Genomic DNA, 61,361 nt, shown 5'->3' with positions numbered 1-61,361 from the left:
AGAGCTCCAACAGCTGATAGAAACACACCTTTCAGCTGCAGTGTTGCACCAGCTTACTTGCTTGGTAACATGTCTTTTCATTACGGTAAACGCGGTCACTGTGGTTTATCTTGACTCACTGCCAGACACACACCTCTTACTGCTGGCACATCAAACATGAATCAATCCGCAGAGTGAAATAGTTCCCAAAACAAATGCTTTTTATTTTTAATCTCCCATTTGATCGTTTTGAGTTTACTACAGTACTCCACTGTTTTAAGGATAGATACATAGAGATGGACAAACACATTGTTTTAGTCTTTTGATTGCATTTGTTGACTGTATTAAACAGGACTTAATACCACTAGGTTTAGATAGAGGCCTTCCAATAGATGCTGGTGCATTTATTAAAAAACGGTCCTTTTCCACAGCAGGCAGATATTTTTTTGACTTGTCATTGTGGCTGAACAGTCATGCAAAAAGCTCACTGTTCACTCCTGTTTGCATGAGTTTCTCTGTAACTACAGTGATCAGATCTTTTAGGAAGTTACTGAGCCTTAAAAAAAAAAAAAAAATGAAAGTACGTATTTACCAGCTTTTTTTTTTTTAAAGATTCATATCTTTAGTAGGAACCAGTGAGCTTGGGAGTGGTTTCTACAGAGAGAAATGTATTGAAATATGTTGGTTTTTGGTCTTTTCATAAAAAAATACTGTGAAGATCAATAACCTCATCAGTTTATCTGCATTGATAAACGGTGTTACCAATAGTTAATTAAAATAATTACTTTTATAATACAATATAGTTGTAATGTGGTTCCCGTTTTGATGATAAAATTGATTAAAATCAATGTATGAAGCAATTATTATTGTTATGTGCAATGTAATCGTGCAAAGGTCATAATAACAACATTATTCTAATCATGAAATAGTGAGAAATAACCTCAAAATATAGATATTCCTTTTATCACGTGTGACGAAGAAAAGCATCAAGTCTTTACATTCAAAAAGCTTGGAACGACACATTTATTTGACATTTTTACACACAAAATGATGTGATAATTATCAAATTATAAACATTTTTGTAGATTAATTTTCTGCCTGTCCATTAATTGATTAATTGTCCAATGATTGCAGCTCTGCACCAAACAAAATGGACATGCGTCATACGCGTTCCTCTCAAAATCTTTCAACCTTTGTTCAGGGTGAATTTGTTTCGACACTTCTGCATGTTGTGATATTTGTGATGAAAAACAGCAACAAATGTCTTGGGTCAGACAAAGTAAGAAAAAAAAACTACATGGTCCTGTGCCAAGTGTTAAATAAAGCTCGGCTCGTCGTCTTTGGCATCTGACTTTTGTGCCCTTTTAATAATTTAGGAAACAGAAATGAGATGCGTTAATGAAAAAGGTTTTGAGGAACAAACGATTGCTAATTGGCGTCAAACAACATGGACATGACTCAGAGCTACAAAAAAAAAAGAAATTCTTCCATTTCACAACATCTGGAACAGCGTGCACATCAGCAGCATGACAGGTGTGTGTGTGTGCATGCGTGTGTGTTTGTATTGGTTTATCAGAGGAGTTTTTAGGAGGCCAGCTGGCCTTTGGAGGGGGCTGTGATGCAACGAGGAGTTTACGGACAGACACTGCCCATTGACGGTAAAATGTTGAAAGGGGGCCGGACTAAACTTAGAAGAAAAGAGGTCATCCTGTGTGGGAATTTCCCTCTCTCCTGTCAGCATGTGAGCCAGGAGCAGGGAAAAGACGGCGTGGGGCTCAAATAGGAAACACGGGGTCATCAAACACAAAAATGCCTAGAATGTGTGATTGAATATGAGCCAACACTTAAGAGGAGCAGGAACAGGATCGGTGCTGGAAACGGACCCACGGCTGACTGTGTGGCTGACTGAGCTGGATCTTGGAAAGCTCCCATGTTACATAAAGCATGAGCCAGTTTCTGTGATTGTGCTTTTAAAATCTTTGCATACATTCCTTGTTATCTAATCTAAAAATGTACACACATATACATATATATTTCAATTGTGCTCCTTTTGTACACAGTGAGAACTAAAGCCAGAGCACATCCACTCACAGCTATTGTCATATGGAGGATAACAATGTCTTATTTAAAAGTGGGTGTAACATTCTTCAAGTGGTGATGTGTTGGAAAGGGAGGATATTGCACAACAGCTAAACACTAAACTGTTCATCACTGAGTGTGTTGAAACATCCACTGCATTCAAAATATCATCTCTGGCTGCACAAAAACAACATCGTTCACTCTGTTTTTATGTTATTTTGAGGTTGTTTCTTTTTCCACACTGCTGTAGAACCAGCAGAGTTGGGTTTTTCTTTTTTTTTTAGCTCCTCTCTGCTGTTTAATGAAGGGAGAGTTGAATTGTCATGGATCACCTATACGAATCCCACCGTGCTCCCTTTTTTTTCTGTTTGTCTCTTTATCACCTCTGTCTGGGGTTTTGCTTGCTCGTGACAGATAGGTTTCACATTGTGCACACAGTTTGAAATGCAGTCCGAGGGCTTGGTAAATTCCACCGCAAACCAATTGTCCGACTTATCTATCATGTCTGGTGTGTAACCCACTTTGTGTCACTCCCAAGTCTTAACTTCTACATTTTTTTTAACTTGGAGGGCTGGAGGAGGTTTGCTTTAGGATTATTCATATCTCTGCAGCTCTGTGGCTGTTCAAGTGTGACCTGAAGTGGTGTGAGGAGGTTAGTTGTTGATTAATTTCCATTGCAACCTTGAACCTCTCTCTGGGCCAGTGGACCCAGCAAACTATTGACAGAGCCATGTGCTAAAGATAAAACTAACATTTCGGTGCTGCGTGCATGCAGTCTGACCAACTGTCTCTTGCTTTTTTTTTTTTTTTGTGCTGCTGTCAGCAGATTCGTTTCAGTATAAAATCGGTTTGGATGTATTTCAGGATCTGAGGGCTCTTGTTGCAAATCACTGAGTAAACACGAAAAAACCAAAATGGTGGCACCATTGAAAAGTCACGCAGTGATGGTGTGGAGGGTCTTTCTCTCTCCAATTTCTAATGCGTTTCAACGTCAACGGAGGGAGACACACGAATGCAACACTCTCTCTTCAGTTACTGAGATTTCTGCCCCTGTGCAGCTGCACTGGATGCCAGTTTCTGCTTTACGGATACAGTAAATGTTAATAAATTTAGATTATAGTAGTCAGCTTTGTTAGAAATATATATAGCTTTGATAGTAAATACTGGATTTATACATTTCACTCCATCTCCACGGTGAAATGTCAAATTTCTACAGTGCTATTTTAATTTTTGCATTCATTAAAAGGCTGCAAACGTGCCTTAATGCCAATATATCTGCAATATGTTGTAACTGACATACATGGCAAAGCACAGTCTGACTATGAAGGGTGTGAATATTTAAGGCGAGCATTAGGCCCTGTACGCCCCTGTCTGCCTCAGTCTGCACCTGCTTCAACAACAACAAAAAAAGGACAGAAAAGAAGAAATTACCAAAGAAATTGTTAAGACAAAGTATAAATCTTTTTAATTCAATAAAATATCAAGTACAATTAAAGCATTTCACCTTTTAATATTAAATAATTAGACTTATTTCATTCATTGCCAATAGTATTACAAAGAGTTGCATCATTTCACTGCAGCACAACTCTTCCCTTGACAACCATTGCTCTGAATACACAAAACGTTAGAAATTCACTCGCATGTATGTAAAACCTGCACAGAAATACTGCATACACCAACATTAACATCTGAGAATAAAGCTAAGGTGACATGTGAAGAATCGTGAATGATTGCGCAATCCATGCACCCACTTCTATATCAAGTCCCATTCAAAGTGTCCTTGTAAACTGGTGGTCGCCGTCTTCACCCGTGAAGCTGTACCAAACACTGGATCACCACACCGCCGGCTCCAGTATAGTAGCCTTACACACACATCACACACATGATGATGATGATACGGTCCAGCAGCGACCAGAAGAGTCTGTTTAACACTGTCCGGTGGCGGAGAGCAGGTTGCGCAGCGTGGCCAGCTCTCTGGACAGCTGCTCCACGCGCTTTTGTAAACGATCGTTCTCCGCAGCCAGTTCCAGCACTTTGTGTTGAGTCTCCAAGTTGCGCAGTTTGGCTTTGTCCCTGCTCTTCCTCACGGCCAGGTTGTTCCTCTCCCTCCTCTGCCGGTACTCGTCGCTGTCCTTGTCCAGCTTCTTCTTTGACTTGCTGGACATCTTGCCGCCGCCGCCGTGGTGATGGTGCGACGACGGCGACCTGCTGCCGCTTTTACCTGGCGGCGCAGGTGTGCCGGGCGGGCTGGAGCAGGTCGAGGACGCGGTGGAGAGGTTCCCGAGGCTGCCGCTGGTGGACTGGTAGTGGAGGTACCTCATGTCGTAGCCGGACGAGCCGTTCTCCATCTTTGCGTCTTCCCGGCTGTCTTCTCTCTCCGCGGCGGCAGCAGCAGCAGCGGCAGCAGCAGCGGCTCGGTACCGACTCCCGACCAGATCAGAGCTCAGCACACTATCCACCCGGGTCTCCTGCAGCTCCGCGTAACCCAGCGAGTACGGCTCCCTGGGGTCCCGCAAGGAGTTGTTGTCGCACTGACTCGACTCCAGCTCGTTCAGCATAGAGTAGTTCTTGTAGTTCTGAAAAGCTGCAACTCTCTTGATCTTGTTCTCCGCCAGGAAATCAGAGTAAACGTCTCCTTGTTGCTGCTGCTGTTGCTGCTGTTGCTGCTGCTGCGTCTGCGCCGCCGCCAGCTGCGGACAGTGCAGAGCTGCTGCTGAGTCCAGGTAAACACTGAAGTCTATCGCTCTCTCCCGCTCTTCAATGCCCAGCTCCGACATCGAGTCTCCGAGCCTCCAGTAGTTAGAGCCGCCGCCGCCGCCGCCGCCGCCGCTGATGGGACTGATGATGCTGTCTCTACCGTGGATAGCAAAGCTCCCCTCGTCGTAGAAGCCGGCCACTTCCATGGATCTTAACACCCGCCGGATTGCAGGAGCATGGAGGGCTGAGATCAGACGCCCACGGTGGTTCAGGAGGTTCAGCCGGCGGTTCAGTTGTGAAACACCTTCAAAGTGCGTGTGCGTAAATGTGTAAGACGTTTAAATCCCCCTCTTCTGTGACAACATGCAAAAGCTCGACTAACACACTCAACTTTGAAAAGCTACCGCTGTGCTGCATGGATTGGGAGGAATTGACAGATCTTCCTGTCTCGTGGGGGGGTTTTATTACGAGCGGGGGGCGGGGCTTAGCTGGGCAGGTGTGTAAAGCATAGACGCGCAAAACGGAGCCAACCCCGGACAACCTGTACTGTGTTGCATGCATGGCTCTTAGAGAGGGCATTTCCCGACATTGAACAACGTATATGTGGACATCATCATCAGAAAAAAAAAGAAAAAAGAAAAGAAAAAGTAACTTGATCTACTCTCAAACTTCTCTAACGCTTAGTTGTGGCAGAGACTTTGGTTTGAGGATGAAGAGGAAACATAGCTTTGTGGTTTTCACTGACACAACTGACATGAGACATAAAAAAAAAACTACAGAAATTACAAACCAACAACCAGACACTGAAGCCAGACTGTGGCCAGTGAGAAGACATGCGAGGATCGTCAACTCCTCATCAGAGTTTGGTTGGTTGTAGGGCTTCACAAACGTTCACAACATTGACGCCCTCTACAGTCCAAACCTCATCAAACACATAAAGAGAACAATAAATGGAAAAATCCCACCACAGAGAGAAACAACCTGTTTACCATTTTCTCAGTTCATGCGTAATAACCTCATATACGGACGCATCTCCACACAAACAGCTGTTTCCCCACAGACTTCGAGCTGAAACCAGCAGCAGCCTGTGTCTGCCACAGGGTTATTATAGTTAACTACAACTAACAGTGAAAAAAATAATGTAATAAACTGAAATAAAAAACAAATATGACAATTTTTCCAAATACTATATTGCAGAAAACTATAGCTTTTAGTTTTCTTATGGCTCAAGTTGCAGAAGGAAAACGCCACAGCTCAATAAGCTGAATGAGGACTGATAGGAACATTTATGGGATGCAACTAAAAGGGAAAAATCACACATGTGGGTTCATCTTAAGAGGTTTCATAGAGGCGTTCTCCTAATACTGCACATGAAAAACTAAAACTAAGACTAAGACTAAATAAAAACCAAAAATCAAATTTCTTCAAATTTCTCCAAATTTGAATATGTTATCTGGGGGCCGAGGGGAGTCCAAGCAGAAGTTTGGTTGAAATCAGGCCAGTGGTTTTGGAGAAAATGGCTGAGGAGATTTTTGAAAATGTTTAACCCCCGTGGGTGTCCAAAAAGGTTGTTTTTTTTAACCAAAAATCACATTTCTCCAAATTTGAATATGTTATCTGGGGGCCGAGGGGAGTCCAACACAGAAGGTTTGGTTGAAATCAGGCCATAAAACTAAACTAAAACTACTTGGTCACTTGTTGGACTAAAAAAGCAAACTGAAAAGCTAAATAAAAACAAAAACTACATAAAAATGTAAAACTATAATAACCTGTGTCTGCGTGACCTGTGTGGTTTAACCTTCATGGACAAAGATGACGCGCTGCAACAACCGGGGTCAGATTCAGTCAGGATGGGTTTTTGTGTCTGAAATGAAAGTAACCCAGACTTTCTGAACAATAACAATCCCACATACAAGTAACCACACTTCTCTCGGGTGTCGCACACAGGGGCTCTGATGAGTTAACCTTCGTCTTTTGTTAGCTTTCTGCTACCATTAGGGACGGTTTTGACCTGTGTTTTAAAGAGGAACTATGCAGGATTTGTATCTTAACTATGCTACATTTTTACCCTGATTAAACAGCTTTGGAGTAATTGTGACGGTTTAATAAATGGCTTAACTTGTTACAGGGAGAATGGAGGCTCTCTGCCTTCCACCTAGCGTCTCTTGGCTGAAAACCAACCTTAAGATCGGGGCCGTCGCCCCGGTGTCCCAGCTCTCGTCTCTGCGGCACCGCGACACAAACGCATCTCGTAACCAATAATCTCTGGTCTATGACAGATTAAACTACACAAAGACGGATAGACATCGTAACATATGATAAATAACGTTATGTACCGCTCTATTGATTGATTTCTCGCCGGCTTCGTTGGAAACAAATGCACATGGCCACGATGAAGGTTAGCAAAAGAGCGGAAAAGCGACCGGACTTACATAGTTCTCCTTTAATTCAATCAATTTTTTTTCATCCAATTTGTTTTTATCTCTTCATTACATTGTTAGGCTTCCTTATCCATGAATCATCACCGGGTCGAAACCGACCCTAACAACACAAATGTCATAATTTTAACTTGAGCATTTTAAAATTTTGTGAAAAAAACTAGAGGTTCCTGACAAAGTCTAAAGGCCTTAATGCAATAAACATATTTATGTGGTACTTGTATGCATTAAAATCCTAAAAATGGGTCGGTGCCGACTGCCGACCCTAACACAAGAGGAAAGTTATTGTCTAAAATGAAAGTAACAACCCAGACTCTCTGAACAATAACAATGAAAGTACACAATCCCACATACAAGTAACCGCACTTCTCTCAGGTGTCGCACACAGGTGCTCTGATGAGTTAAAACACAACTTGACTCTCAGCTCCTTTCATAGACTGTCGACCTGTAGATTCATAATGTGATCAGACTCAGAGCTGATTCAGATTCAGTGTGAAGTCTTACCGCCACCGTGTGGTGAAGCTAAAAATAATGTAGGCGACATGTTGTAAATGTTTAGGAAGCGTCTCATTGGTGTGGGGCCAAAAAGCCTTTCTCAGTTTACAAGTGTTTTCACAATGATTTCCTTCCCATAATCCTACACTCTCCCTTCTTTTCCCATCTACACACATCCCACAGCAGACGCACTGGGGTTACGTTCAATTTTGTGACTCATTTGAATTTGTGGCTTTCCAGGGAATTTCAGCTGTATTCTTACCCCCCCCCTTTTCTTATTTTCTTTGGTTAAATTGCAAACTGCTGTTGGGCCACGGTGCAACGGTGACTACGGAGATCGGATACACACACTCACACACACACAAAGCCTGGATTAACAAGTTAGCAGGGCCCCGGGGGGAAATAAGGAAACCAGGTTTTCTCAGTATTACAGTAAAGGTCTTTACTGAGAAAAGATTTGCACACAAAGTCGCTCTGTAAAAACCATGCATACGGTGCATACTCAGACTATCAAGTTAAAGTAATACAAGTAAAAATTTCATAATCCTTTTACTTGAGCACTAGGTTACTTAGATTTATTCTTACTTACATTTTATCCTTATTTCTCAATGGTGGTCTATTCTTGTTGGTACACTTCTTGTGATGTTCTTACATATTTTTTGGAAAGGATTTAGGATTGTGCAATAGTTTTGTTTATTTATTCATGGTGCTGTATATTGTCTCATGCTTCAGGATGCCACAACATAATATGGTTATTGTTATTCATTGTTTTTCATGTGTTTACTCTACTGCGATGTGGTTTTGTTTTGTACTGTGGTTTATGTACGGTGATGCATCTCACTCATCTCTTTGCACTATTTTCCCACAACAAATTTCCCCCAGGGAACAATACAGTGCATCTTAATCTTAATCTTAACTACCATGAAGCTAAAATACCTAAAATACAACAAGTAAAGGCTTTGTGAGGCAGGATTGTCTTATTGGATTATAACATAAGTTTTTACAACAAATATAGTGGAGTAAGAAAAATGATATTTCTCTCTAAAATGTAATATGACTGGATTGTCAAGTATCATATTAAAGTACAAGTATGCAACACTTGAGTAAATGCACTTACAAGTTAGTTACTGTACATTTTGCTGCTGATACTGGTGTAAAATTATGAATAAAGGGCATTCGCCCAGAGTGGGATAAGTTCACTTTTGCTAAATAGCAGCAGCTGCGGCAAAAAAATGTGGAAATTATGAGATAAGCAGAAAATTAAAATGTTGTTTGGCACTAACAGAAATTACAGGAAAGTGAACAAAGTGACTCAGTGAAATCAATGACGCAGCAGAGTTTCTCTGTAAACAGAGTTTCTCTGTAAACTCTGCTGACCGCCCCAAAGAAGTCATCATGCCAGACTGAGTGACGCTGTGAAACTCATGAACAGAAAAAGACATGGGTGGATCACTGAATGGGCTGTAGTGGACACGGGCCTCTCTGACCTCTAGGGGCCTGTTCCTGGACACACACAAGTGTGCACAAAGAAATAAGAAAATATTCCAACAACCATAAAGAGACACAAAACGATTACAAAAAGATCATAAAGACGAGTCACAAATTGAGCATGAAACATAAAGCCGCTGTAAAGTAAAACCCAAACAACTCCAATGAGACGCAAAAGAACAAGGGGAGACTGGGGGATTGGTTGTAAACTTTTGGACATTTCTGTCTGTATCTTGGAGCTCTTTTAAGTCAGCATGTTAAAAAAAACACAAACTACTTACATGTGTCTGCTGGTAAATGGTGTAGGTGTTCACTCTGCAACACAAACAGAAAATGTTTAGTTTAGACTCAAACACAAATTCACCACACAATCTAGATTAGCTGCAGCATGCATTGGAGTGAAATGTGACATTATGACTAATGACAAAAACTTGCTACTGAATGTTTGTGTGTTTGTGTTCCTATGTGTGTGTGTGTGTGTGTGTGAGAGAGAGAGAGAGAGAGAGAGAGAGAGAGAGAGAGAGAGAGAGAGAGAGAGAGAGCCAAGCATATGTTACTGTCAGTCATAGTATAGATAAGACATTTTAACATAATAAAAACAACTGAGGGAAATGTGCAAATTTGTGTATATCTGTGTGTGTCTGGCTGTGTTTGTGTATTGTTGCTCACCCTGAGGTTTCTCCGATTTTTCCCTGGAAGGGTTTTCCATGGAGTTTTTCCTCAGTCGATGTGAGGGTCTAAGGACAGAGGATGTTGTTACGATGCCATGTAAAGCCCATTGAGACAAACTGTTTGTAAAAACGGGCTATACAAATAACAAATAATATACCTTGCCTTGCCTTACAACTACCTTAACCAACAGACACACTGAGTTAACAGACAGTGAGTACTTAATCAGGGTTCCCACTCTTTTCTTGAAATAATTTACCCAGATTGTTTCCATGTTTATTCCTCTCCCATCTGGCCTCAGGACTCAGGAGTCTGATTTAAAGATGTGCAGCAAAAACACATTTTCCAGGGCAACTCAAACTTTTCCAAGACATTTGACTTTTCCCCCCTAATTTTTCACATGTTTTCCACGGAAACTTGGTCAAATTGGCCAACCATTTTCCAGGTTTCCAATACATGTGGGGACCCTGTTAATTGCATGTGCAGGTTATTTTTTCATAGCTACTACTGCACTTAAATCTACTTTTTAAAGTTGTTGTTCTATCTATCTATCTATCTATCTATCTATCTTACAGCTGACGGCTAGCCTAAAACCTCTATGCCTAAAACATTAGCACTGGCAGCTAACATGATGAAAACTATCTACGTTGTCGTCCTAGCTGTCACTAAACATGACATTTAACATAAAGTTAAATTCTTACTATGTAGCTTTTAGAAAAAAAAAAAAAAAAGTAAAACAAAATCTTATGTGAATGTATTTTATAATGTTTGTGTAAATTTAGTGTGAACTGATGAGAGAAGTTCGTGTTACAATCGTTATAACCGTTAACGTTACAACCGTAGTCTCCCTGACATCATACTGAAGTTTTAAAATATGAGGGGATTCATGTGTTAAAACTTAAAACTTTCAGAAATTAAATAAATTAAAATGTTAATTGACTCCTCACCTGATTTATCTGTCGTCGACTTCTGGGTTTTTTCTGTTTTTTTCCCTCCATTCTCAGTTGTAGCACCAGGAGCTGACAGGTGTCGCTGTGAAACCAGCTTCGGTTGTTTTTTTTAATGTCGTCTCCATGGCGACAGCGCCTCCTGCTGGACAACAGATGGCCGAGCACAGACAGGACGGGTGGGGTCGGTGAATGCGGTCTTTCCCCTCGCGCCCTCCCATTGGCCACACGTCTCTCTGTGTAACGCTTTTCCCCGCCGCTGATTGGCCGAAGAGCTCATCGACTTTCTCGCGATTGGTCCAAATCGTTAACGGTGTCTGTGGGCTGAGAAAGTTGATGATTCTTGTTGGTTCCTGGCTGAGGAAGAGTAAAGCGAGACGAGAGGAGACTGAACTGAAGGGGCTGGGCCCACAAGGGAAATGGAAATGGCGAGAATGGTGAACCAGAACGGTTGTGGAGTGGAAACACAGAGCCCAGAACCGCAGGGACCGGGCCGGGGAGCGGCCAGATGGGGCCCACAACACGCCGGTGCCCGGGAACTGGCCACTTTGTACTCGCCAGGTGAGTCACGTCTGCCCGGGTTCAAGTGTCCACGAGTGGCGGCGGCGTGTGACTGACATAACGACTGGTTTTATAGTTATCAAGAGTCAGAGTGAGGTGAAATAAAACTATTTAAATCACTACAACAACAACAATCCGCCTCAGTAGAGATGACACCGAGCAGCTGGCCCGGCGACAGTGAAAGGGCTCGTTAACAACAGTCACAGTGTTGTTGCTGTTGCTGTTGCTGCTGTTGTTGTTGTTACACAATGGGAATCATGTGAAATCGGTTTGTGTTTGTGGTTTGTTGAGTCCGAGGTTTTGGTCCGGTGACATTTCAAAACACCGGACCAGGGGTTAGAGGAGGAGGAACCCACCACGGCTCCTGCTCCAGGTTCACCGAGAAGCTGCTGGTTCTGCTGCTGTGACCTTTTCCTCTGGTGCTGCTCAGTCAGTCAGCTCCTGGACCCGGACTCACACTAAAAAACTACTGACTGGTTCCATGTATACAGTGGCATGCAAAAGTTTGTGCACTCCTGGTTTACAATGTCTGTTAAAGCAAGTGGAAGATGTAATGATCTCCAAAAGGCATGAAGTTTGACAGGAAACACTCTTTTTGATGTTGTTGTTGCAATATCAGTGTATTATTTTTGTTTTCTGACATTTCAGAGTTAAAACAAATGGAAACAAAGTATCACTCAGGAGACTTGAGCTCTCAGATAACTTTTACCAAGGTATCAGACAAGATATTTACTATTTCCAATTAAGGTGGGCTACTAGGCAAGGCAAGGCAAGGCAATTTTATTTGTATAGCCCGTTTTTACAAACAGTTTTACATCAACTGAGGAAAAACTCCATAGAAAACCCTTTTAACAGGGAATACTAGGCGTCCAAAGTCCAAACCTTTGCTTAGGGCTCTTTTTTCCTTTTCTGTCATTTTGGAAATGTAAAAAAAAATGACAATGAAAATAAATCTGTATTTAAAATGTAAAGGGAATGTGTCATCTGTAACTTTCTGCCTTTTGGAGATCATTTCATCTTCCACTTGTGCCCAAACTTTTGCATGATGACATGTAGTTTGGCGGTCGGTCTGTGCCCAGTTCACTGAACCAGTCCTCTCAGTGTCACCCACTGCTGCTGCTGGTGGTGCTGCTGGTGTGGACGTGACCTCCTCACTGCCCTTTTACACCCACTAGACAAATATTTGATGCCTTTTGAGCAGCTTGTGCACATGAGGTCCTAACTGGTGTGGACCGATTGTGGGACTATAGATAGGCACCTCCTAACCTGGTGTATATGTGTGTCATTGTGCACCCTCTTGTACCTGTCTTTTTCATGCATTTATGTTCAGTTTTTTCTACCTTTCACGTCTCAATATGAAGCTCTTTAGACAAACTGTTGTCTATTTCTCTATACGGGCTATACAACGGGCTATACAAATAAAATTGCCTTGCCTTGCCTTGCCAACACAAAACTAATACATACAATAGATGCATAGATAGAGAAGTGAACTAAACATTGTTATCATAGACTTTCATAATACTCTTTACTATACTCTGTAATATATTAACATTGAAAAGTATGTTAATGTCAACAAAACTTCCTCTTTGTGGAATTTTTGTTGCCATTTTGGATCTCCACGTGATTATTTTGACTTTCTTTGCATTTGTCTTGCCCCTCTTGGTCATTTTTGTGTCCATTCACTCAGTTCTTTGACTTTCAGAAAACAAATATAAACTGTCCCTCCAACCATAAGTATATATAATGTGTCCACTAATCTGTTTATTCTTTGACTTAATGATGCTCAGAGTCTCAAGAATAGACAGTCGTCGTCTCTGAGCTGTTACATGTCGACAGGTATTTCAGGCCCAGCTGCTCCACAGTGTCACGTAACCCGTAAAGCGCAGAGGAATGTGTCCTCACTGTCGTAACTCGGGCGTCTCATAATTAATTCTGCTGACACGTTCAGGAACCTTTGGACGATTTGGTTCTGATTTATGTCATGTCGGAGTTAAAAAGACATAATGGGAGAGATAATCTTATCAGGAGGAGACTCATGTTTCCATGTCCAGCCCCTGTGATACCGAGCAGCAGCAGCAGCCGGGTCATGTGCTCCAGTTGGACTAATATCTCTGCTCATGGTTTTTCTTTTTTTTTTTCCTTTAAGGCAAAAGATGTCAAGAATGGATCAGTGTCCTCCTCTGCTTCTCTCTCATGGCCTTCAATTTCATTCACCTCCTCGCCAATTTCCACCTGGGGCACGTGTGGTACATTGTGTTGGGCATTGGTAAGTTTTATGTTATCAATTAGTTCTATTGTTTTTCCCCAGAGCTGAAATCCAAACAAGTTGTCCTGTTCACTTTTTAATTTAAAAGCCTTTCACTTCCTTTTTCCTCTTCTGTCCTCCTCTCTCTCTCTCACGTCCAGTGGCAGGAATCCTCACCGCAGACTTTGCGTCTGGCCTCGTCCACTGGGGGGCAGATACGTGGGGGTCGGTGGATCTACCCATCGTTGGAAGGGTACAATCCATCGTTTGTTCACTCTGTTTTTTTTGTTTTTTTTCTCTCTCTCTTTGCATTTCCAGTTTGTATTTCTTGTTTTTTCACCCCACTGTGCTGTCTGATCCGTCCTGCAGGCGTTTATACGACCATTCAGAGAGCACCACATCGACCCCACAGCCATCACCCGTCACGACTTCATTGAGACCAATGGTGACAACTGCATGCTGACCATCGTCCCTCTAGCAAACATGGCCTTCAACTTCCTCACCCTCTCCCCTGGTGAGTTTTATCGTCAACAAACGGAGCCGCACACGTTCTCCTACATGAATATACTGTAATCTGATCTAAACTGTTTAAAAACAAACATCCTGATGTAGGTCGAACCAGTTTCTGTCTCACCTCTGTCTCTGTTGTCGTCTTCTTCTCCTTCTTCTTTCCCTCAGCTGAGATTTACCATACCTACTCCTGGTACTGCTACTTGTTTGCACTAGCCATCTTCGTGACGCTCACCAACCAGATTCACAAGTGGTCGCACACGTACTTCGGCCTTCCTCGCTGGGTCGTGCTACTGCAGGACTGTCACATCATCCTCCCCCGCAAGCACCACCGCATCCATCACGTCTCCCCCCACGAGACGTACTTCTGCATCACTACAGGTTCGTACGAGTTGAGATAAGATTCAATATTCAAAGATTTTAATTATCAATTCTCTTATATGCAAGACACACAGAAGAATCGAAAAGCTGTCTCTCTCTCACCTTAAAATAAATATTATTAGATATAAATTAAACACTATATATATATATATATATGGGGTCTCCAACACGTAGCTCGCAGCCCCTTTCCCAGTAGGATTAATTACGGTAGCCCAGACCCGCTATTGCTGCAAATAAATAGAAACGCAGTGATCCAAATAAGTGACAGTTTCTTTATATTTGCAGCGGCGTTTCTTTTTATTTATTATTTTCTTAATGAATCACACATAAATTTGAAAACTTAACTGGTCACTCTGAAAACCTGCACCTATTATCCAGGATTTTCCCGGCCTATTGCGGGCCGCCTAGGTTGAAGCGTGTGTGTGCATCGTGCACAGATGTAGTGTATAGATGGCGCGTAGACGGTGCGTCCCAACAGTTTGTTTGTGCACGTTCGCAGCACACAGAGGAAATATCGCAACTTTTTGGGTAGCAGCAAGCGCATTGCATGTCATGTGATAAAATCAACCAATCACCTCCACAGACCTGCTTGTCCTGCAGCGACATGCTACCCGGCTCTCAGAGTAGTAGTTTTATTTCGTCCATTCAACAGAACATATATACATATACAATTTGGATTACTATGTCAGGAGCAGCAGCTTATTTTGCATACCCTATTTAAAAGAAAGAAAGTTGCATAACAGAGCAAGATAACAAGATAGCACAATTTAAACATAGATTTTTAAACTAAACTGAGAAGAATAAATAAGAATATCTAAGCAAGAGTCTTTCAGCTTGTCGGTGTTGTGTCAAATCCCGGTTTCCTGTCCAGCTGTTTCTCCCCTACTGTTTCCCACGTAGCTCCGCACCAACATGTAGAAAGTCTATTATAGAGACAAACACACACTTCACGACCGCTGACTTGTATCATCAGAACAGACATGTCCTGTGATTTTCAGCCTCCTTTCATATTTAATAGAGAAGGACAATACCTGACAGTAATAATTTCAGCTGTCAGGATGATAGAGGCTAAAAACATAGTATTTTCACAAAGAGTGGGAAACAGTTTTGTTTTACGGATGTAAAGAATGAAAAAAATGAATGTTACAAAACATGAGCAGCTCTCGGCCATTTTCATTTCGTAAAAGCAGTGTCACCAGTGATGGCTTTTTGGGTGTGGAAAGAATCAGATGATGATGATGATGTGAGCTCTGTCTCCTCCAGGTTGGCTGAACTACCCGCTGGAGAAGCTGGGTTTCTGGAGGAACCTGGAGGATCTGATCCAGAGCGTGACGGGAGAGAAACCCCGGGCCGACGACCTGAAGTGGGCTCAGAAAGTCAAGTAACGCTGCAGGCTAACTGCACCCTACCTCAGAAGACGCTGGCTCCGTCCAGGCTTCTCATCCCCTTCTTTGCCTCACTTAAACTGTAATCCATAGGAAGGAAAACTAACAAACAGTTTCTGATGCCATAGCTTTAAGTCTTGCACATTTTGTCTGTCTTTCGAGAGGAGGGCTTTGGTGATGGAGTTTTTTTCTTTTTTCATCACTCGCTCGATCACTCGCTCATTCACGGAGATCTTCACTTCAAAATCGCAATATATCCTTAAGTGTCTCCGTACACCTAACACAACTCATCGTTGTTTTTTTGAGGTTATTTACATTGTTTACTTGTTTCTTGCTAAGACGGCTTTGGTCAGATGCCTTCTTTTCAAATCCGCCGAACAAGGAGATTAAAAGATTCCCCATCGTGTCAGAAAATTCAAACGATCCCTAGAAAGAATACTTGAAAGTGCAAACACACTTATTTTTTTTCTGAGATGAGATTTGATAAATCAGATGATATATTTAGCACTGCTTTACTTTCTTCGGATCTCGATCTTTTCATCTCCACCTTATCACGGGTCTATTTGATGTGCAAGTAATAAAATTGGATGTAGGCCAATGGTAAGTAGTACAGTTGAGGTGATGCAGGATTATAGGAAGCTTTACCAATGTTGATAGCTACAGAACAAATCGGTTAATTGCTGTTACATTTGTCGACTGTTTTTTTTTTGTTCTTTTTTCAAAGCAAGGCAATGATAAGAAGTGTTTTGTTTTTCAGTGCTAACCAGCGTCCGTTAATGATTCTAGTAATTTGCTATAAAATCAAAACGCAGCCATATTTCACAGTCGAGTGACAGGGTCGTCGACCTGAGACGGCGACTACAGCTGCAGTGCTACTAGCTCATCCCAGCAGGATGATACATGACAGATCAGACAGCTCAGAAGTCATGTTTTAAAGGAAACAAACCAAAAAAATATGTATATATAATGATAAAAAAACAAAAAAACTAATTATTGCTGTCGGATCCTGAGCTGCTGAGTTTCTATTTGAATTTGTGATTCTCTGGTTATTGAAACTGTAAACACACACAGGTGAAATGGAGATTATATTTGGTAACTGTTGTCAGTGTTGATGCTAAATCAATACAGAATATTTATCATCACTTTGTTCTGCTGAGTCGATCTGGTCCCAAGAAACGGTCTCTTCAGACGATCGCTGTCCACTGTGAGAAGCATTTTTAGGTTTTTAGTCTCCTGGTAAACAGACTGTTCTGCAGGAAAGCTGCCTTACACACACACATTTACACACACAGTAAATGCAGTTCTTGTGTCTTTCTTTTGCTTTATTTTTTTACTTTTACTTGCAGCGCTTTCTTGTATCGTTGCAAAGGAAATATTCCGTCTTTCTGAGCTCTGCGTCTCATTTAATCAGACACAGACCCTCACAGAAACTATGTGCCAACTGTATGTAAACGATGTTTTCACTCCTCACACCTTTTTGCTCTTTTTTTTTTCTTGTTGTTGTTAACGTGGGAAGGAACTGGCAGTTTTTATTGTTTTTGTTTCCAGAGCGTAACATTCCCCATGAGTAACGTTGTCGCAGCTTCAACCGTCTTGGTGACTGTGACAAAGCGACTTGGTGATGTTACAAGGGCTTCAGTGAAGGCTGACGATCCAGGAAATTCTTCACTCTTACTATAGATGAGATTATGTAATTAAACGGTTGAAAGTTTTTTTTATTAACGCTTTAGTCAGTACTTTGTAAATGTATTGTACAGCGAATAACTATGCAGTGTAATAAGAGGCCCTTAACTATACGTCTTAACTCAAACGATTAGATTAAAATGCCTTTCTTTTTTTCTTTCTTTCTCTTTTTTAAATTGTTTACACATATTTGCTTAGTTGGAAAACTGGAGCTAAAAAGAAAATTAGCTACTTAAAGAACTGCATGACAGAAATTTTACTTTTACTAATGAAGATGTCACTTACACAGACGTAAGAATGCATGCATGCATAGGGCATGTCGGCTTGTGCAAGCAGCAATATAACTGGGTCACCAGCTTTCCTTCGAGTTTGTGTAGAAGCAGACACTGACCAGGGAGGATGAAAATGAATCATACCTCTTTAAAAAGAGTTTGGACTTTTACCAAAACGTTACCTTCATTCCAAGGAAATCCTGGCAAAAAGGTTTTCCAGGTTTAACTGGGAGAAGCTAATGATGCTAATCGGGGCCTAAAGGCTTCATCGTTCGGCCTCTGGTCTTAAACTCCTTAAAGTAGATAATTTAAATATAGGTCTAGTTGACTTAAAAAAAAAAAAAAGAAAAACCAAAATTATGTTTTATCGCCTATATTCTGTAATATTCCAGTTGTTTAATCCTTCATACTTGATTCTATTAGGAAACAATTCACCATAGGTCAAGAGGAGCAGACGTAGCCTTCACTACAGTTTGCGTATACTATAGTGCTTGTAGAGTTAAGTATTGTGAGGAGCAGGTGTGTGTGCGGTTTAGGTCGTAGCGTGATGTTCGCTGGTAAAACGGACGGTGTTATGTGTCACTGCATCAAAGTTTAAAGCCTGTGTACAAGTTCTACGCCATGTAGTTCTCTTTGTGATCAGTATTAGGAGAATACACACATTTGAACTTATTTCCTGCATAAATAGGACTTTATAGGATTTTGGCCCATCAGTAAATAAATTGCTTTTTTTAATATAATAAAAGTAACTACAACTTTTTAAGGAATGCATAATGCTTAGAAATACTAGACATGCCATAACTAGTTTAGAGAGATAAAACTGACAACCTTAAATAAAAATGTATGTGGTGAACTCAGAGGGAACCCATACCATAATAATCTCTGCGTGGCGACAGGCTCGGCTACAGTCGCTTCTTATAGCCGTCGTACTGTAGTTGAGAGTCTGGGTTTTTGAGTATGGATCTAACATGTATTGACGATTATTTTTCATTCTTATTCTCCAGATGATCTCAGGATTGTGGTTAAGATGATTAAAGTAGTTTAATATGAAAAAAAAAACTAAAAAAACATAAAATCACAAAACAAACCGCTCCATTAGTGAAGTTAAGGCCGTTATTTAATAAAGTTGTTAAGCTAAATCACTTGTTTCTATCAGATTTCACTGGCCAACATAGCCGAATGATTTCAATATATAAAAAAAGGAAAAACGCAATATAGGTTCTGTGGTTGGTAGCCATATATCAGTGCAGTTAACTCGGCCTCTTGTTATCGAGGTAGAATTTGTGATCAAGCTGTGTTTGATTTTTATTTTGTTTCATTTTCTTTTGCTTAAAGACAATGGGCTTTCATTAAGTGGATATGAAGGGTATATTTTGTGACGATGTGTGGTGAACTTAATATTTTCCCCACCGGAAACAATTTTGTGGAAACAAATGAACTTGTTAGTGAGTATGGGGGGTGGGTGGGCAGTTGTTGTTGGTATGTTTGACATGCTGTGTTTTAAAAAATTGCTTTTGTATTGATCCTTGGACTTTTTATTCAATTGCCTTATCCTCTCCCCTGATTGATTTACTGTAAACCTCGCCAGCGATATGGGAAAACTCTTCATTGACTGACGTTAAATTGCCCTTCACTTGCCTCTGAGGTGAGACCCATATGGATGTTGTAGTTGGTTATATTTGCTGGTGGTGATGGAGTTTTAGATATCAGAATAATGCCTTGATGCCTTTTTGTTGTCTTCCATGTGGGAGACTTACAATGTATATATTAAACTGTATTTATAAATAAACTAAATAAACAGTTGATAATTACTGCTTCAGTCTCTGGTGGTGTTTTTTTTTTTGTCTTTCTTGGTTTGAATTTTAAGATGTTGGAGCGATTTATTTAGGCTTCATAATCTTTAAACTGTTACTTTCTTCTCTCTGTACCTGTTTAATCTCACTGTGTTAGGAGTCTGCAGTCGGAGCAGAGATGGTGTTTTGACAGGCCACAGCATGAAGCACAGATGTAGATGATGTAACCGAATAAAAGAACCACAGTTGATGTTCTTTTCTTACAATTACAAGTGAAACTGTCCAGGCCTATTTTAATAAAGTGCTGGGACAGCCTGAATTAGGTCCAATTATATAAAGAATAAGTTTTTTTTTTATTAGAGTGAACAGAAATGAGGAACTTCTGTCCAAACATATTACTTCCTTCTTGAAAAATGAATATTTAAAACATCTATTCAAAAGCAAAGTAGATCCCTGAAAGAGCTGGGAACTGTAGTTAACTCAAAACACTCAAAAAAGAATTAAGTATTGTTGGGAACTATTTTCAGCTGTGGATTAATTTGCTTATTTTGGTGAGTATTTCCAACAGCAGGATGTTTTATGTGTCATGACAATCTCGGTGCCTGTGTTTAGTGTTTATACTAATACAGGAACATGTCACCAAGGTGTTTTAATAGTTTCTGACAACAGTGTTGCTCAGTGACTCAGTGGAAGATGTGCGTCAGGTCTTGGCTGCACGTGGAGTTAGGTTCAGTGTTCGTGTGAGTATAATTATTGAATTTGGTCGTCTTTCACAATATTATTAAATTAAAGCTGCTTCCTAGCAGTGGTCGGGGCCAGACAATTTTGGACAAATTTAAGCAAAAAGAGACAAAATAGGAAGACAACAAGAACATCAGCATTACAATGTCCTTTCTGCCTTAGCAGAGGCTTGAACTCACAACCTCTGACACCAAGAATCAGCTTGTAACTCATTGAGTTAATTGGCTGGAGGTGAAACTTGGTGTTTGGCTTCACAAATGGACTTGACAGCTGTCAAGGCAGATTTAAAAAAATGTCAAAACAAAAACAAAAATCTGATAATACATATATTGCAACTTGACAGCGTGGAAATGTTGATGATTTGTTTTCAACAACAAATGTTTTACTGCATTTGTTTCCAATGAGAGCAGAATTAAAAATGTTTTCAAAAAATCAGTTTTTGAGATAAAATTCTGATATTTGCCAAACTTCATCAACCTTGACTCCAAAATGTTGTCAATGTTTTTCCGGAGGATTGAAAATGTATTTAGCAAGAATTGGCTGGTATATGTTTACATTAGCTACTGTTTACAGTCAAACGTTTTCATGCACTGTGGGCTCAATTTTTCAAATATCAAAAACCAGGTGGTATTTTTGTGAAAGACGGTCTGAAGATGCAGTCACAGCAAATATGGTGTCAACTGAGCAAAAAGAGAAGACAGATTTAAAGGGACAACGAGGAGTTTCTATTTGGTTATAAAAAAGTCTCATATTAATGTGGATGAATCTACGTTACCCACACTTGTTAATGGGCCCATTTTCGATAAATATATCGTTTTGTCTCTATCGTTATTTTGTTATTATTAGTGGTGGTGGAAATGCTGGTCGAGCCGACCAGTGTTTCTTTACTTTCGGTTTCGCTGCGAGTCATGAGAATAACGGAGCCGAATCGCCGTTTATGGTCGGAACTACGACGGTATGTGATCGTCTTTGAACCTCTGACTTTAATTATTGATGAATGAAAACATGAGTCTGTCTTGCACCGGTTGTAAAAACGCTTCGCTTTTCCAAAACTCCTCGTTGTCCCTTTAATAAGTTTTATAGTTTTTGAAAAAAAAGTGATGGACTTTATAATTTGCACTGGATTTAATCGTACAGAAGTTTCTAAAGTATTGGGGCTACATTTTGGTGAAAGTTGCAAAACTGTAGCATACCGTTGGTTTATTAGGAAAGTTTTTACTCTAGACACTTATTGTGCCTAAGCCTAGGAATATTGACATGTCCTTGCATTTGAGCAAATCTGGCATGGGACTGGAGCTTTGTGCAACGTTTGGTAATTTTTCATATATGAAGTAGAATTTCCAAGGAAGAAGAGGAAGAAGAATATTGTCAGAAACAGTCGCCATAGTCAATACATAACATATCCTGTATGACAACATACTTTCTGTCAGGCCATTGGCCAGACAACAACAAAGGAAACGATGCTGTGCGTTCCTTCCTTCCACGCGCACGCACGCCACGCCACGCGCCGTCGGCCACAATGGCAAAAAATCAGCTGCGTGCGCGTTCCCGCTGTGTAGCGACAAGATGGCGGTCGCCGCCGGATCAGGTAAATGCTCGAGAGAAATAAATCATCCTAAAAAGCCGCCGTGAAACGATCGGCTCAGTGAATCTCCGCGGTGTAGATGTGAAGTTTGACTCCTGACGGTAACTTTGTACCGACTCGAGCTACAGAAACGAGCTAGCGCGAGAGGCTGAAGCCGCCGGAGAGAATGAATAGGAAGCGATGCTACATGCTAAGCTAGCGCAAGTTAAGGTGGATAAAGGCAGATGCGGCGTAACTTAACTGCTGCCGATAGAGGGATTTAATAGCGTTTAGCGGCCGTGTGGCGATTTAACTTCACTCAATCTGCGTTTTTAACACTGTTTAACCTACTGGCTTTGATTTAATACAGCGATTTAACACGGTAACTTTGTCCTGCGTGAGCCACAACCAGCAGCACCACCACCCTGACGTCCGGGTTGAGTTAGCTCATCTAACAGCATCAAAAACCATCACAAACCGGCTCATTGACGTCTGATGTCTGATCTGTAGATATGTGTGAATCAACATCCAGCAATGGTGCACGATTATATTTTTAAACGCAACACACAGACTTGGTGTTTTTACTGTGAACAGTCTGCGGCACCGACCTGACCTGCTGCTGCTCATCACGAAAACATGATTTAATGTGATGAGTTTCGGTGAGGACAGACACTCTGGGCTGGACTGCTGCATCAGCCGGCTCTCTCTCTCTGTGTGTGTATATGTGTGTGTGTGTGTGTTTGCACGGCTCAGTTCACAGTGCAGCACCATCATATCTCACTGCAGAGGCCAAACGATGCAGCAGCAGTAGCACCGTCGAGCCCAGATGCTGAATTAAAGGAAATGAAATGACGAACATCTGCCCGCTGTCTGAAGGCGGATCAAAGCTGCTGCACTGAGGCCTTTCTTTCTTATTATTATTTTAGCTCATGATCCAACCTGCTCATATCTTCTTTTTTTTCCCTTCTTCTTGTTTTTTTCATTAAGCATATCTGCAAGTCATCTCCCTGGCAGATGAAGTGGTGATACCTGAATCTACCTTGTCATGTTGGTGCATGTGTGTAGGTAGTAATGTGTTTTTGTGTTTTCCACCAACCAGCCGTTAAAGTTCCTCGCAATTTCCGGCTCCTGGAGGAGCTGGAGGAAGGCCAGAAAGGTGTGGGAGATGGGACGGTGAGCTGGGGTCTGGAGGATGACGAGGACATGACCTTAACACGGTGGAGAGGAGTGATCCTCGGCCCTCCCCGGGTGAGTGCTGCTTGCTGCTGTCAGACACACACACACACACGGCTCACACAGTCCAGCCCCTTCCTTCCTTCAATACGGTCGGACGATGTCATAACAGGCTTGAGAGACTCTGCAGCGCCTTGTGTCGGGTTGTTAAAAGGCTGTATAGTCACAGGCCCGGGCGGCTGTGAGTGTGAATGTGAAGCTCTGCCAAGTTTATCTCATTTAAAGCAGCTGCTGCACTGGGGGTGAATTGTAATGAATGTGATGATGCTTCATTAATTTGCGAAAGCGAGTATGAGGAAGTGGCGCACCAAGAAATGACAGGAAGCAACAGGTAGCACGTCATAAAACACAAGATGAATTCCTTATTTGATCATTTAAATGCTAAATGTTTAATTTTTTTTTTAAATGTTTTTAACTAGACCTTACTGCTATAATGTATATAATATAATATAATAAGGATTTGTTTTATTTTCCCATGGCTGATATCATTAGATTAATTGCATTAATTCCTCCTCCTCTTCTTCCTCCTCATTTGCATGTGTCCACAGACGAGCTATGAAAACAGGATGTACAATCTGAAGGTTGAATGTGGGCCAGGATACCCAGAGTCACCACCGTTTGTCAGATTTGTGACAAAGATAAACTTGAATGGCGTGCACACCTCCAACGGTGTGGTGAGTAAAAACTAAAAAACCTGTCGTTACTTTGCCTTTTTGACTCATTGATGATGCTTTTTGAACTGCTTTTGGCTTTTGTTGATTTGGTAATATGAAAGGTTGAAAGCTTGTTAACACACTAGAGTAGCATTTATTTAATTTTTTTACTTAATCGAGGAAGCAGACAGTTGAAGGAAGACTTACTCACATCGCACTGTGTTGACTGGTCAGTCCAGATGAACAAGCTCCTCTTCCAGCTGCTTGAATCTAGAACTAATGAAACCATTACAGTGATTCTGGCTCAACCTATAGAGCAGTATACCGTTAAAAATTTAGACTCAATCTGATCAGCTGACAAGAATAAAGGATAAGATATCTAAATGCAACACTCACAATTTGAAAAAAAACTGGTGGTGAACAAATGTTAAACTGGTTTCACTCAGACTGTGGGATGAGTCTCATTCTTGATTTCAGATCAGAGAGCATCAACATGAAATCACATTTTCTCTGTCAGAGCAGTGGAAACATGCGCGGTGGTTGTTTTGCATCTTTCAGTTGTTCCAATGAGGTGTTTTTCTGAGTTGTGTTTTTCAAAAGAGAAGCTGACATCATGTGAGGAAAACTTTATTTAAATGTCAACACAGCTCAATCTGAACATACATGAATGAACATGAGGAATCTTAAAATCCATTTAGTTTAGTTTAGTTTCTTAAGATACCTATTAGCTTTTGCAAAGCAGCAGTTATTAATCATAAGTGACTATACAAACCAAATATAAAAATCACATATTTAATACATACATAATGAAAATGCATATAAAAGACACATACTTAACACATACAAATACACTAAGCATCAGAATTACAAACTCATACATTGAATAATCACATAACATTTAATGTAAATCCTAAAGATGCCATGATCTAACACTGAGAACAGGTATTTACAAATAACCTGTTTGCAAATTTGCACTAATGGTTTAAAATTTTGGGTTAAATAATAATCTCTTAATTTTATTTTAAAATGTACCACGTTTTTCTGTTGTTTACAAGGCAATGTATATAGCGCATTTCATACTAAGGCAACTCAATGTGCTTTACATAAAGATAAATCATTGGGGAAAAAAACAGCATAAAAACAAAAACACAGAGTTAAAGCAGGAGCAAAGAAGAATAGATAGAGTAAAAATAAAAGAAAATAGATAAAGTTTAACATAATTAGGAAGTGCATTCCTCTCCTTCATAGCTCTGTATGTTACTGTACGTTGAGAAAGTGTTGAGTATTTATGTTAATGGTGATTTTACAACAGACGATTTGTGTTGTTGTTTTAATGTGACAATCCATGGTGCAGCATCACAGGTGTCCTCTCTACTCTTCCTCCTCCTCCTCCTCCTCCTCCTCTTCCTCCTCCTGCAGGTTGACATGCATGCGGTGACTGCACTGGCCAAGTGGCAGAACTCCTACAGCATCCGGATGGTGCTGCTGGAGCTGCGACGGCTCATGACCTGCAAGGAAAACATGAAGCTTCCTCAGCCGCCCGAGGGCCAGATCTACACCAACTGAGCCCCTCTGCTACTTTTGCCTCCATCTTTTTCCTCCTTTTCCTCCTCTTCCTCCCCTGAAAAACTCCTCTGTTTTGCTTCCAAACCTTTATCCTCCTCCCTCCTCCTCCTTCCTCCTCCTCCTCATCATCTGCCATGTGACATTCCACTTCTTGCCGACACTCACACACACACACACACACTCAAGTATACAAAAACAGGTACATGCAGACACACATGCACACACATATATCTGTACACACACACAATGAGCATTCATGAAAGTCATTCCAGGCTCCCCTCCCTCCCTCATCCCTTCCTCCCTTCCTCCCTCCTCCCTTCCTCCCCCCTCCCATCACTGGAGCTCTGGGTGGACTCAATGTGACGAGGCAGGAGGAGTCCTCGGTCCACACCAGATAATGATCATTCAAAAATACTGTACATCTTACTAATCTTTTTTTTTTATTATTATTTGTTAAAAAAAAAATGCAGATTGTACAATAACATAAATAATCTTATTGAGTGTACCTCCTTTTTTTGTCTGTCGCCTCTTTGTCGCAGTTAAAAAAAAACACCACGGCCTCGAACCTGCACTTCGTTCACCTGTAATCATCTCTCAAAGGATTACATATAAACTCACCTCACACCCCCTCCTCCACACACACACACATTTAACTTGGCAAACACAATGAAGAATGTCTTATCATGTGGCCACAAGTCTAAAAAGATTCATTCGCTGTGTGTTGTGTTGACACGCGCTTGCACAATTTTCTTTTTCCAACAGAACTCGTATTGAATTCATGAATGCAGCTCAGCTCAGCGAGTCGCCTTCCTCACACTTTTTTTTTTTGTCCAGTCCAAAGTGAACGTTGTGTTTATGGCGCTATATCTGATCTTAATCTGCATAATTAGCAGTAGTGGTAGTAGTAGTACGCTGCGTATCTTGCAGTAGCAGCAGCAGACGCCCCAGTTCAACCCCCAATGCTTGAAAACCAGAAGTGAAATCAGCTACCTCTCTCTTTATCTCGGTCCTGTGATGATCTGACTTTGTGAAACTTTCTTTGTCTTTGCTGCTTCATGTGACGATCTGTTTTTACTTTTCTCTCTCCACTTCTTTCATAAATCTGACTTCATGCTTTTCACACATGTGTGTCGTTGTAGTAGATCATTGTTAAGTCTTTAAAGAGTTTATATGATCCAGGAGAGGAGCAGGCTGACATTTTAGAGAGGCAATAGAACCAGGATTTTATTTTCACCTCTTTAACTCATGACGAGGAAGCGAGTGAGAACATTTCTGAAAATGTTTAACTGTTCCTGAAAGATTAAAATGGTAAAGTTTGAGCAGAGACAAGAAGCAGATGGATCCTTTGAGTAAAAGTAGCAGCACCACAGTGAGGAAATGTAATGGATGTAGAATTCATTTATTTAAAACAACATAATTAAAGTAGAAATGTATTACCTTCACTATAAAAAATGCAAGCATTCATTAACACTAATATGTTTCGTATTATCATATTTTAATGTGTGCTTCGCTTTAATATCACAGCTGGTTAAAGTGGAGGTCAAATATTTTATAAAGTGCTGGGCAGCCTGTGAGTCGAGTGTGAATTGGCTTCAGGCGATCAAAGAAATGTTTTATTAACTTGTAACAACGTATCATAGTCTATTAGAGTTAGTTTTATTAAAATGAAATCTATAAAGTAAAGATTTAAATATACATGTAGTGGAGTAGAAGTAAAAAAAATATATATATATATTATATAAATGAACATTTAAGGTCAATTTTACCACATGCATTTAATATAGTCCACTAAAATGTTCAATCCATGCTGCTGGTATACATTAATCTGTTCTTTTTAATTGATAATATATAGACAAGATCAACGGTAAAAGCTGAAATATGAGATAATGTGTTTTCTGCTGCTGTGAACACAATATAACTGTAACATTAGTTAGTTAGTGAACGCAACAACCAGATGTGGAGCAGCATCAACATGTGGAGCTGTGTGTCTCTCTCCTTGTAGCTCCGTCTTTGGTCTCCACCTGAGTTAAACAGTCGATCAGACGTTTATCAATGAAAACAGCTGTGACCAGAAAGAAACACTGTTATCAGAGCCATGAGAATATACAAAACATGGCAACATCTGTTTGGAGTTGGACAGATGAGGAAACGCTCCAATCAGTGTTTTAAATAAAGTTCAGTTTGAACTGGTTTGTCTGACAGCATAAAAAAAAGATTCTTATTAATCACAATAATACGTAAAATTTGCTTTACATGTCACAGAGCTGTTCATCTTCACACGGTCCAAACTCAACATGAAAGACAGATGAACACAGGTGTAGATTCTGAGGCTCCGCCCACACAGGAAGTAAAGTCAGGACAGGTAAAACAAGAAATCTCTACTTTAGACTTTGGAGTCACTAAATTTCAGATCATATTTATTTTATCACATTATTAGCTACAGTTACAGTTATTCAATGAAGACTTTACATATAAATATATAAATTGAACTTGTAAATTTACTGATTTCACTTTAACATAATGTAAATATGTTGATTTTAGCTGCACAACGACCAAATAATGCTGTCATCAGTGCAAAAATAGATTAATAATATAACAGTGTAACTCTAATAGTGTCAATATTAGACATTATTATTAGGCTAAACATGTTACACTATTGCATTAGTATTGCAGTGATGCACTGATGTTATGTTACTTTGCTAAGCTAAAGCTAAAGCTAAAAACCCACAGGAAAGAAAACCAGATATTCAGGGTGTGTAGGGAAATACAAATGAGCTAAAAATAGCAAATTGTTTATCTGAAACAAGCAAAGCTCAAAACTGAGATGATGAAGACGAGAAAAAAAAGCAGAAGTGAAAATGTTTATGGTGCGTGAGAGAAAATGAAGAACATGGACGAACACCTGTTTGTTCATCACCGACACTGAAGAGAAGCTGAAATAATCTTGGATTTTATTATGTTTTCTCACAATTTAAACAACAAACTCAAATATCAAGTTGTTTTAAACAAAGACACCAAGACCGGTCTGTCGCTTTTTTTATATTGATTGATTATTGTTGGGTTTTTTTTTTTTTTATTAGGCTATTAAAGCAGAAGTAAGCGATCCTGTCGTTTTGGCTAACTTCCTGTCAGCAGATGGAGTTAGCAGTCCCCGCCCTCGTCCCTACGTCACCACATTCACGCGCATCCCTTGGCTGCACACAGAGAGAGGACCGCCCCTTTATGCCGTTCTCTCTCCTCATTGGATAAAGGTTGTAGGATACAAGGAAAGTTTTCTCCTCGGCTTACAGCAGAGCAGAGTGACTGACAGACCCGTGTTTCAGACCAAACACTCTATAGAAGTGATTGCTGTCGGAAGATAGAACTATTTAAGACTTACAGTATATTAACACAAATATTCTGCTTACTTCTGCAAAAAAACATCTACCTGAGTTGAGTTTCATATTTGTGGTTTTCAGTGTTTAATGTCCTGATGTCAGTAAACGCCTCATACGTTCATCTATATTAGTAGGCTAATGGTTCAAAAATGTTTCGACAATGCTTCAACAATTCAAATAATTTGACCATTTCATATTCTTCATGTATTGTTTCATCTCTACAAGATTGCTTCAACAGTTCCTTCACTTAATTCAGCATTGTTTTCACAATTTATTCAGCTCATTCAGCTTCCAGCTTTCAGCATTCACCCGTATTTCCTCCAGGAAATGCATTTCCTGCCTTAAATCAAACATCAACCTGAGTTGAGTTTCATAGTTGTGGTTTTCAGGGTTGAATGTCCTGATGTCAGTAAACGCCTCATACGTTCATGTAGCGCCATCGTCAGGTCAAAGATGTTCATTTATCATTCATCATTCACTCTGGTTGATGATGAAACACGGGCAGATGTAGTGTAATGACACCACCACCCACTGAGGATCAACTGTGAACAGGAGGCAGGTGTGTGTGTGCGTGTGTGTGTGTTACGTTCTTCCATGAAATCATTTTGCAATAGTTTGTTGCACAAGACGCCAAAACCTTCCCACTCACTGTCGTGCAGCTACAAGTGAACCACACACACACACACACACACACACACACACACACACACACACACACACACACACACACACACACACACACACACTGTCTGTACCTCGAGGCTCTGTGACCTCAGAGCTTCTTGTCTTTGTTCTTCACTGTGTTTGAATTTGACTTAACATACTTATGTTAATCTGAAACCTGCTGACACACACACACACACACACACACACACACACACACACACACACACACACACACACACACACACACACACACACACACACACACACTGAGAAACTACAGTACGTGACTAGACATTCATTTAAAAGCCACCACAGGAAGCAGCAACATTTGACCTACATTCATTCATATAAAAATATGAAAAAGTAGCTACTAAGCTACTAGCATCTAATTTCTTACATGGATATCCAGTCAGAAATCATTATAAGTCTTTTATTCTGAAAAAAATCAAAAAAATATGACATTTCTTAGGTCATTTCTTTTTAAATCTGTCATCCAAGACACCAAATCTAATAATATTAATAGTAATAAACTTTATTTCTATAGCACCTTTCAAAACCAAGGTTGCAAGGTGCTTCACAAAATACAACAAGCATAAGATAAAATTATGGAAATAGTTAAGACAATAGAAACAAAGATCAAAATATGTAAAAAAAAACAAAACAAAACAAAAACAAAAACAAAAAAACATTAAAATTAATGAATGTGTAATAACTATAAAGAAGAGGGAGGCGATTGTTTAAAAAAAACAACCTCAAATTCCCATCATACCACATCTTGGTGTCACCTTTCCTTCTTTTTCTCTTCTACATAGTTTACACTGTTCATATCCTGGAGGTTAAAAAACAAACAGTAAAAAAAAACAAAAGGAAAAAGAAAAAAAAGAAAAGCACACTTCATTTTTCCCTCCCCGCCTCTTCCTGTAATGTCGCTCCGGTCTGAGTGGGTGTGGACGACTGGACGTCCAAAAACAACTAGTGCAGCACATTTCATTTTTCTGCTGCAGCAGGCGAATGCATGCATGTGTGTAAACTGTGTGTGTAGAAATGTCAAGGCCACCTCGAGGTGCTTCACTGACTTGACCTAATTACAGTAAGAGCTGGTGCGTTTGAAGGAAGCTCGGTGGATTTTAGACACTGCCCTCTGTTATCCAGCGGAGCGGCTGTGGACTCTGACCTCGCCGGCAGCCATGTGATTTCCATCAGCGTGTGAGAGTGAAGCAGCAGCTCTGTCACTAAACCTCCATGTATGTAAGATGACAGCGAGTCCAATCCCACACCTCCAGGGACTGAAGACACTCGTGAGTAGCTACCACATTATTTCATTTCCTTTTTTGCCTTAAGTGTGATCAGCTGTGGATGTGTTTGTACTCTCCAGTCGTCAATAACGCTGCAGTTTGTGTGACATGTGCTTAAAAAAACACACACATGTCTCTACATCATGTGGTTGTTTGCACAAGACACTGTGAGTCCATCAGCATGAGGTCAGTGTGGGAGAGTACGGCGGCCTGTGAGTGACATGTGACAGCAGCACTGCAGGGATGTGAAAGTTGTATCAGCTGTTTGGAGCAACAACAAAACAGTGAAGAGTGGAGTGAGTTTACGTATGTTTAAAGAGATAAAAATGAATGAATGCACAGTGACTTACACCAGATGAAGTCACTGACCTCAGGTGACCTCTGCTCTACTTCACGTAACACTTTGAAAGTCATGAATGACCTGGGATCATTCAGGTGAAAAGAAGTACTTATCCAGTGTATTGGCCGTTTGTCAAAAATCTAACTCCCAATCCGGCCCGTGGGATGAATGTGTGTGAACATTACATAGATGACAGAAGGAGGCATAATGTTGTTGAAATGTCACATATTTTTTTTAAGAAATTTCAGGTTGTTCATATATGTTTTGTAAAAGGATCGTTCATTAAATCTAAACATCTTAATAACGTGCTGCTTTGCACTGAAACAAAGGGAAAGGTTTAGAGTTCTCATTATTTATAGGTTATTATGCTATTATTTTACTGGACTAGATTCTAACACATGAACAGCTACTAAACTCCAATACTTTAAAGGGATAGTTCAACATTTTGGCAAATTGGCCCATTGCCATAATCCCTATAGTCATAGCAGTAGGTTTGTTACCTTTAATTGTCACGCTATGAGGTAATAACAGAACGTTACCAGACAGAGTTGTTTTAGAGGTAAATTCAGACTCCTTGCCGAAAAACTGTCCCTGAAGGCAACGTGCATCAGCGGTTTTGCATGAATTTACCTCTAAAACAACTCTGTCTGGTAACGTTCTGTTATTATCTCATAGCGTGGTGAATGTGCAGGTCACAACTTGTCCACCAGAGCGTTTTGGAGTTGTTGGATTGTGTATTTGATGAGTTTGATGAGGGAAACCAAGAAATCCCATGAGCCTCCGTAGCGTAGCTCTGAGCAGCTCACGGCTCTGCTCCGCCGTTCTAAAAACAGCTTGCACCGCCAATTAAAGGACCTACTACGAACCTACTGCTACGACTATAGGGATTATGGCAATGGGCCAATTTGCCAAAATGTTGAACTATCACTCTATCCCAGTTTCTGCTCCGTGTGACATCTGACCATCAACTGACTTCCTGCCTCTGTGTTTCTGTGTTTCTGTAGATGTGACGCGCAGCAGAGGTGGAGCTGTTCAGGCCGAGTGTTTCTCCTCCTTCGTCCTTCGTCTTCTTCTTCTCCAGAGTTTCTTCTCCACACTGATCTGATCCATCATGGCGCTGCTCGTCCACCTGCTGGCCGGCGCCTTCGGCCTGGGCTCCTGGGTGGCGGTGAACGGCCTGTGGGTGGAGCTTCCTCTCATCGTCAACGCGCTGCCCGAGGGCTGGGAGCTTCCCTCTTACCTGACCGTCATCATCCAGCTGGCCAACCTGGGGCCTCTGCTGGTCACGCTCATGCACAAGCTCTGCCCCGGCCACCTCAAGGAGCGCGTCGTCATCTACTCCATCCTCTCCATCGGCGTCCTGTCCTGCGTGCTGCTCGCCTTCTTCTGGGACCGGACGACGGTGGTGGCCGGGGCGCCGCGCAGCACGGCCTTCTTCATCATCACCTTCTTCCTCTCGCTGGTGGACTGCACCTCCTCCGTCACCTTCCTGCCCTTCATGATGCAGCTGCCGGCCAAATACATCACCACCTATTTCATCGGGGAAGGCCTGAGCGGCTTCATCCCCGGCGTGGTCGCTCTGGCTCAAGGCGTGGGCATCGCCAAGTGTGTGAACGCCTCCACGGGAAACCACACGGGTGTTGGTGGAGAAGACATGTGGTCCTTGCACACCGAGTATCTGCCTCCCAACTTCTCCACAGAGGTTTTCTTCTTCTTCCTGGCGGCCATGACGAGCGTCAGCCTGGCCGCTTTCGTCGCTCTGAACAAACTCCCACGGACGTTCGAGCTGTCCACGGAAAACCTGGTGCCGGACGACACGGTGACATCCGTGAGCTACGGCCTGGACAACCCCGGAGCGGACACTGATGGAGAGGCGGCGGTGAAGAAGAGCCAGGAGGTGGCGGTGGCGGCCCAGAGCCCCAAACAGTCCGTGTACCAGCTGAGCTTCATCTACTTCATGGTGGTGTGGGTCAACGGCGCCACCAACGGCCTGCTGCCCTCGGTGCAGACGTTCTCCTGCATGCCCTACGGGAACTTGGCCTATCACCTGTCCGCCGCTCTGGCGTCCGTGGCCAACCCGGTGGCCTGCACCGTCGCCATGTTCTTCCCAAACAGGTAAAAAAAATGTTTTAAAAGTCTTCAAAATGAGTCTTTAATAAACTTTATTTTGTGATGTCACAATGTAACAGTGACTGCCTTTAAAGGGGAAGTATTATGGAAATGTCACTTCTTGAAGGCTCTTTAAAGGGACAACGAGGAGTTTTGGAAAAGCGAATTAAAGTCAGAGGTTTACCATCGTAGTTCTGACCATAAACAGCGATTCGGCTGCGTTACTCTCATGACCCGCCACGAAACCGAAAGTAAAGAAGCGCTGGTCGGCCCGACCAGCATTTCCACCACCACTAATAATAACAAAATAACGATAGAGACAAATGGTAAATGGTCTGTATTTATATAGCGCTTTACTATACCTGAACGATACCCAAAGCGCTTTACAGTACATCGCATTCACCCATTCACACACACATTCACACACTGATGGCGGAAGCTGCCATGCAAGGCGCTAACCACGACCCATCAGGAGCAAGGTGGGTATGGTGTCTTGCCCAAGGACACTACGGCAGCAACCGGGACAGAGCGGGATTCAAACCGCCAACCCTCTGATCATTGGATGACCCGCTCTACCACCTGAGCCACTGCCGCCCGTAAAACTATATATTTATCGAAAATGGGCCCATTAACAAGTGTGGGTAGCGTAGATTCATCCACATCAACGTGAGACTTTTTTTATAACCAAATAGAAACTCCTCGTTGTCCCTTTAAAGGTACATTGTGTAGGAATTACTCCCATCTAGCTTTGCGGTTGTATATCGAAAGCAACTCAGTCGTATTTCATGCTACATTCACGTGAAATTGGGTAGACGTCAGACGGACTGAACGTAAAAATATGGCGGCACGACATGGCAGCTAGCACCGAGCTTACCCGCTCCATGTAGATATGAATGATATGAACGGCAAATTCAGAGCTTACCGGAACACTTCAGTTTGTTGATGGGGGTGATTACTGATTAATGAAAAACATACTTTTGAACGAAATAATAGATTTTTGTGAATAGATAACAGGAGAAGTTACACAATGTCCCTTTAACATATATTTGGGTGTTTGTTTTGCCTTCTGGCCCCCAAAATGTGATAATTGACAAAAAAATCTGTAATTTTCAGCCTCCTGAGGTTGAAATCCATGTGGTTTTACCCTCGTACCGGTAGAAGGGGCGGGGCAAGCAGTGGTTCATTTGCATTTAAAGGGACAGGCACTGAAACCAGCCGATCTGAACAGGGCTGTTTTGAGTGAATAAAAAGAGCTGTGATGTTTAATCCTTGGGGTATTTTGACCAAAGCATGTCACAGACATGTCTTTAAGACACCTGGGAACTATTTTAATTTGTGGAAAAGGGGCACAATATGTCTCCTTTAACGCCCACCTGGGACCCCCCATCCAATAATGCAGGATTTAGATCATCGGAGTCTTTACGTGTAATTTCAATCACAAAGAAAACAGCCAATCAGAAGAGAGGGATCAGAGCCTCCTCTCTGTTGATTGGCCGACACCAACCTGTTGAAGCCTGATACCCATGATATCAATATATATCGTGAATTGTATTACATTGTATATTGAAAGAGTGCTCAAGAAGTTTTTTCAGTATCTGGCGAGGGTAATCTTCGGTTAGGGACATGAAGTTACAAAGAAATGAAGAAAAATCCATGGCACTCCTCTAAAAAATAAAAAAACTTTATTAGGATGGTTATGTAATGATGAAACGGTTAAAATAGATCAGTACATCATTAAAAATGGAAACAATTCTTCACCCTGAAGAAGGCTGTTTGCTGCTAATAAAGGCTTTTTATTTTTTGTTAGAGGAGTGCCTTGGATTTTTTCTTCAGTTTGTTGAATATTAGCAGGTTTTATAAACATGAGCACACAAATTGAAAATTGGTTAGTGTGTGAATTGAGTTAACTCTTTCAGTGCCAACCACAGTGTTTCTGAGCCGATTAACACGTGCATCTATAGCAAATACTTCTCGTTCCTCCAGTGTTAGTGAGGTTTGTTAGCAGGTTTGTTTGATGGATTTTGGGATTTAAAACCATGAATAAATCTTCCTATGTATCAAAACTTCAAAGTGTAAAATATGGGACCTCAAAACAAGTGTCCAGGTTTACTGCAGAGTCAGTGGGTCAGGGCGACCTGTATCTACGCAGCTGCAGCTTTACAACACTGATAAGACTCAGCATTTGAAATTGCACAATAAAAATGAAACTTCTGTTGAATGACTAAAAATAAAAAAAGAAATTTATGCCAAAAAACAACGAGAAAACAAAATGAACATCAGAAGCCAAACTTGTTTTTCTACTTTAACTTCCAGACTTATTTGTCTATTTACTCTAAAACTCCCTCTTTGTGTTTGTGCAGCAGCTTTAAACGCTTTAATCCAGACTGCCGAGGTCTCGTATTAACTTCAGAGAGACTTTGAAATAGAAACTGTGGATTAGAAAATTAAGGCCGGTGTGAAGACAAGGCAACAGAAACCTGTCTCAGTATTTTTTTTTTTACATCAACACCGCCTCTTTTCTCAGGGTTAAAAATTGTCTTGGCCCAGAGTTAATGTGAGATAATAAAGTTTCATCAAAGGGACAGATTTCTTTTTATCTCCAGCTGGATTCCTAGAAAATGAGGAGGCTGCTGCTGCTGATAATAAAAACCTCTTGTATTATGTGTGTGTGTGTGTGTTTTTCAGGTCACTGGTGTTCCTCGGCGTGCTCACAGCGTTTGGGACGGCGTTCGGCAGCTACAACATGGCCATGGCGGCGATGAGCCCGTGTCCTCTGCTTCAGGGCTCGGTGCTGGGAGAGGCGATCATTGTAAGTGAAACACAAACAGATTGTGTAACGGACTCGTCGTGGCCCAGAAAACAAGTCGGAAACATTTCTCAGCGTCTTTATCAGGAGAAAACTGTTGTTGCAAAGTTCAACTCGTCCTTTTTACAAAACACCTGAGACCTGTTGAGTAACTCTCTCTCTCATAATGGATCATGACGTCATGTTTCTGGTCTGTTAGTGAGGTGTCAAAATCTAAATAAACTTTATTGTCCCACGGAGGGAAATTTGTCTTGGACAATCAGTGCTGCACCTGGCTGCAGTCAGCAGTCATTCTAGTAGCTAATTTAATCAGTCTCTAGATATTATTGCATGGTACGTGTATATGTATGTGTAAACTGCACATAGGGTAACCCTTTAATTTACAGGCCGCTAATTACGTGATAATGTTAAGTAATAGCCGAGAAATAACAATTAACTGTGTCATAATGTCTTTTTTATCTCTTTGTAAATGAGAAAATACCGTCACCAGCCCAAAAAAATCAAATTTTGTCATGTTTTTAGGGATAAAATGTTGTATAAATCAGGCTTTGAATGATATATCAACAATCCCCTCTGTAAAAACCTTCAGAATATAGACAGGAATAAAACTGGAAGGTTTGGTGTCTGTAAGTGCTGCTGAAGTGGAGATTTCTAGCTCAGAGTCTGAGGAAAAACTCATTTTGAGAAAACGGCCTTTAAAGACTTGTACTGTAAAATTCCATGGATTGCTAATGTAAATCGTACTTTTACAATTGGTTGCGGATATGGAGGAAATGACCATTTTTGCAGCCTATATAATTGTTCAGGAGAGAGAGAGTTTTACAATGATACCTGTAGCTGTTAACTTTTGGTGAATTTAGGAGAAATCTACCAACAAAAGAGACAAAATGAAGTAAAATAACCACCTTAATGTGGATTTTCTACCATTTCTTTTGACTTTTCTGAGAGAATACATGCTAAGGAAGAAAAATAGCCCAAAATCTCAAAATTGATCAGTGCATGAAAAAACAATGTTTTTGCCTGTAGTGTCTCACCATATTTTCCCAGGTGAAGTGTGTGAAGTCCTCACTGTTGTTGTGTTGTGTGTGTGTGTGTGTGTGTGTGTGTATCCTCTTCCTCACCAGGTGCTGTCCTGGCTCTTCTTCACTGGGACTCTGTCTTACGTCAAGGTGATGGTGGGCGTCATCCTGAGGGACCGCAGCCACAGCGCCCTGGTGTGGTGCGGCGCCGCGGCTCAGATGGGCTCGCTGGTCGGCTCGGTCACCATGTTCCCCCTGGTGAACGTCTACCGGCTGTTCACATCTGGAGACTTCTGCAACACCGAGTGTCCTTTGTGATGGAGAACCTGAGAGGCAGAGACACAGAGACAGTTTCATTTATTATCATGAGAAAAGATCAATACTGCACTATATGCAGTGTTATGGCTCTTGACGTTGGTTTGTTATCTTAGTTTATAGCATGAAGACTAGAAACAGCTGTTTGTCAGATTCTCTCCAAAGTAGAAGTCGACTGATCAATCTGTTTGGCTAATTAATAAGCACCGATATGAGGTTTTATCAACTAAAGTTATTGGCAGAAACGGCAGCTCCATCATCTTATTACACCTGAAAGAAAAGAAAACACCACTGTGAACCTGAGATTATTTAGATTTAAACTCCACGTTAACGCTGCTCTCTAAACTAAATAGCCTACTAAATAAACTTCCTTCTGTACTGGAGTGGAGCTTTTTACAGCTGAGTTGTCTTTTCTATGGGAGGTAGCAAGGAACAAAAGGAGTTATTGTGAATAAAATATGTAGAGAGTGACTCATTCTGGACCGTCGACTCGTCATGCGCCTTTTTTTGTGGGATATCCTGCTCTAAAAAGTAACTATCATTATTATATCGGCCTTTAAAAACCCGCTATCAGTCGACCTTTACAGTCCAAAGTACAAGTAACCTCCTGTCACCACCTCTAGGCTAAGCCTCACCTGTTGTATTCAGGGCTCTCTGTTTAAATCCAAGCATAAATTTAAAAAATATACTGTATGTAAAAAAAAGACATGTTATTTACAGGTTAAACAAATGCAGATGTAATGTGTTAGTTTCCAGTCTTCATGCTAAACTAAACTAAACTAAGCTAAGCTAAGCTAAGCTAAACTAAGCTAAGCTAAGCATTACACTTCAGGCTGCAGTCCTGAGTGTGATAGGCTACTGATCGTTTGCATTAAAGTGCATTAATATATTTTCTTTAAAATGTCCAAATATTCCTTTCATGTTCTTCTGTGTCGTTAAAATCTGTTGATATTTTTACTTTGTTTTTGTTTTTGCATCTCTGTGATTTTTAAACCATGTTTGCACTGAACTTCATTTGTGTTTGTGTCCAAGTCATTTTAATTCACTATGATGAAAAAAAAACTAAAAAAAACCTAAAAATAACTACAAATCTGAAAAAAAATTAAAATAAATTCACCACTGAAGTGAAGTTGGTTAATTCACCCTCCTCTAGAGTGAAAGTTCACTGTTGCATCATTAATGAAGCTGTTTGTTTGTTTCGCCACTAGATGGAGCAAACACTCTTCTGAAATCTGCTCTGAAACCATCAGTGACCACAGATCAGCTCATAAAAGTCCAACATGGAAAAACTGTGAACAGGAGGAAATAAATTACAGGATTTAACGCTGACATTTACCCACAGATCACATGACACATTTACCTTCAAATCAAAACCAGGCAAGAACGAAATGAAATGAAAAACGTTTATGGAAACAGGCTGTTGATGCGTTTTATAACAGTCAGGACGAGGACGAATACTACATGTGTGATCCGTCCTGCAGTGAAAATCAACTTTATGGAGCTTAAATACTCCAGTTTTATTCTGTTTATATTGAACTTCCGCATTTAATCAACAGATACAGTTTAGATTAAAGTTTCCCAAAGGTACAAAGAGAAGTTAAAACAAGCAGCTGCAACTTTACTGATGTTTACACATGATTTAAATGTAATTACTGTATATAATGTATATGATTCTGGAAATGGGCCATTCTGCACAGTGTGTACTTCTACTTTCGGTACTTTTAGTATATGTTGATGTAGCCTACTTTAACTAAAGTGAAGATAATGTCATAAATAATGATGCATTTTGAATTTTTCTGCAGAACATGTACTTTTACTATATTTTGATGCTGATACTTTTGTACTAAAGTAAAGATAAAGTCATACATAACATTGCTTTTTAAACATTTTCTGCAGAAAAAGTACTTTGACTTTTGGTACTTTTAGTATATTAGTGGATGTTGGTACTGATGCGTATGTACTTTTACATTATTTGTCATAAATATTAATGCATTTCATACTTTTCTGCAAGAATACTTTTACTTTTAAAGAATATAAAGTATATTCTGGCACTAATACCTTTACTTTCAGCAGGATTTTGAATACACTGGTGTATTAATAGTAGGTTTACCTCTGAGAACTGACCTTTACAAACTCTTTACAACAGTTTCTTCTTCTAATTAATGTGAGAACCACAATCTCAGTGTTTATTATCACAGCTCACGCTCATGTTATTGTCTCATCATGTGGCGCCGTCCAAACAGAGACTGGGATGTTTTGCAGCTCTAAATCACAGACGGATCAATAAATAAATCACCAGCTGGTCGAGATGCAAAACGTTGATAATATGGTCTCCAACAATGATGCTAATGTGTGTTTCATGGTTTTGTGTCTGTGATGCTGCTTCTGCTGCTGCTGCTGCTGCTGCTGCGAATCCTCCGAGGAGTTCAGAGAGACGCTGGTCGTCCATGGGAACTGGAGAGTGGTTTCCCATCAGCAGCTGTTCCTCCTCTTTGCCCCCGTGCCCTTCAGAAGGAGAGCGAGAGGATCCCGGATCTGCAGGGAAGCACAGGGAGGAGGAGGAGGAGGAGGAGGAGGAGGAGGAGGAGGAGGAGGAGGAGGAGGGCTCTAATTACTGATGCTCAGCGGGGGCCGATGGCTGTTGCTCCGGCCGCTGGTCACTTGGGAGCTTCCCTGACCCCGACACTGAGTAAAAACAAAAAAGATAAGGACGGGAAAATGGGGCTACAATTAGCCCTGCGTAGCCTCCGGGGCCGGGATCAGTGGAGGAGAAGCACAGATGGGACTTTCTCACTTGGATTTGTTGAATCCACATTGCAGTAATGTGTGTGCTACGCTGCTGCACTATGTGTGTGTGTGTGCGTGTGTGTGTGAGAGAGAGAAATCACTGCAGTCTGAAGAAATGAAAAGATGAGTTTGCATGGGAAATCTTAATTTATCTCACAGAAAATGCTTGTAATAAGGAAGAAAAACTTGTTCCACTATCAGATTTTTCTACTCATTTCAAGTGAAAATATGCTTGAAAGAAGTAAAAACTGTCTAGAAACAAGCTACTTTTTTTTTTTACTGCAGTCTGAAGAAATGAAAAGATGTGTTTGCATGGGAAATCTTAATTTATCTCACAGAGAATGCTTGAAATGAGTAGAAAAATCTGATAGTGGAACAAGTTTTTCTTATTACAAGCATTCTCTGTGAGATAAATTAATGCAAACACATCTTTTCATTTCTTCAGACTGCAGTAAAAAAAAAAAAAGTAGCTTGTTTCTAGAGTTTTTACTTCTCTCAAGCATGTTTTCACTTGAAATGAGTAGAAAAATCTGATAGTGGAACAAGTTTTTCTTATTACAAGTGAAAATATGCTTGAAAGAAATAAAAACGATCTAAAAACAAGCTACTTTTTTTTTTTTTTTTTTACCGCAGTCTGAAGAAATGAAAAGATGTGTTTGCATGGGAAATCTTAATTTATTTCACAGAGAATGACGTCATCCACCTGAAGATCTGCTGCTGCTGCTGCTGCTGCTGCTCTCCACCGTGACCTTGGTTGTTTATATACTATGTAATCAAAAGGATTTGCTCTCCAAGCTTCATTAGCTAAATTCCTTGATTGGCTCAGGGCTTTTGTGTGTGTGTTGTGAGACAAAACAAAAAGTGTATCATTTTTTTTTTTTGTGTGTGTGTCAGATGGCCCCCATCGCTGCTCCAGCTGGACAGGAGGGGCCGCGGCCACCTGGATGCCGAGTCCCGGTCCTGTGAGATCCTGCAGTCTCCTCTGCCATGTGAAGACTCCACTTACTACGCCACTGAGAGGTCCATCTGCTCAGGACGACACCTCCCAAAGAGCAAACCCACCCCCACCCCCTCCTCCTCCTCCATCTACCCCTCCCCCACCTCTTCCCCCACCCTCCAACCATCACCATCACCTCCTCCTCCTCCTTCCAGTCGTTCTCCTGCCTCTCAGCTAAATGAGCAGCGTGTCAAATGGAAGGAGGATTTACCCTTGTGCTTTGCTTTATAACTGGATAAGAGAATGAATTCACGGCTCCACGCATGATGCAATGAATGAGCGAGCCCACCTGCTCTTCTTCTGCTTCTTCTTCTTCTGCTTCTCCTTTCTCCTCCTCCTCCTCCTCCTCCTGCTGCTGCTGCTGCTGAATCGACAGATATGTCACCTGTGCCTGACTTTGCACGAGCTTATAGGCATACAGCATGTTACCCGCACAGAGAAAAACACAACCGTGCTAAAAAAAAATAACAAGAAAAAGGGAAAGGAAAGCTGTGTTTTTCCTCCTATTTTTTCATTTTTTCAGTTTTTTCTTCATCTTTTTAGGTCAAAAATAAGAAAACAACACTTGCAGACTGTCTGATTTTGCTTGGGTGAACCCGCAGGCCGACAGATTTTGGCAGCTGATGTTCAGGTGAACAGCTTGTGGGTAAACCAATTGCTGATGCATGCAGACGATTCACGGCTCAGACGGCGTCTCGCAGCCTCTCTCCTCTCTCCCATCAATTTCCACACACATACATGCACATGCACACACACATACACATACATGCACACACACCTCATTTAATAAATGCTGTCTGTTTATTTGAAATTGGATGTGACAGCCCTGTGTCATTTCACCGCACTGTCTCGGAGCAGACAGTGATGCACGCGCGCCCACTCCTCAGTTTCCATCAGCAGGTATTGATGTTGCTTTAATGAAGTGCCTAGCACTCCACCCGAGGAAGAGACAAGTCTGTCAGCATATGTAAATGCTTCCTGCCTGTCATTGTTGTGGTGGGTTCAGCATGGGTCAGCATAGATTCCCCCTCTGGGAACCCTTTGTTCTGGGGCCCGACTGTGCCACATGAGGGGACCAATTACAGAGCAGCACAGCAGGACGGGGGTGCAAACTTGTTACCCCGCTGTAGTGAGCTAATTATTACCTCCACACTGTGCAGCAGCAGCAGCAGCAGCAGCAGCAGCAGCACAGAGCCGCCGGTGCATCGCTGCAACCACAAACAAAAGCGGGGTCCTCCTGTCTTGTTTGGCCGGTTCCTTCACACACACACATACAGGACAGACGGCGACGACGACGAGGTGTAAAGAATTAAGTTTCATATCGAAGGCTCCATTATCACAGTTATGGGAAAAGGTCATCCTCATTTTCCAGCCGTAAATAGGGGGAAGTGAACTCTCTAAAGTCCCCGCGGAGCCGCTTTTGCATTGTCAATGCAAAGGCAATTTACAGGCTGCACACGCTGGCGACCACATAACCTTGATGTGGTGTCAAGAAAATGATTTATGAAAACGCTTCCTGCTCTGCTCGTCCCAAATGAGACCTGAGACCGGAGGCCGGACCAGAACCCCCCCCCCCCCAAAAAAAATAGACACAGAATCACCTTAATGGTTTTTTTTTGTTGCACTGCAAAAATCTTTCCAAGAATATTTGTCCTTTTTCTTGTTAAAATGTCTCATTTCTAGTCAAAACTAATCTCTTTCCACTTAAAATAAGCCTCATCACCTAAAAATTAACTTGTTTTCAGATAATTTTCACTTGTTTCAAACAAATATTCACTTGAAATAAGTAGAATAATCTGCCAGTGAAAGCAGGTTTTTTGTGCTTGTAATAAGGAAGAAAAACTTGCTCCACTATCAGATTTTTCTACTTATTTCAAGTGAAAATAGACTTGAAAGAAGTAAAAAGTGTCTAGAAACAAGCTACTTTTTAATGTGATGTTTCTTATTTTAAGTATAATGAGGTTTGTTTTGACTATAAATGACATTTTGACTAGAAATAAGACAAATATTCTCTGAGTTTTTGCAGTGTGTTGTTTCCAGGTCCTGATGCTGATGAGATATCTGCAGACTGTTTATCGCACAACAACAACAGAAAAGAAGGAAAACATTTGGGCTGATGTGCTAAAAATTAACTTGTTTTTAGATCATTTTCACTTGTTGCAATCAAATATTCACTTGAAATAAGTAGAAAAATCTGCCAGTGAAAGCATTTGGGCTGATGTGCAGGAGGAGGTTTGGTTTCAGTGATGCCATATATTTTTATTTATAGAAAATTAGCTCTTTTAGTTCAGACATACATAATTACTCAACTCGACACGCTGCTGGAGGTTATTTTATTTTACCCAGGGCACTTTCTCAATGTACAGTATTATATAGAGCTATGAAGGAGTGGAATGCCCTTCTGAATTATGTTATACAACAAAGAAATAGTTAGTTTTAAAATGAAACTAAGAGATTATTATTTCGATTGTAATTTTGACCATTAGTAGCCTGAATCTGTAAATTGGGTCTTGACATCCTTGTTGTGTAGTGATTCAATGTAGGAGCTGGTAATGTATGTTAGGTGTTCTTCTTGGATGTTTTGTTTGTAGCTATGTGTACAGTATGTATAAAGTATGTGTTTTCTGTATGTATTTTTGTTTTTATGTATTAAAGCAGAAGTAAGCGATCCAGTGGTTTTGTCTAACTTCCTGTCAGCCGATGGAGTTAGCAGTCCCCGCCCTCGTCCCTACGTCACCACATTCACGCGCATCCCTTTGCTGCACACACAGAGAGGACTGCCCCTTTATGCCGTTCTCTCTCCTCATTGGATAAAGGTTGTAGGATACAAGGAAAGTTTTCTCCTCGGCTCAGAGCAGAGTGACTGACAGACCCGTGTTTCAGACCAAACACTCTATAAGTGATTGCTGTCGGAAGATATAACTATTTAAGACTTATATTAACACAAACATTCCACTTACTTCTGCTTTAAGTATGTGTTTTCTGTATGTATTTTTGTTTTTATGTGTTGATGGTTTGTATTTGTCACTTATGAAGATGAAAAGACCCCAGCTGGAAGAATAGCTGCTGTGTGGCAAAAGCTAATGGGGATCTTAACAAACAAAACAAAACAAAACAAAACACACTTCACTGCCAGTGTTTCAGGGAGGTAAAAGTAAAAGTACAGGGTGTATTTTTAGGGACAAAAAACAAAACAAAACACCCAAACACACCTCTACAGCCCCCACCCACCCCTCCTTCTCTTACATTCAGCCCATTCATCTCCTCCTCCTCCTCCTCCCCCAGCGACCAGCCCAGCTGCTGGGGGCGACCGGTCTCCCCCTCCTCTCCTCGTGTGTGGGGCCAGTCAAGTGGAAAATGGCTGCTACCGAGAGAGCCCACTTTAGAGAGCCATCATCCTTTGAAGGGGCATGATGGCCTTTGACAGCCACAGTGTTAACACGGAGCCCACACACACAAACACACCGCCGCCGTGTGTTTACCGCTAAAGCCGGATCAACGGGGTCCGGGGGTCCGGGGGTCCTGACCGAGTCCTGCATGAGCTCCGAGTCTGTGGCTGTGGTATAAAAAACATGACACAGGATCGTTCACAGGCGGGTCGAGGTCGCCGTCGTCGTCGTGTCGCAACACGTCAGTCGAGCTTTTAGTGAACGAGTCACTGGCTGATGTGGTTGTCGTTGTTTGACTTGTTTGACACAACGCTCACTCACCTGTCTTCTCCGTCAGACGTTACACCTCACACGCCTCCTGCTCTCACCGGTTTACTGTTAAAGGAGACACATTATGGAAAAACATCACTTCTTGAAGGCTCTTTAACATACCGTACTTTCCGGACTACTAGTACAGAGCGCACCTGAGTATAAGACGCACCAGCTAAATCTTTAAAGATAATACGTATATAGGCCGCACTTGAATAAAAGCCGCAGGTTTTCATGTTGTAACATGAGATATTTACACAGAAAGACAGTAGGGAACTGTGCAAGTCCGCTCGCTTTTCCGCTGTTTTGGTTACGCTCCTCTCTTCCATGTGCATTTGTTTACAACGAAGCCGGCGTAGTCTTAACCGTCATAAACACAAGATTACGGGTTACGGAGTTTGTTTGTGCAGAGACGAGAGCGGGGAAAAAAGTAGCGGCTTATAGTCCGGAAAGTACGGTATATTTGGGTGTTTGTTTTGCCTTCCAGCTGCCAAAATGTGAGAATTGACAAAAAAAATCTATAATTTTCAGACTCCAAATCCATGTGGTTTTACAAACCGTTCAATCAGTTGTCATTCAATGATGTCATTAGTTTTCGAATTTGCATAATACCACCCCTACATGGTACCAGCAGAGGGGGTGCGGCCAGGTGAGCAGTGGTTCATTTGCATTTAAAGGGACAGGCTCTGAAACCAGCTGTTCTGTTTTGAGAGGATGAAAAGAGCTGTGATGTTTGATCCTTGGGGGATTTTGACCAAAGCATGTCACAGACACCTGGGAACTATTTTAATTTGTGGAAAAGGGGCATAACATGTCTCCTTTAACTCTGATCCTCAATATCTCTTGTTGTTTTCATGCAACAGTCAAATAAACAAAAGGTCTTCTTATTTACACACATTTGTTTCATTGCATTCATACTTCATGAAAAGCCTCGCCGTGGTCGATTCTAGTTTTTCAATTTCCTGTTTTAAATCAGTGGCATAAAAAAAAAACACACACACACAGACTGTGAATAGAAACGTGTGAATAAACTGTTGAAACAGGATATTTCTCTTTAGCACTGTGCTCCTGCAGCTCTCAGTGAGAGACAATATAGTTTTAGTGTCTGTTACATAAACTTTAAGTGTTTTGTTTGGCCTTTTGGGGTCAGTGAGGACACGTTAATTCAACTACTGTAGAAACAGTGAATTCATTATTAACTCACCTATAGATTATGGAGTAACATTGTACGTATTTTACACCGTTGAGTAATTTAGTTTTTTTAGACACATTCCTCTTTTTATTCCTGTTGGTAAAGCAGTGATCTGAGCCCCAGGATGTAATTGTTATGCTTGTGGACAAATATGCCACGACGTCTTAACGCATTGATCCGTGTCAGAGGCGGTCATACTCAATATTAGTGACTGAGTGACATTTGAAAGAGAAATATTGGACAATATCGTATACATGAAATCTCCTCGAATATGTGTTTCTGTTAAACTGGCCAATGTTGTATAATTTAAACAAACCCTCAATTTTATTGTTCAATAACCCCCCAATTTTTTGGTTTAAGCCTGAATTCAAAAGTTAATTGTGGTTTAATTTCCACAGAGATATGTTTGGAAGAGATTGATCAATAAACTTTTTAGGAGATTCACACATTATCTATCAAGAATAAATCACATTGTCACAATAACTTTAATGAGAAGAAGTAATAAAAAATACTTTATTCCAACTTTATGGGCGACAAGACAGTGTATTTTCCATTTGGAGTGAGTTTCTATGGCTACCTGTTGAATCTAAGTTTCCTTTTAGCTCAGTTTTTGGTCTCCACCAGGGAAACATCTGTCTCTACAGCTGCCAACAGGTGTCTGTTTGGTATTTGCTGCTTTTCAAGTACCGGACATGACGAGGATTTCTTGGTTTCCCTCATCAAACTCATCAAATACACAATCCAACAACTCCACAACGCTCTGGTGGACAAGTTGTGACCTGCACATTCACCACGCTATGAGATAATAACGTTACCAGACAGAGTTGTTTTAGAGGTAAATTCATGCAAAACCGCTGATGTGCATTGCCTTCAGCAACAGTTTTTCAGGAAGCAGTCTCTGTATTTACCTCTAAAACAACTCTGTCTGGTAACGTTCTGTTATTATCTCATAGCGTGGTGAATGTGCAGGTCAGTACTTGTCCACCAGAGCGTTTTGGAGTTGTTGGATTGTGTATTTGATGATGAGTTTGATGAGTGAAACCAAGAAATCCCATTAGCCTCCGTCGCGGTAGCTCTGAGCAGCTTGCGGCTCTGCTCCGCCGTTCTAAAAATAGCTTGCACCGACAATTAAAGGTAACAAACCTACTGCTATGACTATAGGGATTATGGCAATGGGCCAATTTGCCAAAATGTTGAACTATCCCTTTAGGAATAACATAAAATGATGTGTTTGCTTGTGGTATTTTGACATTGATCCTGCATGTTTCAGGAAACATTACTGAGCAGCAGCAGCAGCAGCAGCAACACGCTCATTAGCTGATGCAGTGCGCTCTAATCCACCTTTGCCCTTATGCAACAGCGTGCAGCCCAATTTATGGATGAACCAGCCGCAGATAAAAAAAAAAAAAGAAAGAAAGAAAAAAAAAGGAGATGAAACCGTTTTCATCCCGGCCCTGTGCTGCTGTGCTCATGTTGGCCGAGGTCCAGCGGCCTGAGCAGAGCCGAGCCGAGCGCTGATCTATGGCCGTAACTCGAGCAGGCGAGCGAGCGGCACATGTTGCTGGAGGACACACACACGCGCACACACACACACACACACACACACGTGGAGCATCCGAATGAGCAACAGTGATTTTAACGGCAACAAATGGTCGAAGGTATGTCATTATCCAGATTTCTGTTGAAGGAGGGGGGATCATTACCTGCCACAGATGCCACTGTTGTTTTGTGTCTCCATTTGTCCCGGGGCTATAGTGTAACCCCGCTACTTGAAAAGAGCAGGAGGTGCCTTTGTGTGGACGCACACCTGATCTTAGCAATCAATTGGCAGCTCTCTCTGCTCTCACACACACACACACGTCTCCCAGGCTCTGCCTCAAGGCCGTCCATCTGTTGCTGCCAGGATGTGAGGCTATGGCTGAGTGTGGCAGTGTTGTGTACAGGTGCATGTGTGTGTGTGTGTGTGCTGCTGGGGAGTGGGAGGTTGCAGAAAATACTGTATGTGATTTGTGGTTTTAGCGCCTGTTGTCGACGCCCCTTGCTGCTCCCAGAGGTGCTCGCTCTCTCCCGAGTCTCTCAAGTCATGAAACTGATATTTAAAAGCGGAATAAGGTGACAAACAAACGTGGCAGCAGGATGCTCGGTGTGTAATTAGCACAAACAACAGAGGAGGAAGAAACAGCAGCCGCAGAGGAAACACTCAGATCTATATGGAAAAAAACAACAAAAAAGCACATTACAACCTTTATCTCATCCTATAAGCAGATGTAAACGAATACGCGAGAAGGAGAAATGTGAGGTAAAAAGGACAAAAAGACACATTTCCTCCTGACGTAGTGTAACAACAGATTGTTATTTCCTGCTGAGTCTGCTGTTTCTGGAGCACCTTATCTTCTGAGGGAACATTAGAGAGGCCTTTTGATGGTGGAGTTGAACGCCTTCAGCATTAAACACTCCACTATGTGTGTGTGTGTGTGTGTGTGTGTGTTTCTGCCGAGACATTTTACCCACAGTGTCTTATTTCAGTGAAACTCAAAGAGAAACACAACGCACGGGAACAACGGAAGTGATTATGGCTGAAAGACGCAGCGTCCTTGAACGCAACATGCAGGAGGTTTAAACCACAACACACACACACACGAGAGAGAGAGAGAGAGAGAGAGAGAGAGAGAGAGAGAGAGACAACAGGTGAGAAACACCTCACAGGACAGGGATGGAGTTTCACTTTCACTTTAACGGTTCTTTAAAGGGATAGTTCAACATTTTTGCAAATTGGCCCATTGCCATAATCCCTATAAGCTTAGCAGTAGGTTTTGTTTCCTTTAATTGTCGGTGCAAGCTATTTTTAGAACGGCGGAGCAGAGCCGTGAGCTGCTCAGAGCTACGCTACGGAGGCTCATGGGATTTCTTGGTTTCCCTCATCAAACTCATCAAATACACAATCCAACAACTCCAAAACGCTCTGGTGGACAAGTTGTGACCTGCACATTCACCACGCTATGAGATAATAACAGAACGTTACCAGACAGAGTTGTTTTAGAGGGAAATTCATGCAAAACCGCTGATGCGCGTTCCCGTCGGGGGCAGTTTTTCATCAAGCAGTCTCTGTATTTCCCTCTAAAACAACTCTGTGTATTTGATGAGTTTGATGAGGGAAACCAAGAAATCCCATGAGCCTCCGTAGCGTAGCTCTGAGCAGCTCGTGGCTCTGCTCCGCCGTTCTAAAATTAGCTTGCACCGACAATTAAAGGTAACGAACCTACTGCTATGACTATAGTGATTATGGCAGGAGTCGGGGGAAAAATGGATACAGCATGATACTGCGATATTTTGCATGGCAATATTGTATTGATACGGACGCAGGTATTGATCTGAACAGACTAAGAAGTTTATCTTATTAGAAAAAATAGATCAGAGGTATCATTGCAGCATATTGCAAAGTTTTAACATCGCAATAATATTGTATTGAGACACAAGTATGGTGATAATATCGTAAATAGAGCGAGTAAAGTGGAGTAGAGCTGCAACCTTTTAACTTAACCTTGGTTTGTGTGTTACACTGAACAATCTCTACATGAGCTCACGAGAGACACTGACTGACCTTGTAGATATTGATCCTTTCCGATAGATGAGCTATAGATAATGTGATCCTGACTTGTTCTGTGTAGAGTCTGGTCATATTTGATGTACATAATATATAAGAAACCAATAAATAATTAATGGATAATGGAAAGGATGCATGTGTTGCAGCGCTGCCTCGTTCCGCATCGCTGCCTTTGTTTCTCTCTGTTGTTGTGACTGAAATAACATTTAATTTGTGGTTGTGTGCATGTTTTTTTCTTTCTTTCTTTCTCTCTTTTATTATTAAATCGGTGTGACATTTGGTTTTGGTAATTCCTTTTAATTGGTATCAAAGGACTCGTCGTCGGTTGTCTGGCAGTAGTAACCAGTGTGGGGGTTTTTAAGCTTTAATGACTTGTTTCATCATCTCGTACAGATTATTGATCTTTCTCGTGGCTGCTCTAAGTGGAATAGTTGGGGAACGGCGAAAACGCAGCAAAGTGCCGTGTTTGTGTGTTTGTGCCGGTGCCCTCTCTCCCCGGATGCTCCCACTTCGACATGATTTAGTTCATTATGTGGATTCGGTGCTGGAGAGAATGTCATATGCTAAGTTAACCTCTGCACGCCACGCTGGCTCGCCGCCAGTTATGAAAGGACACGAACATAAGACACACTCTCTTTGATGACGACAACTGGCAAAGTCCCCAACCTTTAAAACAACTCGAGCCGCTGCTGGATGAATCCGACGGTGTGAGTGCACTCAATAAATCTGCAAAGGGTCTGATTCAGACTCCCACACACACACACACACAACGGCGTCCAGTGTCCTTGAAAGCAGCTAATGCCGTATCAGTTCAGGAAACACAAGATCTCCTCCGCTGTGTGTGTGTGTGTGCCGCGAGTCAATGAGTCACCGAGAGCACTTTTAACTGTGTAGATGGCGGCCGATGTCCCATTTCATAAATATATCGAGTCAAACGCTCACAGATCATTTTCAGAACCCACCCAGTCCGAGCTCGTGTCTCTCCATTGGACGGCCCGACGGCGAGGACAGCCAACAATCCCATTGAGAAATTAGCAGGGTCCCCTGTGCTTTCCTCTGCTTTAATGAATAATTCAGCTGTCAGGGTGAACGCGGGCCGAGGAGACCTTGTCACTGCCGACTGACTCAGCACTCTGCGGCCTGAGGGTGACACTCTACACCTGAGCTTCGCATCCTGTTCCTGTTCCCTCCATCGCAGGTCGTGGTCGTGGTGGTGGTGGTGGTGGTGGTGGTGGTTGGTGGTTGGTGCTGCTGCAGGTGCCCAAGGTGCAACAACTTGACTTCCTGTTCAGGTTCAGAATTGATTTGAAGATGTTTGTTTTTTTAAATCTTGAATGGTTTGGCCCCCATTTGTCTTATTTCTAGTCAAAATGTCATTTCTAGTCAAAACAAATCTCATTGTACTTAAAGCAGAAGTAAGCGGAATATTTGTGTTAATATAAGTCTTAAATAGTTATATCTTCCGACAGCAATCACTTACATAGAGTGTTTGGTCTGAAACACGGGTCTGTCAGTCACTCTGCTCTGCTGTAAGCCGAGGAGAAAACTTCTTGTATACTTCCTTGTATCCTACAACCTTTATCCAATGAGGAGAGAGAACGGCATGAAGGGCTGTGTGTGCAGCCAAGGGATGCGCATGAATGTTCTGACGTAGGGACGAGGACCAATAGATCCATGACGAGGGCGGGGACTGCTAACTCCATCGGCTGACAAAAAGTTAGCCAAAACGACCGGATCGCTTACTTCTGCTTTAACTCATAATAAAGTGTACAAACTAAACCAAAGTAATCACAGTGATCAACGAAAACCAACGGCAAATATAAAACGAGAATAGCAGTCAACAAAAAGTACTCTTTCTCTCCCTCTCGAACAAAGGAAAAGCAACAGGTGAACATAAGTGCTAGACCCGCTCCTAAAGTAATAACATAAACTAAATAATACTCCAAAACAACCCTTAAAGGGACAACGAGTACTGTATTTATATTTGGTTATAAAAGAGTCTCATATTAATGTGGATGAATCTATGTTACCACTTGTTAATGGGTCCATTTTTGATAAATATATCGTTTTGTCTTTATCGTTATTTTGTTATTATAGTGTTATTATTATAGTGGTCAACTTGCCCAGCATTTCCTACTTTCGGCTTTGCAGACGCTGCCCGGCGGGTCATGGGAATAACGCCGCCGAATCGCTGTTTATGGTCGGAACTACGACGGTATGTGATCGTCTTCGAACCTCCGACTTTCATTCTTGATTAATGAAAACATTCTTTTTGCTTTCATCTGTCTTGCACCGGTCCAAGAATTTCACCGTGCATGCGGAGGCTCATGGGAAATGTAGTGTGAAAACACTTCGCTTTCCAAAACTCCTCGTTGTCCCTTATAGCGCGTTAAGTCTACGTGTCTGTAAATATCCGTTTCACCCAAGCCACTACAAGAGGAGATGATACAACAATGCTGATTAAGCCGTTCGCAGTATTTTTCAGTATTTGTTCTTTTTGTATTTGGTGTCTTTGGCGACATTCCCATGCTGGCGCACAGGAAATAACGTGCTCTACTCGGTTTTACCTGACAATGAGAAGGGAGGGGGGAGGAGAGCGCTGCTAGAAGCAACATGGCGGAGAACCCGAAGAAGCGACCAAGGGCCGGATTTACTAAAGGTTTGCGTGTATTAAAACGTGTGCAAACGTGATTGCACGCGCAAACACATGTGCAACCTGATCTACTAACCGGACGCACCGAGGATTGCGTCCCTCACACTGGCAGAATAGCACGGGCGATCCATTTAGCGTGTTTGCCTTGATGAATATGTAAATATGGGCGTTTCAGCCAGAACGTGCAGAATACTGGGAGGAGTAGATGCAAATAGATTTATTTAGCGCGTGCAATGTGATTTACCAAACCAGGAAGAGATTGCGGTGGCTGTTTTTGCATCTTTATTCACCACGTCTGAAAACCATGTACTAACTGATACAACTTTGCCAAAACGTATGCGTTTATTGATTTGATACCTGCCAGAGCCCCGTGATCTTACATCTCTGCATTTCCTCACGTCTGGGTAATTCTGTAACAGTTTTTCAGCCGTGTTAAAAGTCATTTACGCGCCGTTACGCATGGGGCACGTCTGTCCTGCAGTGCGCTCCTCTCCTCTCCTCTCCTTTCCTCTCCTCTCCAGTACCTGGCTGCTCAGCTCCGTCTCTCAGTCCCGGTCCCGGACTGAGACACGTCACCGCTGCCTTCACCCGTCTTTGATCCATCTGGTCAGTGGTCAGAGCGTTTAGATCCGTGTGTCCCACCTGAGCTCTCTATTAATCCACTGGATCATGGGCGGCACACACACACACACACACACACATATTATAGGTGTGTGATTGTCGCTGCAGCTGCTGCCTGTTCGTCAGTATATGACGAGTTGGGCCCTGTAGCGATTTGTGTTTATTTATCTAAACAGAGCGCGAGAGAGATGAACACACATGCTGTCATTGTAGCCTATACATCGGATCAAATGTCATTCTGTCCCTTCGTCCGTCCAGCTCTCTGTCCACTCTCTCCATGGCGGAAACGATTACGACGCGCAAAACCCTCATTTACATATTGCGGTTTGCACGTGTTTTCATTTAGCGGGTTACTCTTAGTAGATCACCTGTTTTGCGTGCACTAACCAAACTCGCAATATTATAGCGGGCGCAAACAATATAGCGCCCGCTATCTGGGATCTTAGTAAATCCGGCCCAAAGTGTGGAGATTTTTAAAGTCCGGTCTCTTTTCCTCTGTTTTGCTAACCCTCCTCTCGGCCATGTGCATTTGTTTTTAACGAAAGCCAGCGAAAAATCAATAGGAGCGGTGGATAACTTTATATACCATGTTACAATGTGTATATCTGTGTAGTCTTATTTGTCATAAACAAGAGATTACGGGTTACGGGGCGTGTTACGTTTGTGTTGCGGTGCTGCAGAGACGAGAGCTGGGACACCGGGTCGGAGGCTCTGATCTTACAAGGTTGGTTTTCAGCCAAGAGACGCGAGGTGGAAGGCAGAGAGCCTCCATTCTCCCTGGAACTAGTTACAAGTCACTGATTTAACCATCACAATTACTTCAAACCTGCTTAAATGCTGTTAAAAAATTTGCATAGTTAAAGTAAAAATCCTGCATAGTTCCTCTTTAATCTTGTTTCCATCTCTTTCTTCGCTCTCTTCATTTTTTTTGAAGCAGATTCACGAATGTTAAAGATTTAAAACCTAAAATCCAATTCTCTCTGTGTGTGTCGGGTGTTTATTTTTACTGACAATGACCCACATGTTGCAGATATTGATATATTTCCATTCGTCTGTATGTGCTCCATGTTAAATGAATCTTTCCCTCCTTGTTTAAACCCTAATTTCTGACATCAATCTTCATTCCAGAGCTTGTTTTGTCCTTTCTTTCTTTCTTTCTTTCTTTCTTTCTTTCTTTCTTTCTTTCTGCCGGCTGCTGCACCGTGCATCGTGCCTGCAGGCGTCTCCTGTATTCATCATAGCCAGTGGAGGAAGAAGGCATTTCAACACAGTTACAAAAGAGATGATTCCACATCCAGGGCAAACAGCCCCCCTCACCCCCCTCTAACCCCTCTCTAACCCCCCATCACCACCCCCCGACCCCCCCTGGGCCCTGAGCATTTGCCTCCTATGGTCCACAGAGCTCTGAGCAAACATCTGTTTTGCTCTGGAAACAACCTTTGATCTCAGAAACGAAGACGCGTTGTCAAATTAATGAAGAAAAGGGGAGATCGTTACAAACACAGAACGAGAGCGTGTGTGTGTGTGTGTTTTCTCTCTGTATCGATCAGACGTGCAGGTGTGAGGCTTTAAGGATGATTCATTTCTTCAGCCTCTTTGCTCGTGAGCTTTATCACACTGGATCTACACACATCACATCTCTGGTTGGTTAGTGGAGACCAACACGCTCAGCGGGTGTCGCCGAGAAAATATTACACAGAACGACCCACTGTGAGTCTATTACACCTGAGTCTATTGCACCTGTGCACACGGTCACAGTTTAAAAAAAAAAAACCTGTTCGCACCTTCACAGATGTGAGCAGAGCAGGAGTCGGGTCGTCACATGAAAATAATACATTTTTTCATTTTCTATCAAATTAAATGTGGCTTGTTGGCTGTTGAGTTATATTTTCTGTCACTTTAAACGTAGATAAATCAATTTTAATGAGGATTATTCTTCATTTTCCCACTTTGTGGTGCCAGGAATTTAAATAATCTAAGTCAGCAGATGCTAGACTCAACTGTATTGATTATGCTCTAATTAAAATCTCATGTAATTGTGAGACAGTTGTAATATCAGGCATTAAACTCCTTTATAATCTGCAGGAAAAGCACTGGTTTTCTTGTATTTAACACAATATGATGTCCAAACAGATCAGTTGGACAATATTTAATGGATCAATATCAATACCTAAAATAAATCTGATCATATCTTCACTTGTGTTTTGTCATCTCAGCCTGTTAATGGTGCAGCTCTCTCTTCACTGTGCATATGAAAGTGAAAATTAGTGCGTTTGAATGTGAAAATAAATGACTCGGTCGCCGCGTTGATTGAATCTGTTTTGACACTTGAAGCAGAAAAAAGAAAAAAGACCCACACACAGATTCACTAAACTCCAGCGCTGCTGCTGCTGCTGCTGCTTATTAAAGGGCACAGACCGTCGCTTTCCTCGGTTAAACTGAGAAACATCACTGCAGGTCACATCAGCTGCTGCTAATTTATGTTAATTACATAAGTAAGTTAATTCCACGAGAACGGAAATACGACAGAGCTGCAGCTCAGCCACTGATTGTTTATGAGGTTACGGGATCATGTTTGTAGATGTATTTAACTCCAACACAACCTCGCTTCCAGTTACATCATATCAATCAATTAGCGTTAGTTATATTAATAAACTTAACCCAGTACTTGGATCAAGTGGGCGTCAGATTTTAGTAGCTAGAACTGTTTTATTTTATTTTATAGTGTCAGAAACACAATTAAAACACACTTAGGTAAATATAAATATCAGTAATTCTGTTCTAGCAGATACTCAGTTTTGAGAAGTTTGACTGTGAATGTGATCCAAGAAAACAAAAAAACTGCTGTTACAGAGGATAAAGACTTGTTGAATTTGAAGCGATTTAAGCCAATGTATAGGTTTTAAATGTGACCTATATCAATATGACTGCAGTGTGAACAGTTTAAGGCTTTACGTTTTTATGTGACACACTACAAGGTTCAAGTGGCCCAAAACCGATTTTGTCCCATGGCCCAGATTGGATCTGTAACATGAACGTGTAAATGGGAAAAAAACGCATGATGATATCGGATATTGTCAGATCGGATTCAGGCCCAATAAATCAGATACAAAGCAGCAGTCTAAACAGACGTATCGGATATTCCCTGGCAATGTGAGTTGTACGTCATCAATAAATGCGTCAATAGCGCATATTGATGACAGTGATGATCCAACAACTCCAAAACGCTCTGGTGGACAAGTTGTGACCTGCACATTCACCACGCTATGAGATAATAACAGAACGTTACCAGACAGAGTTGTTTTAGAGGCAAATACAGAGACTGCTTGATGAAAAACTGCCCCCAACGGGAACGCGCATCAGCGGTTTTGCATGAATTTACCTCTAAAACAACTCTGTCTGGTAACATTCTGTTATTATCTCATAGCGTGGTGAATGTGCAGGTCACAACTTGTCCACCAGAGCATTTTGGAGTTGTTGGATTGTGTATTTGATGAGTTTGATGAGGGAAACCAAGAAATCCCATGAGCCTCCGTAGCGTAGCTCTGAGCAGCTCGCGGCTCTGCTCCGCCGTTCTAAAAACAGCTTGCACCGACAATTAAAGGTAACGAACCTACTGCTATGACTATAGGGATTATGGCAATGGGCCAATTTTCCAAAATGTGGAACTATTCCTTTAAACACTGCATAATATAGCATTACGTTACGTGTGCTGATGTTAGCAAGCTAGCAGCGTGATATTTTATCATTATGGACAGGCTACGTGACTTGTTTTATTTTATTTATCACCTGGCCTCTAATGACCAGAAAAACGGCAATTACAGGTCTCTGACTGAGGGTCAAAATTACCTAGCTCGGATAGCACGGGCAAATTTTACACCTCCTTTTAGACGACCATCACATCATATTCTGGTTATTATATGGACAAAAAAATACCTATAGGCAGCAAATCTGAATTGGGCATCAAGGCCTGTAGTGTAAAGACAGCCCAAGTTTCCCAAATCTGATTGGAAAAGATCAGATTTGATGTTTTTTTTTATTTTTAATTTTCACACTGTTGTGAATTGTCAAAATTAGATCTGTGTCACATCAAGGGGAAGAAATCTGATTCATGCCACTTGGACCTGTTGTGATTTAGCTTGTACTGAAGCAACAGCCTGTAAATTGATCATCTATATCTCCAACGTCTACAATTTCCACCGATATAATTACCATAATCCATAAAAAAGCCATCGTAGTCTGTGTTAATCATGACTTCATCCATCCATCCATCCATCCATCCTGTATACCTGCTGATCATATGCAGAGTCTCGGGGCGGGGGCTGGAGCGCGTCCAGACTCACACTGAGGAGCGAGAGGCGTAGTAAAAAAAAAAAAAACACAGAACGAAGCCTCGTCCACGGCTACAATTAATACGACACATTAAATGCACAGTAGTTATAATATAATGATACATTTGGTGATTAAAAGAGCATGAATTCCTCATAATTACACACTTTGACCTGTTTCCTTTTGCCTTTTGTCCAGCCTGTGCAAGGAAGAACCTCCCGGTATTAAGTGGGTAATGCATCAAGAAGACGAAGATAATAAACCTTCACACAGTCAGCACTTCTCTACAGATTTTTAAGCTGCGCTGTAAAAAAAAAAGAAGAAGAGACATGAATTTTTCTTTGACTCTGAAGTGACAGTCATTGTGGGCCCATCACTAAAAACAGAAACCATCTCCCCTCCTGAGACACACACACACACACATACACACACACAGCAGCCGTCATTAGAGATGTAGAGAGAAAGATTAAGTGACAACAGCCTTCTCCCAGACGTTGGAGAAAAAAAAAGCCTTTTATTGAGAATTCAAACAGGTGTCATACTGGTTTTCTGAGAGGCAAAACAAATGACAGGCTACTGAGCCGTAAATAGCACAGCAGACGATGGGAGATTGGCCATATGTCCACCGAGTGTGTGCGCGCCAGCTACTCTGGCTCGGTTTGAGACCGGATTCTTCTGGGAGCGTCCCAGTAAAAGCTCCTCGGGGACGGACGGACGGACTGGGAAGGGATTCGGATCTACAACATCATCTCTCTCTCTCTCTATCTAGTATCTCTCTCATATAAATAAATATATTCTAATCAGCTGAAATCCAGAAACAGTGCATTTTTATGTCTCCGAGTTAAAATATGAGCGTTTTTTTCCCCCCCTTTGGTGTGTTATGTCACCGCTGAGCAATGAAAAACACCGTGGAGCTGGTGAATCACTGTTACTGGGAGTCCTGGGACATGAACACACACACATATACACACACGCACACACATGTACACACTCTGAGGAAACATGAACTGATCCAAAAGTGTGGTATCAGATAGAAAAATTCATATTTGTGAACCTCATTAACCCTCGTCACGTCCCCTCGACATTCACCACCAACAGAGCGAATGCAGGGTCTCAATACTCTTACCGTGTGTGTGTGTTAGTGTGTATAAATGTGTATGTGTGTGTGTGAGCGTATGGGTGTTCGACGGCAAGGAGAGAGCATCCTCTCCCTCTCTCTCTCTCTCTCCGAGGAGCGCACACAGCTCCATCTGGGCCAAAGTAATTGGTCTGCTATTCATATTCAGCAGTGTAATGGCCTCCAGCTATTCATACAGTCACACGTGAACTAGTTACACTCAGAACAATCAAAAGATGGGTTGACCTGAGAGTCAGTTTGATAGGAGGAGGGGGGGAGGGGGTTAGGGTTGGGAGATGGGTGAGGAGGAGGAAGGGGAGTTGGGGGGGGTCAATGAGACAACATGGTGAGAAACTCTAACCTGCTCTGATGGGATGCATAAGACAATAAATCCTCCTCTGATTGAACCTGTTGGTGCAACAGGAGAAACACGGCGAAACTCACATCATGATGAACTTTCCATTTATAGAACCTGCTGCACTTTGAATAATAATGATACATATATTCATATACAGTATATATGAATATACATATCTGTCCTCCTCTCCCTGCAGCAACCCTGTATAAATGTATGCAGCGGTGAATCATCGTTTACCATGTTGGCCCATCACGCCGAGTTATTGTCACGTTGAATAAATTCACAATCAAACTGTTGTGAAGTGCAGTGATAATAATCAACATGCACTATAACACTAATGTACTGTATATACACTAGAGATCGACCGATACGGTTTTCTCAGGGTCGATACCGATACTGATTATTGGTAATAAAGGAAACCGATATTAAGAACGATATTCACTTGCAGTAAAAATGGAAATTTTGGTGTCAGAGTTTAGGATAACGGCTGAAATACACTGGGAACGGCCGCGACGCAAAACGTACGTCGCGCGACAGCCGCAGCAGCTCGCGCCCATTCAGTCAATGGAAGCTCCTCCACCGGCCATGTGAGCGACGCGCACTCCAGCGGCCGTCGCGCGGCGTTTCTCTTCTTTTTCGCGCTGAGTCTATTTTATTTCCTCGTCGCGTACTACGCGGCCCTCCAACAGGTAGAAAACTACAGAGAACTGTGTATAAAACGAATATATTACGTTTAAAAGTGATTAAAATAAATGTCTCATGTACCAGAGGCAAAGCCAGTAGCAGTGCAACATTATGGGGTTTGTTTTTTTTACATTGTGGATCCATGATCGTGTAGTTAAACACTTAATTGATACCATTTAATATAGTCTGCACTTGCAAACCCTACATAGTCAGCAGATTACCTGTGAAAAAAGGTACTGTCAATCCATTTTAACAGGAGGGATGTAAAAATGTGTTGAGATGCATAAAGTGCACTCATTTACTGCAGCTGGACAAGGTGAAGCTGACAGCTGCAACAACAAACAGTGAAGCCGTGTCGAGTCGCGTCCGTGCCTGGTGTAGCAGTTAAAAAACTCCGCTCCGCCCCGCTTACGTATCGCGTCACGGCCGTTCCCAGTGTACTCCTGCCGTAATACCCCTGGGATTAGACTGAACACAGTAACCTGTTGGTTTTCTTTTTTGTACACTCTGAAAATCTGTGAAAAAGGAATAACACTTTGTCGTTTTCACACCTGATCAAGAGGAACTCGGTTCGATTTGGGAGCTGAAAGTTGTAACATTGTTGCTTTTATCGGCAGATAATGTGTTATTTAGAGGCTGCATTGCACTGCCCCGTGTACTTGCATTATGGAGCTAATTTTGTCGTAAGGACTTGTAATGACACCAAAGTTATCTGGGTGAGTGAATGATCATATTTTATGCTAGAAATAAGGCCCAGATTGTAAAAAAACGCCCAATCCCCATTAACTCTATTTTATTGGTTATCGGTTAAAAAACAGCCGATACCAATATTATCTGCCATGCCGATAATCGGTCTATCCCTAATATATACAGTACTGTTTATAGTGATTATGTGGTTGCACAGCTACACATCAACAGAACGTGTTGACAATAAACTGGATCTATTCACCTTTCAGCCGTCACTCAGCAGCAGCAGCAGGATGGAGGAGGTGATGAGGCCGGTACTGTACCGACGGTAACCTGCTGCTGCTGTGTAAAAACACCTATAATTACCTGTGTAATGGAAGGAAGCACCCTTCATCATCTGATCATTCCTCAACAAGATAAATACGGTGGTCAAGGCGTTTAGAGACAAACGCCGTCCTCTCGGCGAGCAGAGAGAGCAGAGAGGGAGCGAAGGGGTTTGGAGTGGTGTATTTATCATGGTTGAAGTGGTGGTGTCTGCGTCTAAACCAAAGTACTGATTATTCAGACTGAAGAAGAAGAGGCTGCCTGCCCATTACCTCCCAGAAAATAACAATGTGAACACCCTGCGCCCCCCCGAACCCCTCTACCCCCTCTACCCCCCCCTCGGTGTAGCCTGTCAGAGCTCGTCAGCTGCAGCACCATTCATTCAATCTCAACAAGCGCCCGGGATTCATTCCTCGGCCCTTTTCGCTATCTCTCCCTCACTCTCCCTTGTATTACCTCCTGATGTCTTGCAGGTTGCATCCCCTCCCTCACCCCTCTCTCCCCTCCCCTCCTCCTTCCCCCCTCCCTCCCTCCCTCCACCCAGCCCCACAAGGCCGTAACCATGGAGTCAACATTGGGGGGGGGGGGCAAATCTCTCTCTTTCTATATATTATACTGCATATAAACTGTACTTTCTGGACTATAAGCTGCTACTTTTTTCCCACCCCGGTGTCCCAGCTCTCGTCTCTGCGACACCGCGACACAAACGCGCTCCGTAACCCGTAATCTTTTGTTTATGACGGTCAAGACTACACAAACACACACGCCGTAACATCGTATATGTTATGTAACGTTATCCACCGCTCCATTTATTGATTTTTCCGCCAGCTTTGTTGTAAACAAATGCACATGGAGGAGAGGAGCGTAACCAAAACAGCGGAAAAGCGAGCGGACTTGCACAGTTCCCTACTGTCTTTCTGTGTAAATAAATATCTCATGTTACAACATGAAACCTGCGGCTGGTATTCAAGTGCGGCCTATATATATATTTTCTTTTAAAATGT

At 41.8% G+C, this 61,361-nt stretch overlaps 4 protein-coding genes across 4 annotated transcripts; 3 read left to right on the top strand and 1 right to left on the bottom strand.

The window, feature by feature from the left end:
- Positions 1 to 3,552: 3,552 nt before the first annotated feature.
- On the bottom strand, positions 3,553 to 5,186 carry cebpb (CCAAT enhancer binding protein beta). The gene has a single exon (XM_083976372.1). The coding sequence runs from the start codon at positions 4,959 to 4,961 to the stop codon at positions 3,984 to 3,986; it is 978 nt and encodes a 325-aa protein (XP_083832498.1). The 5' UTR covers positions 4,962 to 5,186; the 3' UTR covers positions 3,553 to 3,983.
- Positions 5,187 to 11,162: 5,976 nt separating this feature from the next.
- Positions 11,163 to 19,640, top strand: peds1 (plasmanylethanolamine desaturase 1). Its single transcript, XM_083975434.1, has 6 exons — positions 11,163 to 11,353; positions 13,500 to 13,619; positions 13,760 to 13,851; positions 13,968 to 14,112; positions 14,277 to 14,489; positions 15,753 to 19,640. Exons 1-6 carry the CDS (start codon positions 11,212 to 11,214, stop codon positions 15,872 to 15,874), a joined length of 834 nt encoding a protein of 277 aa, XP_083831560.1. The 5' UTR covers positions 11,163 to 11,211; the 3' UTR covers positions 15,875 to 19,640.
- A 2,271-nt stretch (positions 19,641 to 21,911) lies between these two features.
- On the top strand, positions 21,912 to 25,884 carry LOC310988738 (ubiquitin-conjugating enzyme E2 variant 1-like). The gene is made up of 4 exons (XM_083975435.1): positions 21,912 to 21,951; positions 23,027 to 23,175; positions 23,709 to 23,834; positions 25,233 to 25,884. The coding sequence occupies exons 1-4, from the start codon at positions 21,930 to 21,932 to the stop codon at positions 25,377 to 25,379; spliced, it is 444 nt and encodes a 147-aa protein (XP_083831561.1). The 5' UTR covers positions 21,912 to 21,929; the 3' UTR covers positions 25,380 to 25,884.
- A 4,506-nt stretch (positions 25,885 to 30,390) lies between these two features.
- slc52a3-1 (solute carrier family 52 member 3-1) lies at positions 30,391 to 38,114 on the top strand. The gene is made up of 4 exons (XM_083974907.1): positions 30,391 to 30,720; positions 32,062 to 33,172; positions 35,852 to 35,975; positions 37,097 to 38,114. Exons 2-4 carry the CDS (start codon positions 32,169 to 32,171, stop codon positions 37,307 to 37,309), a joined length of 1,341 nt encoding a protein of 446 aa, XP_083831033.1. The 5' UTR covers positions 30,391 to 30,720; positions 32,062 to 32,168; the 3' UTR covers positions 37,310 to 38,114.
- The last annotated feature ends 23,247 nt before the right edge of the window (positions 38,115 to 61,361 follow it).

This window comes from Trachurus trachurus, assembly GCF_905171665.1.
Source record: "Trachurus trachurus genome assembly, chromosome: 7".
Lineage (NCBI taxonomy): Eukaryota > Metazoa > Chordata > Actinopteri > Carangiformes > Carangidae > Trachurus > Trachurus trachurus.
Note: the sequence above shows the minus strand (reverse complement) of the source record. Positions and strands in the feature narration are given on the sequence as shown.

Coding starts and splice junctions, on each gene's coding strand:
- LOC310988738 (XM_083975435.1), top strand. CDS start 21,930: ATGGCGGTCGCCGCCGGATCAG. Junction 21,952..23,026: donor GGCGGTCGCCGCCGGATCAG/GTAAATGCTCGA, acceptor TCCACCAACCAG/CCGTTAAAGTTCCTCGCAAT. Junction 23,176..23,708: donor TGATCCTCGGCCCTCCCCGG/GTGAGTGCTGCT, acceptor ATGTGTCCACAG/ACGAGCTATGAAAACAGGAT.
- slc52a3-1 (XM_083974907.1), top strand. CDS start 32,169: ATGGCGCTGCTCGTCCACCTGCTGGCCGGCGCCTTCGGCCTGGGCTCC. Junction 33,173..35,851: donor GCCATGTTCTTCCCAAACAG/GTAAAAAAAATG, acceptor TGTGTTTTTCAG/GTCACTGGTGTTCCTCGGCG. Junction 35,976..37,096: donor TGCTGGGAGAGGCGATCATT/GTAAGTGAAACA, acceptor CTTCCTCACCAG/GTGCTGTCCTGGCTCTTCTT.
- cebpb (XM_083976372.1), bottom strand. CDS start 4,961: ATGGAAGTGGCCGGCTTCTACGACGAGGGGAGCTTTGCTATCCACGGT.
- peds1 (XM_083975434.1), top strand. CDS start 11,212: ATGGAAATGGCGAGAATGGTGAACCAGAACGGTTGTGGAGTGGAAACA. Junction 13,620..13,759: donor GTACATTGTGTTGGGCATTG/GTAAGTTTTATG, acceptor TCTCACGTCCAG/TGGCAGGAATCCTCACCGCA. Junction 13,852..13,967: donor ATCTACCCATCGTTGGAAGG/GTACAATCCATC, acceptor TCCGTCCTGCAG/GCGTTTATACGACCATTCAG.